General features: G+C 28.2%; 2 protein-coding genes across 4 annotated transcripts; one reads left to right on the forward strand and one right to left on the reverse strand.

Annotated features, from left to right (window-relative positions):
- The first annotated feature begins 12,462 nt into the window (after nucleotides 1–12,462).
- On the forward strand, nucleotides 12,463–37,403 carry LOC135929784 (centromere protein F-like). Of its 3 annotated transcripts, none has more exons than XM_065466500.1 (7): nucleotides 12,463–12,512; nucleotides 34,260–34,440; nucleotides 34,850–34,907; nucleotides 35,714–35,893; nucleotides 36,082–36,222; nucleotides 36,712–36,852; nucleotides 37,179–37,403. In XM_065466500.1, exons 1-7 carry the CDS (start codon nucleotides 12,491–12,493, stop codon nucleotides 37,311–37,313), a joined length of 858 nt encoding a protein of 285 aa, XP_065322572.1. In that variant the 5' UTR covers nucleotides 12,463–12,490; the 3' UTR covers nucleotides 37,314–37,403. The 3 variants fall into 3 exon arrangements, with proteins under 3 accessions (XP_065322572.1, XP_065322570.1, XP_065322571.1); XM_065466498.1 differs by lacking the exon at nucleotides 12,463–12,512 and adding an exon at nucleotides 21,669–22,024; XM_065466499.1 differs by lacking the exon at nucleotides 12,463–12,512 and adding an exon at nucleotides 21,669–21,919.
- A 2,252-nt stretch (nucleotides 37,404–39,655) lies between these two features.
- On the reverse strand, nucleotides 39,656–49,298 carry LOC135929904 (uncharacterized). Its single transcript, XM_065466645.1, has 5 exons — nucleotides 49,137–49,298; nucleotides 41,959–42,036; nucleotides 41,176–41,268; nucleotides 40,057–40,226; nucleotides 39,656–39,915 (listed from the first exon to the last, which is right to left on the reverse strand). Exons 1-5 carry the CDS (start codon nucleotides 49,201–49,203, stop codon nucleotides 39,850–39,852), a joined length of 474 nt encoding a protein of 157 aa, XP_065322717.1. The 5' UTR covers nucleotides 49,204–49,298; the 3' UTR covers nucleotides 39,656–39,849.
- Nucleotides 49,299–64,178: the final 14,880 nt, after the last annotated feature.

Below are 64,178 nucleotides of genomic sequence, written 5' to 3' on the forward strand. Positions count from 1 at the left end.
AGCGAAATAATAACGATTTAATAAATGATTATATTTGTGGTGCTTGGTGTAGTTAAACGGCTCGTTTTGAACCGAATTTCAAAGAAAGACTTACTTAATACTTCATCCAGAAAAATATTATGCAAGCCTGAAGATTTTACTCTTAGTAGGAACTTTAGACATATATTTTTCGAAATCTAGAGGCTAAAGGCAATATTTTTCTGGCTAAAATATATTGAGTTAGCCGTTTTGAAAAATCGGCTCAAAACGAGCCGTTCAATGACACTAGTGGTGCTCGGAATCTATGCAGAGCACCGCGATCTTTACAAAGAGGTAGTGTAAGAATTAGGAAATTACTTTACGTATTGAAAAATTTATCGGGAATTCCAATAAATAATGTAGGTAGTTTTATTTTAGCTCAAACTGGATCTTTTCCTGTCTAGAATTAAAAAATTTTTGCAATGACTTGGAGCTCAATATGTTTTATCCTGAACAAAATACTACGTAAGCCTTGAAGATTTTTCGCGAAGGGCGTTTTTATACATCTATTAGTCCCATCTCGAGGGCTAACGCAATATTATCCTGGCTAAAATATTTGGGTTAGCCGTGTTTAAAAATCGCTTCGAATCGAGGCCGTACACTACCTAGGAGACTTACAGTGGTCTAAACATTAAGCGTGCCCGGATACGAAATATATATTTTCGGGCAACGCCCGAATTATGAGCGGTAAATAAATAATAAACGATTCATAGTGCCTTAACAAATCTTAACCGATCAATTTATATAATTTATAAATAAAAAAAATTGTTTTTATATTATTGACCCTAGGGTCTGGTATGGGTTTTGTTACCCTAAAATATATCTGCCCACTAGTGTTGTTATACGGGGTCCGCTTAAGATTTTAGTTAAAATAGTATTTTCTAAAGTCTCGAGATATTTTCTAAAGAGAGGCCCAAACTTTCCTGCAGTCTATCAGAAAAATCTGCGGAATTACGTAATATTATTTTGTCTAAAATCTTAATCTTGCCGTTTAACAAGACTACTGCCCACTTTGGACTATCGAGTTCCAAAGAAAGAAAGAAAGAAAGAAAGAAAGATTGAGTTAAGGAAAGAAAAGAATTGGACCTTACTAAAATTAGTTACGGGATTTACGAACAGGTATGGATGAAGTTAAATCAACACTCCAGACTTAATGCGGGAAAATGTTGTTCAAATAGCTACATCGACGGAGACGACGGTAATGATGACCCATTACAAAATTATCTGCAGGAAATGAGATTAATAAAAATATCGAAGACGGGTAAGGAAGGAAAGAAGTATGACAATTTATAAGCCAGTATTATCAAAAATTATTCGTTATCCATAGTGCCCAAATTCAAATGCAATTTGTCATAATTGTGGTAATAAAAGGACATTTACACAAAGTATGCGGAAGGAATAGTGGTTGTGAAAGAATATACTCTAAAGATAGATGTCCCGGAAATGGAGCGAGAAAGTTTTCGAGGATTAGGATTCTTCAGAGGAATCGCTGAAAAAAATTTGAGGTGAAGTTATTGATGGATAAAATATATTTATTTTTAAATTGACACAGGATCGGCAGTCTCCATTTTGAATATAGCAAAAGGCTTACCGTTTCAATATACTAGTAACAAGAGCGGATATTATTTTAAAATAATTTTATAATAATCTAATGATCTATATTTGAGGTAAATGTATCCTCATATATCTGAATTTAGAATTCAATGGTATTAATTTGATAAGGGGTAAATTTAATAGACAAATTAAATTTAATAATCATAATATTTCAATGTATTACAATTAATGAGGCTTGGGGGGATAATATTGAACAAAAACTTTCATCATTATTTATTAGAAAATTAGGTTTACTGAAAAGATTTCAAAGCAAGTTTATGGGACAACCCAACCCCAACTTTCAATGTCTTAAAAGCAGACAGATACCATTGGCGTGGAAGACAATGGAATCTATGGGAGCTTTAGAAAAGCTGAAATTCGAATATCGCTTCTCCGATCGTGCCTGCACTGAAAAAAAAGATGGATGCTTACGAATCTGCAGTGACTTCCTACAAACATATAATGCAAATATTTTGTCCTCTACACAGAATTAATGAATTATTAGCCACATTAGGTAATGGATCAAAATATACTGCATTAGATTTATCGGTAGCGTATTTTCAAATAGCACTGAGGAGGTGTTAGTGAACAACACTCCTAGTGGATTGCATCGTTTCACACTTATGTTTGGGCAGCGCTTCAGCGTCAAGATTAATAAATAGTAAAAAAAAAGCTAAGAATTTTTTTCTGATTTCCTCAGAATATTTTTAAAAATCATAGTAGATTTTACAAATTTTTTTTATAAATATTAGGATTATTATTTTATTTAATTTTCCGAGTTATTAAGATATTATAGAGAATTAATCAAAAAATTATGTTATGTATGTACACCTAAATAAAAATAAATAGTAATCATTTCTGAGCAATTATATTATATTGTGAAAATTATTATTACTTAGCAAAATCATACCTTGAGAATACAGTGAAATTTACTTGAAGTAGTTTTAATTTCGGAGTAATTAAGGCAAAATAAATTATATACGCTATAGAACTAAATAATCTATATGTATTGTAACCCTAACCCCAACACTAACCCCAATCATCTTTTGGGAATAAAGTAAAAATTAACTTTAAGTAGTTGTAATTCTGAGTAATTAAGGGCAAAAAAAACAATACATCATGTAGCACTAACCTATATGTATTGTAACCCTTAGCCTAATAAACGATTAATAATATTAATAATTATTTTTTTATTATTGAAATTTTACCTTTGCTAAAATAAAGATACTCTTCTGATATTCTTAATTCCGAGCTAATTCCCTAACGAAAAATATATTGAATGGTTTTTCAATATGTAATATAATTAAATTTGAAAATGAGTAAATATTTATAAGTTAATTTATTTATCTATATTTGCTACCATGCTATACACTAATACTAATAATCCACAAAATTGTCATGAAATGTAAGTAAACTAGCATACACTACTAATCTTATTGTATAAAAGTATTCCCCTACCCTTTTACCCTCACAAATATATATATTCCTGGTTCAAGGCCCATTTTGGGGGAGTGAATTAGTAATATATATATTGAACTTGAAAGACTTTAATATTAATCGAATAATATTTAAATTCTAATAATATAATATTCTAAATTAAATATTCATCAAAACTCAATAATTAACGATTGTATGTAGCAAAAAATATTTATTCCTTAATATTTTAAAATTATTTTTTTCTTTGAATTATCAATTGCAAAATAATGTAAGTTTTAAATTAGATCAAGATAAATTTATAATCTAAGTAAAGGTAATTTTCTGTAAATTATTTGGCAATACCTATAATTTTATCGCCTGAAGAGGAATACATGACTTTTTGTATATACTATAATGCTTGATTTCTAACATACCTGTAAGTAACAAAATAATTTTGTTTATCATAATATTGATAAAAAAAGTAATAATTTATAAAAAAAGGAATATAATTTATGTTAAAGTATAGTTATAAAAAAAATATTAAAATAATGTGTAATCTTGACATTTATTCCTTTAACGTGTATCTCATTTTTGTGAGACACCCCTGCTAGTAAAAAAATATATTTTGTTTCCGAATATATCAAAAATTGATCTTTATATTATTTTCAATGTAATAAAAACACAAAACTTGTTTTGAAAGTCAAATTTTTTGTTGGGTTCATTAAATATTAAGTGTTTATATTTAAAAAAGTGTATTCGGAGGTGTGTCACATTTGTTTGTCGCCAATCTTGTCAAATTATCTTGTTTATTATCAATTTTATCCTAAAATTAAAAAATTTTCATAAGTAGAAACCAAATAATTTTACTATTCATTATAAAAAGATGATATATTTTTTTTTTTGCATAAATTTATGAGATAAAATAAATTGCCTAAACTTTTCATCTATTACCATTCTTCTGTTTTAAAAATATTTAAGTTATGAGTATTTTGGGAAGAATTTGATTTTTGTTATCATATCTCTATTTTTCAGCTTATTTTAAATAAATATTATATTCATAATTTTTAAAATAAATAATCGTAAATGATGGTAATTATACTATAATTTCTAAAAAAAATTTAATAATGTCATCCCTGGGTCTACTACATTCTATAACTAATAGAGATTTTTCCAATTTGTTTTATGTATACAATTAAAATATGATTAAAATTTTCAATCTATATGGATATTTATTTGCTTCTATCATTATGATGAATGTTTTAATTCACGGAGCCAATGGATGTTATGAATGTATACACACATATATATATATAAATTAATTAATCTTGTTTTATATACGAATCATAATTTTATTTTATCTTCAAGATGATTCTCAGAATGATATAATAAAAAGACAGCTAGAATACTTAGGAAAAACTAGTAAATCTATACTTAACTATAAATTAACAATTTCATTAAATAATTTAAGTATATATATAAAAAACAATTGATTAAACAAATTTTGTTTTTTATTTAAAGATTTGGAAAGATTCTGTTCCGATATTTGCATCACAAACGAATATGCCTGTTGCATATGTCCGTAAGTTAAATAATTTTTATGTTTAACGATTCATCTACTTTCCAATATCTTGCACTGTTGAAAATATATCGTAACCAACTCTAAGACATTAAATAAAATATATGATAAATTAACCAAATTCTGAATAAATAAATGTAATCGTATGGCAGGGCATAAGGAAATTCACATGTTCTAATAAATAACATTTTAAGCTATAATCTCCCTCCCAACCCCACACCAAAAAAATATATAGAATATATAATTTATCAAATTAATGACTAAATTTAAACTATTATAGGATAAAAAGTATTTTTATAAAGAAAAAAAATATTTTTAAAAATATATAATATAACCAAGGGTCTACAATCGTAAAGATCTCCAGTATGGAGATAATCAATAATGATAGTGGTTCCTCGTTCCCTCTGCCCCCCCCACACCTCTGGAAAAAATCTTAGAACCTGATGCTCTAAAAATTGAAACCATATTATATTATAACCTATTAAATATATATATATTTACAGACTCATTAATCTCGTCGGATAGACGTCAACGATTGGCAAGTTAATCAACCTCCTTATCTTGTTAATTATCAGCATTCTTCATATTTAATTTTTTTTATTTATTTTAAAATATCTATTGCAAAAATTATAACTTATAGTTCGTGATTTAGTGACAAGATATAGCATCTTTATTATATTCATCTTGTATCATCAAATGTTATTATAATTGAAATATTTTTTATAAAATAAAAATACACATTTATTTTTTATTAAAAAAAAATGGTTCATACTTTCTATAAAGAAGGATGTTGGACTATAAAAGGGTTTAAAAAAAAATAGGCATCATTATGTTTAGAAATAAGAATTTACTCCTTGATTAATCATATGATAATATTAGTGTTGTTAAACGGCTCCAACTCAATATATTAGCCAGAAAAATATTGCCCAAGCCTTGAGATTTCGGATAATATATGTTATAGACCCTTTGTTCCTTCTATAAGCAAAATCTTCAGGCTTGGGTAATATTTTTCCGGATGAAGAATTGAGTTAGCCGTTTTAAAAAATCGGCTCAAAACCGGCCCTTTAACAACAATAGTTAATATATGTCTATGATGTAAAAAAAAACGGATCTTAATTGCGTATACTGTTTAGAGCATATATTCTGGAAAAAAAAATTTACAATGATGGTATGAGTATTACCTATGTTATGTTGCTCTAGACCTAATGAATAATATAAAAAATTGGTTATAATTAAAAGTAGAAAATTGATTTAGTTAAAATTAACACCCATACTTCGGCACGGAGAAATCCGTTCCTTCTTAAGATCTCAAAGATGAACTGTAGAGAATGTAAACATTTATCGTAATCGTTATTTTATTTTTACCACTTTTTCATAAGTCGTGTAAAAAAAAATAACTATTGTAATTCAATTAATATTAAAGCGAAGATGAACCTAATGACAATTATAATAACAATAATCATAATCATTATTTTTAAACCTTTTTTAAACCTTTTTGAAGACTAAAAAATAAATATTGGGTTGTCATATTTTATTATTTGGTAAAATTTTTACAAATTTATTTATGGAAATAATGGTAAAAATATATCATTGTAAACATATTAAATTAACACTTTAGTGAAGAAGATAAAGCATAGAAAATGAAAATTATCATAATTTTGTTTATTAACCTTTACATATTTTTTTGAAGATAATTCGATTTATAAACATGTCAAACTGTACCATAAAAAGCGACAATATTTATATTTTTTTTACATATAAAATAATTATAAAAATATATATATTAAAAAACAAATAAGCATATATTAAAAATAAATTTTAAAATTTTCTTTCTTTCTTTCTTTCTTTCATTTACTTTCTTTCTTTCTTTCTTTCTTTCTTTCTTGCTTTCTTTCTTTCTTTCTTTCTTTCTTTCTTTCTTTCTTTCTTTCTTTCTTTCTTTCTTTCTTTCTTTCTTTCTTTCTTTCTTTCTTTCTTTCTTTCTTTCTTTCTTTCTTTCTTTCTTTCTTTCTTTCTTTCTTTCAACTTCTTTCATTATCAACATTCTTTCTTTCTTTCTTTCTTTTTTTCTTTAGATAAGAGAAGAGAAGAAATGTTGAGAGAAGAGAAGAAATGAGGAGAGAATAAAAAGAAAGAAAGAAAATGTGTATAAAAAAAGAACTGAGAAAAAAATATATATTTTAAAAAAGGGGTACAAATCACCTTAGAGAATAGTGAATGCTTAAAAAATTGGACCTGCATATTTTCAGGGAAATCTGCTGACGAAGGTATAATCCTTCACTGGGGTCCCCTGAGATCTGTCTCATTTTTTTTCCTATGATTTTAATGAAATTGAGGGCATCACTTCTCAAACATGCCTAGGATATTGGTAACGATTGGTATGAACACTGTGTTGGTGAGGCCAGCATTTTGTTTTTTTTTTAGGATTTCAGCCTATTAAAAAATAAAATGTAAAAATAATTAAAATTTCACAAAACGCTTAAAAAGTCGAAATTTAATCTTTTTGTCAGTGAATATTTTTGTCCTGCTTCATTTTTTCTAGGGTACTTTTTCCCGGGTTTTTTAATCAAGGTTATATCTTTCTATGATTCCTATTTTTATTCATTATTTCCAAAAAAAATTAGAAAACTTTTAAAAATAACGATAATAATAAATGTCACATTCTATTGTTAATCTTCATTTTAATTTTAGTTTAAGCTGTTATTTATATTTGACCCATTTGATTCGAAAAATTTTTATAATTTAGAAATAACAATTATGATAATATTTTCTATGGAATATCTTTAATAAAATCTTAATATAACATGTGTAAATTTTAGGGGCTTAAAACACGCTAATTTGATTTTCTATATATTTTTGTTTACCCAGCGAAGCAACCCAGTGGATCTATAGATTGACATATCAGTTCCATTAGGGGGGGGGGCTAATTTCCATGGTTCCATTGATAGAACTTCAGTGCGAAATGACAACTATGTTTATAGATATCTAGGAGAACTATCACCACAATTAGAGTCTTTTCGGACAGCCGTGGCATGTATGTGTAGGCTGATACGGGGCAAATTTCTAAAAGAAACCTATCGTACCCCTCTATATCACTCTCAACTTGTTTAGTCCACATCAGCCTATCAACCCAAACATCTAGATTGAGTATCAGCTCAAGTGCTAGCTTTCACGTCTTAAAATAAATGCGAAGAGGTAATCCAACACCCAATAACACAAATAAAGGTTATTATCAATAGCCTCCTCCTCTTTTTGTTAGTTATATAAATTTCCAAAGGATCTTAATTCCATTGGCAACATTGAATCGACACAAATGGTCAATAAAAACTATGGATTGGTGCTGCACACAAAGATTAAACTTCAACCTTCCTATCAGTTTTAGTGATGAAGGAGACGAGCCTCTAAAAGCTATAATATCTCAAGATTATGACCTAACCACCAACACATAGGCGTAGCCAGGATTTTCCTAAGGGGGATTAAAAATTACTGCAGACCCAATTTTGGGCGGGCCTTGCTAGCAACAACGAAGATAGGGCTAAGATTGATTTCACGTCTGCCTTCTGCTTGGTCACTTTAGCACAAAGTAGACAATGATATTTTGGGTTTGTAATGTGAAATACCAAATATAGGTATAATACACATATGGACACTAATTTTTCGTCATCCAACAAAATATCATTCTTGACTTATGGACCGAAATAAATCGCTCATTATTCTTTTTATTTCGACGTCATTATCATTTTCCATCACAACTTAGATACTGCCCTTTTCCTAAATATTAGACCCATTTATAGCTTATAAAATTAACACTAAGACGCGAAAATTAAACATTAAAATTATTTTATAAATAATCTTATTGATTTATCATTCCAATATTCAATTATTCGATTATTCAATTATTTAATTCAATTCATATTCTAATACATTATTCCGTATTCCAAATCTTTTTCCAAATTCATATATTCAAAACTAATTAATAATAAAAACAACGGAGTAACGACAAGCAAATTAACTAGACGAAATTAACTATCGATGAAAACAATATACGAAAAGGATATCTAGCTATAACGATTTAGAATAAAACAACGTACAAACTAGTGTTGTTAGGCTTGATTTGAGCCGAATTTTCAATGTTTTTATTTGCAGAAAAATATTCCGCTAGCCTGAAGATTTTTCATAGATGGAACAAAGGTTTGGACATCTATTAGGGAAATTTCGAGGCTTAGACAATATTTTTCTGTCTAAAATAATGAGTTAGCCGTTTTTAAACAACACTATTATAAACTCAAAAACAACGATTTGGACAAGTCAACGTATAAAATTATATGCGATATAGAACAGCCAAAAAGATAAACCATTTGGACGACAAGCTCTCGATGATAGCCTACTTTAAATTATGGGAAGGCTTCTTAGAAGAGGGAGAATTAATGATAATTATTCATTATTATTTTATTTGACCTTGTCTTATTTATAACTTTCATGCTTATTTTTGTATAAACTTAATTTGTGGCTATTCAAAATTGAATGGATCTTAATTTTATTTTGAAAAAACGATTTTCATATTTATTATTCTAATTGTAAAAGATTTTTATGCATAAATTACAGCGAATAAAATTTTTTGATATTATAGTTTCTAGTCCAAAATTAGCATTCTTAAACTAAATAAACTTATTTTGGACAATTGAAAATTAAAATTTCCTATTTGGGGCATAAATAATATTTCTGCAGTGTATTGTTTTGTTTTATTGACAACAAGCAATAGATTTATTAAAAGGAATACCCGAGGTAGAGGTATATATGGACGATATAATAATTACTACATGGTAATCAATTGGGATTCATAAAATAAATTTGCTAAATATATTTAAAAAACCTTGAAATAAACGATAATTCTTTTTAAAGAAAATATTGAATTCTTAGGAAGTACCGTATGCCGAGAGGGAATCTCAACCACAAATAAGAATGTGAGTACAATTTTAGACGTACCGTTATCTAAAAACATCAAAGAAGTTTTCCTCTCCGTAAACGCGCCACCGCTCCCAAAATTTTATGCTTGGAGCTAACGAAAAAAAAAATAGTAGGCAGAATTAAGTACTTAGGAGAGTCACTCTGGATAATAAAGTTAGTTGTAAAGATGAAATGAAAATGAGAATACAAAATGCTTTTTATACGTATATGAAATTATGGAAAACAAAGATGTATCTTCAACTCGATAATAATTCCTACATTACTTTACAGAGGCGACATATAAGAAATTAACAAAAATAGAAAATAGATGACTCAAATCCTTTATTAATAATTGTCTCCTTTTCATAAATGGTATCTTCTCTCCAAAAATCATCACATATACCTTTGGAAAAACGGCAAATCATACGCTAATAAACATAATATTAAAAAAAACGCTGAATTCAGTTTCTAGTCCACATAATAAGAAGCTCTGATCACAATCTAGTACACGATGCCATAACATGGCTTTATAAATACAAAATGGAAACAGTACACAAGGTGCAAATCATTATGGTACTATAAAACTATAAAAAGATGTGATGGAATTAAATATCAATATGAAGCAATTTATAAAACAAAATAACTGTAAGAAATCTATCAAAAAACAATTTCGTATAAAAGAGAGATACTTCAAATAAAACCTCACAATTAAAAATCTCACTTAATCAAATAACTACTATTGTCAAATACATCTCTAGATGATTCTACGAACTAAAACAAATCATTATAAATGGAATTCAAATGATGCAATATATTAAATTCTATTTTTTTTAAAATTTTTCATGGTAATCAATAAGTCCTCCTATATAGATAGTATAAAATTGATTTGTAATCAACTAACACTCACACAAATATATCTAAATTAAAAATTATCCACCCCCCCCCCCCCCCCCTCCCCCCCTTTTACTACCCTTAAAGTAATTAAATTATAATATATTTTTTGGGTATAGGTACTTTCATTTTTTTGCCCATCACCTTTTTTTATATTAGACCTATAGACGTATAAGCAACATTTTTTGAAATGTTGCGCTTTCAAATACCCGCGACTTGCCCACAAATGTATTGAGAGCTCTTCATATTTTACTTTTTCGTCCAAATCAAATTAGTTCCAATTAGATGGAAATGAGGAAAACTTAGCATAGCTTTGTTGAACTTTCAACGCCAGAGGGCAAAAGTGCTATATATCACGTATCTCAGTAATATATTATATAATTGGGTAATAAGATTAATTAATGTATTTATATTGATTTGTGAAAGATATAAACTGACGAAATTAATTACAAAGAGTTAATTAAATTATTCATTGTTTTCATGACCATCACAATTGTTTTGTTGATGGTACATATTTTTAATATTGTACCTTCAAGACAATAGATCATGATCATGTGTTCCAACTTATTTTATTTTACTATAAATCAACTTATTTTAAAATTTTTTTGTAGTAGCTGAAATCAAATTGTTAATTTTTTTTATTTTAGTACTTTTATTACAATAAAATGTTACTTTTATCACCGTTCAAAAAATTGATTTAACCATGAATTTTTATTTTTCGAATTTAAATACTAAAACCATTTTTTAATATTCGATTAATTAATCTCAAATATGTTTTTAAAGTGATTTTCTACTTTTATTAAAAAAAAAAATATGTATAAAAGAAGAATTTTTTGATAATGATCTGAACCTAATAAAAATTTATTTATATTTTGATACTTAATAAAAAAATATTTTTTATTCTAATATATAATATTCTGGAATAGAACTATAATTTCAGTTATTAATATCATTTTTTGGTCCTTCTTAGAGCAATTTATTAGAACTATTTTTATAAATAACATTTGAGGCTAATAAAAATTATCACCCTAACCTCCCCCCCCCCCCCCTATTTTCAAACAATGCATATAATATGCTACTATAAATAATAAATAAAAGAAAAAAATTAGCTAATAAGGATATTTTTTTGCAATATTTCACGGAGTTATAAAAAAAAAATTAAGTTTGGACAGTCTCAATAATAAAAATTGAAAAAATAAAATTGTATTTACAAAAAGTTAGCTTAGACAATGCTGCCCTAAATGGGTCTAAAGTTATCTAACTTATTTTTACCAGCTCTTTTAAAAATCTTGATTAAGCCAATGATTGGGTACCTGGCTCCGCCTATCCCTTGATTGTATATCTCAAACACCTGTGGTAAATCAAGTTCACAAAATGGCTAATTCCAGCCAACTTTGTAGAACCTTTGCGCGGGTCGAATGTAAAGTACAAAATTTCTTATATAAATGTTATATAATATGTCAATAATATTTTAATATTAATTTAATACATTATAATACTGAATTATATAACAATATATAAATTATTTCAAATTACAGATTTTATTCCTTTTATAAATAAAAAGGAAGTTAATATAATTTAAATATAAAAAATTATATGTTCAGCCAAAGCTATAACCAGATACATAATATTTAGCAATAAATATTTATCCTAAATTTATAATCATTTAAAAAAATATAATTTTAATATTATATAACAAATATTTAAAAAAATCATACTTTTCTATAAAATAATTCTTTTGAAAATTTTATAAATTAATAAATTACCCTGATAATGATTTCCAAAAGTTATAATGGAGATTTTATTTAATTTTAAAACGAATATTTTAATTTAAGTGGATAATCAGGTGTATTCTTTGTTGCGAAATTTAAAATTTTGAAAATCTTAAACAATAAAGTGTTTTTAATTGAAAAGTTATACTTCAATTAAGCCTAATAAAGATAACCTAAGGTATGATAATTTTTGTTTTCTACTTAACTTCAAATATATATAATAATTTATGTTTATTTATAACTTTAGTTCTTCTATTTTGTAATAACGGTCAAATAAATGATGATTTCAAGTCCATCAAGTAAATTTTCCATTTTTATTATTTCTTTTTATATATTTAGTGATTATATTAAATAGATATCATAAATATCCCTTTATAATAATTTATTCATCATAGTGCATAATAATTGATTAAAAATTATTAACTAAAAAATTTTCAAGACAAATTTGTTAAGTTATACAATTTATCGAAGACATTTTATCACTAGACTTATAAAATAAATTGATAATGCGTAAGTCTTAATCATGATCTTTTTAATATAATATTTTCAAAAAAATTATTCAGTCCATTAGGTTGTGTAATTGAATTTACAGAGTTGAATTTAATCTTTAACAGGGTCTAACTTAAATTGGGCATAATAGTTCTTGGCTAAAATATTGGTCTAACTGTTTTAAAAAGTTTACTATTAAATTAAAAAGTATTCATTCTCCCTAATATAAGATGTATTTGTAAATTATATCTTTCAGTTTCAATGATATAAACATTAATATACTACTTTGTCAAGTATTGTCTTAGTCAACTAAGCAACTCTTAAAATATAGATAAGTGGCTAAAGGTTTCTCTGTATTTACTAATTTATTTAATTACTTTTTCAAATCTGGTATCAATGGTGATAATGTGAATGAATTAAACACAATAAATATTAAATATTGGTGCTAATTTATAAAAAAATTTTTATGTTTGCATCTTATTTAAAACTGGATAATGGCATTAGTTTAAACTAGCAAGTTTATTATAATGTTAAAGCCTAGTAAATATGCAAACAATTTATTCTATCATTGCCAACTACATCAATGTGACTATCCACTTTCCCCCAAATTTTTTTTATAAGCTTAAGACATTTTTGGCCATCACAATCATTCAATAAATTGAATTTTTCATTTGAGAAATTATTAAACAATAAAAGATTAACACTATTCATGAAAAGGATGTAAGGCTGGGTTTATATTAAAATATATATGTTACTGTGTGTGTTTGAATCTGATCTTACAATATAAAGTGTATATTGGACCAAAAATATCAATTAAAGTTAATATTTTTTAATTTATCTTCAATGTTTAATGGCAGTTTTTCAGGGTTAACCAAGGTCATTATCCCCTCTGATCACTCTTAACTCCATTTTTTTGTGGTCCTGCAGCTTGAAAAATGTATTTACTTTTATAAAAATGTAATTTGTTATATGCTCTAAGTTACATTTTAAAAATGTTTGCAGAATTAAATGCGTAAAGCTAGTAAAGCTTAAAAAAAACTACTAATAAACATATATAGCTAAAAAAAATATAATTAACATATGACTTAAGTGTAAATGTAAATAGGTATTTGATAAAACAACTTATTTAATCCAATATACATATCAAGAGAATAATCAGATAAGAAACAAAAAATTGTTCCAATGACCAATTTCTTTAAAAAAGTTTTGGATTTAAACACTGTATGTAAGCTGTTTACGGACTCCACTGCTCCAGAAGAAGGTAGTAATATATTATCAGTTATTTATGTAGCATTTGAATTTTGAATGAGGAATCTTATGGTACTTGGAAATCATTAAAGTTTGTTGCAAGTTTGATTTTGACGATCAATGAAAGTTAAGAAGCCAATCATTATTTTATCTCGGTATCACTTACTGGAAAAGAATATTAAAAATTTTGGATAATTATTGCTAAAAAATGTTGCATTGTCATTTCAAAGTCAAAATTGAACAATTTATTATATCCCTTTTCCCCAGCCCGATTAATGTAGCATTAAGGTAAATAGTATAAACAATACTTTAGTGAGAGCCATTTTACTTTTCACCAGTCTTTAAATATTATTAGAACTATGTCCCCATCACTATCTTTCCTTCTATTGTAAATCTTGAGCGATTTAAGGCCTCATTTATAGTAGCTCGCCATCGCTGGATATTTTTTTCCAAACGCGGACAAATTATAGGTATCGAAAAAATACGCGGTGACGCGTATCCGAACGATACGCGCCTGCTCTAAACGAGACTTTAGGTTGGCTACTGCCCAACGCCGTGTAGTAGTTATTAAAGGGTCGGTCCGAAGTCCCGCGGACTGAGCAAAATGTTTTTCTAACCTGACCGGAACACTTGTGCAAATGCCTTGCCTTAAGTTCGCGAACTTTTTAAAACTCAGAATCGAGAAAATTTACGTCTCTAAAAATATTGCGGAAGAGGGCCGCGAAAACCTGTAACAATATTATTTTAAGGGCCCAAGTTCGGAAAACGCGTTCAAAGATTTCCACGGTTAGTGCTGATACCTCAGGTAATTCTCACTTATTTTGCTTATTTAACTAAAAGATACTTCTAAAAATTGATTTCAGAAAAGATCAATTATTAATAATTCTATCTTCTACTACATAATCATAAAAAAATAAGATGTTTAAAATCTTTTAAATAGCTTAAGGAAGATAAATATTTTGTATCCCCCCCCCCCCATAATCATTATGATTATTTTGCTCCATTCATTCGAAACTAGAAAACCGAAAGATGTAGAAGGAATGCAAAACTTTGATTTTTACCGACTGGCCACTTTTTAAAAAAAAATAAATATTAATTAAATTAATTTAATAAAGATTTTATTAAATGATTAATTAACTTCAGCCGGCATTTATTGGAGAATCATAATAAGATTTGTTTATTTTTTTTTTAAAATTTAAAAACATTTTTTTTAAAAAAATAAATAAATACAATTTTTTTAAGGAATAAAAAGAAAAACGTAATAATTTAAAAAAACATTTGAAAAAATAATAAAAGAAAAATGTAATAATTAAAAACATTTTTAAAAATAAAATAAATAGAATTTTTAAGGAAATAAAAAGAAAGGCGTAATTAACAGAACATGCGGAAGTCGAAATTTCTGACCTGACCCAAATTTTATGAGATTTTTCGGCTCGGGTTAGGGTCTGCTTGTCTATCCGAAAGTCGCTTATCACTGCGTTCGATTAAACGAACTCGGGACCGATTCAAGAAAGGTTTTCCACAGGTAACGATCACCGGAACGGGAATACAACATTTTTGCAATTCCTAAAGTAAAGTAGGAAACCGGAAACACATAAAATATAACGAGTGTCCCCAAACCCAATCCCCTCTATCAAGTTCTATAAAATCATTTTTTTTTTAAAAATTTTGTTCAGAAATGGCGATTCTTAAATATATATATATTTTTATATTAATTATTTGATTTTATAAATAATATTTTAATGTATTAAATCAAAATGCTATATTGCGACAATTTTTTTATTAAATGAGAAAGATATTGAACTAATTTATTTATATACCTTTTAAAATATAATTTTATGTTATACTAAAATGTACTTAAATATAGTTTAAAAAAAAATGAAGATATCATGTGTCATATAGTGATATGATAAGTGATATTATGTATACCAAACCAAGCCATCCTCAATTATCGAAGCGTAAAAAAAATAATTAACGAATATAATTATTTTTAATAAAAAAAATTGATTATTAATTAACAGAATAACTCTCTATGAATAGATGTAATCTAATCTATATAAGATCTATATATATATATATATATATTTGTATGTATTCTATGGGTAAAAGGCTTCTTTATAACCCTCTTTATTTTAGCTATTGCCTTTTTTATTAATTAATTAATGATGATAAATTTTTTTTTTTACAAAAATTTCGGTTAAAAAATATTGTTATAATTGCTTCATATAATAAGAGATGTACGGATTCAATTACGGTATTCGGGTGCGAATTTAAATTTCTCTCCTATCCGGCCGGGTTTATTAACTCGAACTAAAAGGTTTATATATATACATACATACATTGGGTTACTAATTGATTTTTACCATTCTTTAAACGCTTTAGATATATGGGGGAAAAATTAATGTAAAAATCGATTACAGATCAGGTTAAGATTATTTTATTATAAATCCGGCCGGATATCGCTACCGGTTACAATATCCGATACACAACCTTTTTTTTTGAATATATATTAATTTATATTACCTCTTCCTAAATGTTGATTTCCCTCAGTCCAGGTCTGTAACTTCTGAGCCATAGCTGCCCACTTCAAAAAATTGATGATATTTTTCTTTGTTGTGTTATTATCAACTTTAAATATATATGAAAAAAGATAAAAAATAATAAAATGTTGAGAAGGGATTTTTGATCTCATTTTTCCGGCTCCTTAGTGCATCATATTTGCATGAGATTTTTTTTTATGCTCCTTATTATCATTCTTAACGAATAATGATCCGATTTTTAAATCCGCCTAACCGAATATTTTAGCCAGAAAAGTATCGCCCCGAACCTCGAGACTTCGCTAATAGATGTCCTGGCCTTCGTGGCACCTGTCAGCAAAATCTTCAGGCTTGCGTAATATTTTTCTAGACAAAATATCTAGTTTAGCCGTTTAACTACACTACATTCTGATACTTAGGATCCTTCATTTTAAATAAAAATTGAGAAAAAACTAATAGACATTCGTTATAAAGAACCTATTGATTGATATTATTGGCGCGAAAAAAAACCTGCCAATTATTGATTTGAAAAATCAAATCAATAATTAATTTTTATCGCATACGATATTATAAAAATATAGGGGGGGGGCGTGTGAAAAAAAGGTTTCCTTAGCATGATTAATAATTTGTTCAAAAATAAAAGAATAAAAATGGCTTTTAACCGATCAGGGGATAAATGGACCAGGGAAATTTGGGGTTGAATGATTCAGACCGCTTTTTAATTTATTTATTTTTACCTACCGCCATTTTGATTGTATAAGATCCTTCATTTGAAAAAAATGGAGAAAAAATTATTTTCGGACATTCGTTAGATATGACTCATTGAATTAATATTATGGGCGCGAAAAAAATACAAACGCGCAAAACAAAGCGATTTATTGATTTAAAATCAAATCAATATTTCAAAAAAATTATAGATAAGGTACATGAATCAATAATTTTTCCAAAAAAAAAGAAGGTTTAAACCGATCAGGGGATGAATGGACCAGAGAAATTTGGGGTTGAATGATTTAGTCCGCTTTTTATTTTATTTTTTTCTCTCTAATTTTTTATTTTAATATTATCACGTTTTCTGGACAGGGCACGAAACAATATTTTTATTTTATAAAATAAAATGAAAAATAAATAAATAAATCAATAAAAAAAAAATATAAAAATCGTAACGGAACAAATATAATGATAATTAATCATTTTATATTTTTTTAGTTTTTCAGTTCTTCAGTGTGGGACATTTTTTAAAAAATATTTATTTTCCTCGTCCGAGTATGTGGATATTTAATTTACTTTTATTTGTTTTAAATAATAAAAACAAAAGTGAATATTTAATTTGGGGGAAGACCCTTAGAAGTTGAATTTTTTTTTAGATCCGATCCATTTCTTTTCATTTCTTTCTTTCTTACTATCTTTCTTTCTTTCATTTCTTTCTTTTCTACTATCTTTCTTTCTTTCTTTCTTATCGAATTTCATTTGGGATTCTAAGATTTAGTCAAATTAAGGGCTTGCCCGAATATATCGAGAGCCGAAATTGGACAAGTTTTACTGTATATTTAAAAACAAGTTGACTGGTCAATATCCGGTTATTTAAATTAAACGAGTTTTTTTAAAAAGAGACGATCCCGGACCGGTTCCCAATAATGGATTCTTTACATCTCTTATTATATCGCAATCCGACCCTGGTTTTTTTAAAGAAATTTTTTTTGTTTGTAAACAAGTTTCAGAGAAAAATATGAGAAAGGAAATGAATGTCATATGATCCATCACGTGATTATTAAACTGAAGCTAATTGTTATATTTTGATTTTAATTTTACGATCCCAACTTCTTAATTTTTATTGTCGTTATTTTTAAGTCAGGCTCAGATTTGTAATTAGTAAATAAAAAAAAGATAATAATTTAGCGGGTCACCCTATTTTGAACGATTTTTTTTTTAACAAATATTGATATGACCGGACAGGGCTGATAACATCTGCTGCGATGAATCTGATTTTTTTTTTTGCGTAAGCGATAATATATTAAGATATAGGTTCTAGACCAACGTGCTTAGGATAAGATGAGAAAGAGATATAACTATCCAACAAATAGATTAGAACAGCTATATTGTTAAAATCGCTTAAGAAGCTAAAAATTTTGTTCGATAACTTTTCTAAGTTCACTACGTAATCTTAACAAATTCTAATGATTCTAATGCAGAGATATGTCTAGTTGATAATCCTATAATAGTTATAGTGAATTTATCTCCGAGTTAACCCCTTAAATAACAATAAAGTTTAATATCCGTTTTCCGGTCCTTGAAAATTTAAGCCAAATTTTATTTGATACGAATAATTGATATTTCTTTTTCTTTCTTTCTTTCTTTCTTTCTTTCTTTCTTTCTTTCTTTCTTTCTTTCTTTCTTTCTTTCTTTCTTTCTTTCTTTCTTTCTTTCTTTCTTTCTTTCTTTCTTTCTTTCTTTCTTTCTTTCTTTCTTTCTTTCTTTCTTTCTTTCTTTCTTTCTTTCTTTCTTTCTTTCTTTCTTTCTTTCTTTCTTTCTTTCTTTCTTTCTTTCTTTCCTTCCTTCCGTGTAATTATAATTAGTGATAGTGAAGAAGTAGAAATAAAGAATTTTAGAAATCTCTTTAATATTATCATTTATTTAATGGAATATTTAAATATTGATCAAACTCAGATCCTTTTGAGCTAATAAATCAATCATTATTTTTTTCCGATTATATCTCGGGGCATCTTTATTTGTATATTATTATTATATATTTATTATCTATAATATAATGATTTTTCTTTCTCTTTGTCAAATTTGATATGTATTTGTTTGCGACAACATTGTCGTGATAAATAACCACACTGTTTAATGTTAACATTTTTTTGAGAGGATATTTTTTGGTGAACGCTTGATTTATTTATGAGGTGGGGGAATGGGGGAAATCAAATTATTATTTATTTTAAAAAATTTTTTTTTAAACCATTTGATTTGGGATTGGATTTGGACCAATTCCTTAGGGTTTATGTCTTCAAACCCCCCCAGAAAAAACATCTGTTTTAATCAAATAAAAATCGTTTTGAGAGCATATGTTTTTTTTTCTGTTTCCCCTTATTGATCATGTCCAGTAGTGCCACATATTCAAAGATAGGCATCGACATCAATGACATATAATAATATTCTAGACTGACGTTGCATTCATAATAAAGGCATATGAGAGAGTCGTTGGATGCAAATCAGTTGGACCCGCCATTTTGGTAACCCATATAGTAATTATTCTCGTGTTAAAAACTAATATTAAAATTGATAACTTGCTTTCTCGTTATCTCGATGATCAGACAATTCTCTAATAAAGTTTGCATCAGTGATAAAATTTTTTAATAATGGTAATCAAAATGGCGTCCCCAGCTGTTTTTCAGTGAAGTACACTTTTAATGAATGCATTGTCAGTCTAGGTTAATTGTATGTCATTGATTGACATCATCAAAAAGAGTTAGAAATCATCTATAACCCCCACCCATATTTTTCAAAATATTGTAAACATATTTATAAAAAAATGATACCCCTAACTACATCCATCCCCCTTTTTTTACCGAAAAAATTAAATAAAAACAGACATTGTGTATGACAAATCTTGAGATGAATGTCAAAATATTGTGTATTTTTTTTTGGGAATTTTTTTAAAAATATTCCAAGGGAAACTTCTAGAACAGGAAGAAGAAAATTTTTCGAAAGGGGTGAAATGAATCGCTGCTCACATACTTAACTAACATTATCTATCGGATGAACCGCAGAGGTCAAAGCGAAGGCCAGCCCGTAGTTATTACTAACCGGCTCGGTTTTTTAAAAAGAGTGCCAAATATTCTAGCCAAGAAAAGGGTTGGGAGATTTATTAGCAGTAATCTCGCGGTTCTAAGCGATATCATTTTGGCTAAATTGTTAATTTCAAATCCGCTAAAATCGGGCCGTTTAAACGCTTGTAATTTTAACCAATGACGTATATAATACCTAGACTGACGATTCGTTCATTAAAATGCATTTTTTGAGCGTCGATAAAAGCAAAATCAGCTGGATCCGCCATTTTGGTAATACGTATAGTAATTATTCTCATGTTAGAAAACTGCTATTTAAATCGATAACTTGCTTCCTTATTATCTCGATGATAGGGTATTATTTATATAAAGTTTGCATCAGATATGGGAATAAATTAGGCTCTCGTTTAAAATTTTAATAATGATTAATGTAACCAAGATGGCGTCTCCAGCTGATTTGCACCGATGTTCACTTTTAGTGAATGAATCGTCAGTCTAGGTATTATATATGTCATTGATACGAACATACCATTGAAACAAATATGAAATACAATATAAATGTATAAAAATAGGTCTTTCCAGGGGTTCGGTGCAGGTTCGAATTACAGAATTCTTAAAGGTCGAGGTTCGGTTTGAATTCCTTTAACTGAAGGTATAGCATTTTTAAAAAAATATTCTCCGCCCGCCTATTTATTAAACCCCGTTCAATTTTTTTTTGGTTAGTAGGGGCAGTTGGCTAATTTTTCTATATTTTTAGCCGTTTAAGGCCAATTTATAGCCGATTAAAAAAAAATCTCGGTTAAAACAAGTTTTTAGCCACTAAAAATTATCATTTTAAAGCCTCGCGGTTTTTTTCTTCGTTATTAAAATTTTTAAGTCCGACCGGGATTTTTAAAATCGTAATATTTGGCGACTCGGGCCGGGCCGGGTCGGGTTTACGGGTCTCAGCGAATAATTATATAAAATAAATTTTATCATTTAAACTTAAATAATAAAAAAAAAATTTTCTTTTTACGGTTTTTTACCAATTATATTTCAATTAATTAGTTATTTTATTATATTATTTAATAAAAAAAATATAAAAAATTATTGATCGGAGTTCGTCTCCAAATATATCGATTCCCCCCATTCTTCGCCATTAAAAGTATGTGTGATTGGCAAAAATTGAAACAAAATTTTTGTAATTTTCATAAATTTGTCATAATTTTTTCTGTCTAAAAACTTTTAAAAAAATAAATATAATAATAAACAACTGAATTATTATTATTTCTTTTATATAAAATAAAATATTAAATAATAAAAATATAATAATATTATTTTTATTAATCTAAAATTAAAAATCTAAATTTAAAAACTTATATTTTTTTTTATGAAATAATTTTTTACTTAAATCCTCTAAAAAAACATATAAATACTTTTGAGATTAAAAAAAAATGCTGGTAAAATACATTAAACACGCCCTATCAATTCCTTACAAGGCGTGTTGCTTTATCGAAATAACCGATCTTACGCCTAACGAAGTTAAAAACGAAATATTTATAACCCACAATTACGATTCCCCTAATCTAAATGTCGGAAGACAACACAATCCTAAGAATTCTAAGAAACCAACTACGGTTTACATAACTTCATCATCATCTCTCAAAAGTAATAAGAATATTCATATTTGTCATCGTAATCATGTTAATAACGTAAATCCGTTCGATAACGAATCGCTAGAAATGCTACGTTCCTGCGGCATAAAAATGGACGGTGAGTAACAAAATGCATTTTATTTTAAATTCAAATTAATTCACTTATTTTTTTTTAATTTCGAAATTAAAAATATATTAATAAGTTTATAAAGTCAATAATTATGATTTAAAAATTTTTTTTTTAATCATGATTACGGTTTCAGCCATAGAAAATCTGTTAGAGTTTTGTTAATAGAAGATCTGTTAGAGTTCTGTTAATGGAATATCTGTTAGAGTTTTGTTCATAGAAGATCTGTTAGTGTTCATAGAAGATATGTTAGAGTTCTGTTAATAGAAGACCTGTTAGAGTTTTGTTCATAGAGATCTATTAGTTTTTTTTTACTCTGAACTAAGTTGGAATTACGAAAAATTTTTGAAATCCATTATAAGTTACGTTAAGCAAGATAAATATTTAGCCGCAAAAAGGTGGTGGAAGCTTTTACACTCCGCGGTTCTCATTTAAATACAATTTATAATCCCGGCTAATATTATTGCTACCCACAAGTTTCTGTGCTAATAAATGCTTAAAAATGGCACAATGGAAACTTTAATCATCCTTAGAAAAATGGAATCTTCACTAGATAAATTAATTTAAAATCATGAGAAGAGGTTTAGATTTACCGCCTATTATGAAATTTTGCGTTTTCGTGAAACTTTAATATTTATACAATTGATACTATCAATACCCCAAAACGAAATGTATGTCCTGTGATCCGGCAAGATGTGAATGTTTGGAAACGTATCTACCCCACCTCTTCCCCCTCACCCCTTTCTTTCTTTCTTTCTTTCTTTCTTTCTTTCTTTCTTTCTTTCTTTCTTTCTTTCTTTCTTTAAAAATGAACCCAACTTCAAAATGGATACTCAAGTCCTTAGGAAGTTTTTGTTGCTACAGGGAGGCCACATCTCTGCTATCTTATTTCTCGGTACCCCTTATTGCCCTATTTTTAAAAATGGGATTCTGGGGATAAACAGCAAAGAAAATGAATTAGAGTTGTAGTCAAATAAAAAAAATGGCTGAATAATTTGGAATATTAAAAATACAATTTATTTAAACAATACAGTTTGTACCAGAATGTTCCTGAAGGGGAGGGGGGTTGGCATTTCCCACAAATATCTTTAGGTCATGGGAACATATACTTCTCTTATTAATATACCAACTAAAAAAGATATTATTAAAATTAATTTTGTAATTATTAAATATATTATATTTTTTTAACAAAAAAAACATATGTGACACTTATTCTCAGAGTACCCATAAATCAAATTAAAACCTAATAATATAATTTTTGACATTATTTTTAATTATTCTTCTTTCCTACTTTCCCTTTTAAATTTGTTCGACTGAATGGGAGAAACAATGCATATCTTATTTATATTAGAAAATTATTATGAAATCCATTCTCTTCTCTTCTCTTCTCTTCTCTTCTCTTCTCTTCTCTTCTCTTCTCTTCTCTTCTCTTCTCTTCTCTTCTCTTCTCTTCTCTTCTCTTCTCTTCTCTTCTCTTCTCTTCTCTTCTCTTCTCTTCTCTTCTTCTTCTCTTCTTCTTCTCTTCTCTTCTCTTCTCTTCTCCTCTTCTCTTCTCTTCTCTTCTCTTCTTCTTCTCTTCTCTTCTCTTCTTCTTCTCTTCTCTTCTCCTTCTTCTCTTCTCTTCTCTTCTCTTCTCTTCTCTTCTCTTCTCTTCTCTTCTCTTCTCTTCTCCTCTCTTCTCTTCTCTTCTCTTCTCTTCTCTTCTCTTCTCTTCTCTTCTCTTCTTCTTCTCTCCTCTTCTTCTTCTTCTCTTCTCTTCTCTTCTCTTCTCTTCTCTTCTTCTTCTTCTCTTCTCTTCTCTTCTCTTCTCTTCTCTTCTCTTCTCTTCTCTTCTCTTCTCTTCTCTTCTCCTCTTCTCTTCTCTTCTCTTCTCTTCTCTTCTCTTCTCTTCTCTTCTCTTCTCTTCTCTTCTCTTCTCTTCTCTTCTCTTCTCTTCTCTTCTCTTCTCTTCTCTTCTCTTCTCTTCTCTTCTCTTCTCTTCTCTTCTCTTCTCTTCTCTTCTCTTCTCTTCTCTTCTCTTCTCTTCTCTTCTCTTCTCTTCTCTTCTCTTCTCTTCTCTTCTCTTCTCTTCTCTTCTTCACACACGCATACATATATCCATTATTAATGCTAAAAGTTTTGCCTATACAAATTGTACTAACATTTTTTAATGAGAGAGAAACAAAATACATAAAGATGTTTTTGCATTAAATAATTTTTTGTTGTTGCCATTTTCTTTTGATGTTTGAATGTTTGGTTCGGGTCTTATATAATAGAAAAAAAAATATGTAATTTTCTTTCTTTATTTTATCGCGTTTTATTTATAATAATTATTTAAATCCGCCAAAAGAAATCCACCATTTTTAATTTTTCTTGATTACGCGATAATAATATAAATTTTTTGGCCAAGCGTCGTGCGAAAAACTTGTCAGAACCAATCCAAATCGAGTATTACTTCCTTCCTATTTTTTAAAAAAAAAAATGGAGTACGATCTGAAGCCTGACCGAACCCAGAATTTTTTTGCCGGGCTCGCATCGGTCTAGGCAAGGTTCTAAGACGGAGATAAACTGATACCATATTTTTTAGCTCTGTTCTAAGATAAAGATGACCGATAAGGAATGTGCCGGTTTTTTAAACATCGAAATACCTCCATTATTCGCATATTTTCGAATATCGGATAGTTGAATCGGTCAATCCGATATATCAATATGGCTACGTCATTTTGTTTTCCTCCCTAAAAAAACAACATGGTGTTTAATTATTATTTTAAGGCAAAACTCCCCAACATATATATTTTTTAAAAAAATTTTCATTGGCTTATTATCTGCGAATCGGAGCCGCGAAAAATCAGCTGATTATCCAAAAATTTGGATCAGCCTCTAAAAAGCTATTCAGATAACACTTCTATATATGAACAATTATTGCCCGACTTCGCAAGCCCGTAGCTAAGAAACGTCAGTTGAGGGCTAGGGGGAAACTGAAGCTTGATTGAGGAGCTAACAAATTTTGAAGCCAAACATAAGGGTCGCAGTTTTTTAAGGGGGTAAGGGGGCTGGCCTCTGGTGGTTAACCTCCCGTTTATTTGGGGTTTAAAGTGATTCGGGTTGGGAATTTAATTCAAATGAACTGCTAATTTCAATTTTTAAAGTTCAATTTTATTTTATTAAAAATAGAAGACGTAATTCAAACTTCAAAAAAATAAACTCTTAAATTTTTATATTTTTTATTTAGTATTCAATTCGTGATTTTTTTCAACTCGGCTCAAAAATATTAAATTTATTTATTTTTTTTTGTTTTATATTATAAAAAAAAAATAAATTATTAATATCTTTTCAGTTATAAATAAATATAATAATATACAAAAAATATACTATTTTTAGCAGTTAAAAACTTGTTAAAATATGGGCAAATCAATCTTTTTAGGAAGCAAAGATTGATTCTGGGGGTTTTCCATTCCTTTAAATCACATGATTGATTCTTCCCAATCTATATTTTTTTTAAAAACTAAATATTCTCTATTGTCCTTGGGTGTCTCCAAAATGGACATTATAAAATGTTTCTGTTAATTTATAATTTAATATGGATATTCTTACTTCAATATTTTTTTTAAAGAAGTTATTATAACAAATTAGAAAATATAAATTATTCTGACTTGTCTTTAAGTTTTGAATCATAATAATAATAAGTTTATTTTTTTTGTGGATAAATTATTCGTTTTTTTTATAAATAAAATTTATAATTAAATACCATTATAATAAAATAAACTCGAATATTTTTTTGGACAGATTTTTCTATATTCCTAATTCCATAGATACTTTTTTTATCTTTGGTTATTAACTTTTTTTAATTAAGAGAGTTTTCAGGCACGGGAATCTCCAACTTCCGGTAAAAAAAACCGGGAAAAATGACCGGAAATTAGAAAAACCCACGTGACGACAAATTAGAAAGAAAAAAAAGAAGGAAATAAAGTGTTGGAAGGCAAAAATTATTCCAAAAAAAAAACTTTAAAATATTTTAAAATTGATTTTTTTGGCGCGTTTTTTTTGAAATTTGAATTTTTGATTTTTACCGGAAATGTACCTCCATCTTATGAATTGTAGATAATTTTTACCTCTATAACCTTTGAGTCATTTTATATTAAATTTTTTTAAAAATCGCTCAAAAAAAAGAGATTTAAAAGTTGGATGTCAACATAATATAAATTTTGTTTAAAAAAACGGTTTTTTTGGAAATTTAATTATAAAATCAATAAAAAATTATTTTAAAAGGTAATTAAATAATTTAAAATATGATTTTAAAATAAAGGTACAATTGGACTGTCATTATTTTCAGAGTTGTTAAAGGATCTAGATACCTAGATATAAAAATGTGGTATCTGTATCTAGAAAGATTTTTGATTAAAATATCTGTATCTTGATATTATTTTAGACGATGTATTTGTATCAAGATCCATTTTAAAAGTATCTTTTAACAACTCTGATTATTTTATATAAATATTTTTATTCCATATTTAAAAGTTCTTCCAGATTTTTGTCATTAATCCAATGACATTAATATACCAACTTAGACACGATTGGTTCATTTGGATGGCCATTGAAGAAGTGCGCGTATGCTAACAGCGAAAATCGCCATTGAAAGGCTGAGAGGCGTTAAAACGAAATGACATTAACCTTCAAATGGCCACTTATTTACAGCTAAGATTACAGCTGACTTCAAAGTCATTTAATTAGTTAATCTGGAATTTTCGGAACATAGCGTCAAAATCTAAAAAAAAAATCTGGAAATCTAAATTTTTTTAAGAATAAAATTCTAGGAACCAACCAGAACGGATTTTTGAATAATATGATCATGAACCCATTTTAATCCAGATGTTTTTTTAAACTCTTCGATAACAGTAGCACCGCTAGCTTTTATCTGGCGCTACAAAATATACTCATTCGACAGCTAACACTCGAGGCGCTAACTGATTTCCCAGATTGATCACTTGGTTTTCTAATGTTCTGGTAAAAAGCAAACTCGACAAAACCGTTTTTGAAGTCATTTACTGACACTAGTAAAAATCTAAATATTTTCGGTAGATTCACTTTGAGTCTAGCGTTTCGCGTATTTTAGATTACATTCATAATATCTTCCCCCCCCCCCCTCCCATGCCTTCCACCACCAGGAACCAGATCCCTCAAAATTTTAGGGGTCGCAACTAGGAGCAACTATACTTTGTCAGTTCATTATATTTTAGCCATCGATCGTCTTTAGTTGAGAAAGGGGGGGTGGGTATGCCAGGTGATCAACAAATTAATTTTTTTCTTTCTTTCTCATGGAATAAAATGGTTTAATTACGGGAGACCACTTAAAAAAGCAATCACCAATATAAAAAGCATATTATTTTTTTTAAAAAAAAGTATATTTTGGCTATACTTAACACTCCTATTATTATCTATATATATTTTTTTTTTCAAAAATTTTGGAAAAAACAGATAAGGCTTTGTACCGATCGATACAGATTTTTTTTGACAGATACAAACTGGGTATAAATTGTATCGAAATCAAAAAAAAAATGAGGTAATTATTAGTATTAAGAACTATTAATATTATTATTAATTTTGTGATCATGTTGAAACGAAGTTAGGAATATAAACCTATAGACATATGGATTAGGGTTGTTCAAAATGTCCGATTCGAGATTTTGCTCACAGATGGCAGAAAGGGTTGGGCGCGCCCTTTCTTTGTCAAATCTCGAGAACTACACAATTTTTTCGCTAAAATCTTTATTTTGGGCTTTGGACCCTAGATACGGGGCAGTGTTAATTCCAATATTAAAAAAATGACGATTCGATCAGCTGTTTACTCTTATCCGATGATAGTTATATTTCCGTAACCCGCTTCCAAAGTGGTTCGGACCGGTATTGTTAAGCGGCTCGATTTTTTTAAAAAAACGGTAAAATATTGTGCAAGTCTTTGGAGATTTTAACTCTCATAGATGGCAGAGAGGTTTGGAATCTACAATTCTAGAGACTTTCGGGAATATTATTTTGGCTAAGATCTTAAATCTTTCGGTGCACAGATGAAAATACGCCAATTTAGATAAACACTATATCTTAAAAATCGAATTAATTTGTAGTCTTACATATTTTAACCTTTTCATTGAATAAACTATCTTAATTATTTTTTAATGGTTTAATCTTATTTTATTTGTCATTTTAATGACAGCTCGTGTCAGGGGAGTTAAAATAAAAGTGACAAAATATTTTTAAAATGTCACAATTTGATATAAATAAAAATAGATGAATCTATAGGGTTCGAATATTAATATAATTGATAAAAATGGATGTATATAAAAGAAGGCTTAATAAACAGATGGGGAAAAAAATGTTACTCGTATGACCAGATGTGGTCTGTACAGATCCCCAAACTCCAGGAAGAAACCTTAGAACTCGTGACAGTTACTGAACAAAATTCAAAAAATAAATTTTTGCTCACATATACTTTTACAAAAAAGTGTTTAGCTGCTTAAAAGATTCTGACAAATGTATCGAAATAACTTGAAAGTAACGTTTTTTTTATATAAAATGATTAGGGTTTGCATAGTGCCACCTCTGCAATGCAGAAACAACGCTACGTTTTCTAAAAATATATTGGATATCAAATCGTATTTCATCCAAAATTTAATATTTTTTTCGTGATATCCGAAGAAATTAATAAACTTATTCTTCGTGATTGAACCCTGACCTGAACCCTTATTTAAAACATATGATATTTTTTTTTTTTAGCTCCACAAGAAAAAAAAAATTACAAAAATTTAAATGACATTTTTTTATTTTTTACATTTTATTTTTTTTTAGTATATTTTATTTTAATTTAATTTTTTTTTCTTCTTCTTCAACGATCAGTCTGATTGGAAATTTTTTTTATAAAATCAATTTTGTGTCCAAAAATTTCTATTTTATATTATATTATAATAAAAATAGCAATTGTAAAAATATAATAATTCTTCCCATCAAATTTCATTATATAATTTTTTTTCTTCCAATAATAATCCCTTTTAAAAAATCAATTTTTTTAAATATATATATATAATATAAAATAAAAACTTAAAAAAATTCTTATCAATCTTGTTGGCTAAAATATTATTATACAACACTCTATATTTATAAGACGAAATTGGACAGTTTATTAATAACGTTTAATTTTGAAAGATGGAAATTTTTTTTTTGCTTCATTATATCTGACTAGGAACGTAGGATTAAGAATAACATCATCCCATCCATATAAATTTTTTTTAAAATTACATTATTTTTTTTTTAGTATATAAACCTTAGTAAAAGAATGAATGAAAGTCTCCCTAAATTCCCGAAGATTGATAGCCCTCTAAAAAAAACCCGATGGTTACCCTATATATAGGTTTTAACCGTGAATTCGATCTTACTCTTCTAAGCGGTAGTTTAAACGGCCTCGATATTTTTAAAAAAAAACAGGCTAACCATATGTTTTAGCCAGAGCCGGAAAAATATTACGCCAGCACCAAGTTTCCGCTCTTATATGGCAGAAGGGCTCAGACACGAAGAAATCTTGAGGAATTGCTTCATATCATTTTCAATTACATAATAATAATAATGCCTAGACTGACGACGCGTTCGTAATGATGCGTTTGAATAGGGGCGTCGTCGGATGCGGATCAGCTGGACTCTCCATTTTGGGAACCCGTATAGTGATTATTTGCTTCCTTATTGTCTCGATGATTCGGGCGAATTCTTTTAATAAAATAGGCGGCGACAGACATAGGAATTTTTTTAATAATGATACGGGTAATCAAAATGGCGTCCTCAGCTGTTTTTTCACCGAATGTACACCTTGGCTCGAATCTTGAAATTTAAAATAAGACGCAACCGAACCGTTTAACAACACGCCTACTAAAAACCAATTTTAATTTTTACATAATGATATAAGTTTTGAAGAAAAAAAATATCTAAACGGCTAACTCAATATTTTTAGCCAGAAAAATAGTGCCAAAGTCTTAGGGATTTATATGATATATGTTCTAGACCTCTGTTTCTTTCTACAAACAAAATCTTCAGGTTTTGAGTAATATTTTTTTTCTGGATGAAATATAGAAGTTAACTCGTTTTTAAAAATCGGCTCAAAACTAGCCGTTTAAAAGAACACTACATATAGATGTAATAAATTAATATAATTCATACGCGTAATAATAATATTTTTGGTGGTTATTATTGGCTTGTCTTTTAAGAAATTTATCTTTTTATAACTTAAAAAGATGGAAAAAAACTACAAATCTCCATAAATTTATATATTAAAATCAATATAAATATTTAATTTAAAAAATGTTTTATATATATATAATATATTTTTAAAAAATATTTATTAATTAAAACAGGGAATTTTTTTTTAGTTTTTTTTATAATTGCTGCTTTGTTCTCATTCTGAACCAAAACGTATTTACTATGTGTTCCTATAAGAATAAAATCTGTTTAATATCACTTTTTTTTAAAGGTTTTTAAAGAATTATTATTTTTTTTTTAAAAAAAAATGAAATAAAAAGTGGAACAGGGTAGGATCATGTTCATCATTTTTTCTCCCAATCTTTCAAAACATTTTTGTTGACTCAGGAATACCTGCGAATCCTCAACCTTTTTAGAATTTTGTCACTTTAAAGATATTCTGAGTGAGTTCGAGTTCAGAAATTATTTACGATTGACAATCAGTTTTAAGTTTTTCTTTTCTTTTCTTTTCTTTTCTTTTCTTTTTCTTTTCTTTTCTTTTTCTTTTCTTTTCTTTTCTTTTCTTTTCTTTTCTTTTCTTTTCTTTTCTTTTTCTTTTCTTTTCTTTTCTTTTCTTTTCTTTTCTTTTCTTTTCTTTTCTTTTCTTTTCTTTTCTTTTCTTTTCTTTTCTTTTCTTTTCTTTTCTTTTCTTTTCTTTTCTTTTCTTTTCTATCTTTCATATCATCACATAAGATTTAACTTATAGAAAAGATTTTAAATTTTGGTGCGTAATATTTGATTTAAAAATCCTAGCATTTTTTTTTAAAATAGCTTCAGTGATGGGAAAAATCTTTGAAGATTGAGCAGTTTATCGAACCACCCTGAATTGAAAACGCTATTTTTTGATTGGTTAAAATAATGGGTACACGAAATCTGAACATATATCAATCGAATTTTTATCACTAGGTTGGGTATCGAGTTAAATTGGAAATTAATTAATCTAAACAAACTGACCGAACCTCTTAAAAGAATCAGTTTCGGGCTGGGGTTTTACAGAGATCGTGAATTGTGGTAGAATTTGGAACACTAAAAAAGGTGACCCATCAAGAAGCTGATTTGATATTAGCGGTAGCGGAAGCGGATATGAAGATTAAGGGTTATAACTTAGTTTAATTAGCGCATATATATAATCTTCCATTTTACTTAGTCAGAAATCTTGAATTCTATTTTTTTAGGTTCGACACGACATAATGAGGTATAACATATTTTATTGTTCTTTAAGAAAAAATAGGTACACTTAATAGTGCGTTAGCTCAAACTCAACGCGTTTCAAAACGCGAATAATACATTTTTAAATGCGTCCGTTTAAACGGCCCAATTCTGAAGATAGCCGCGTTTGCGATTTTTTTAAATATTTGCGTTCTTGAAAACGCTGCGTTTAAACGTTCAATTTGTGCGCACTATTAAACTCTCTTCCTGTGGTTATTCGCTTCGCGTCTCAAAATTTGTAATATTACTTTGTGACAAATCAAAAAAAATTTTTTCATTAAACGTTACTTCCGTATGTTTTTTTTTGAATTAATATATCAAAAAAATGTTCCTTTTTGTAATATACATACATTAATACATTATATACCTTAATCCAAATTTTATTTTTTGTAAAATTCCTTGCATAAAAAAATATTTTTTTAGAGAAATTATATTAATTATTATGCAATTTTCATGTATCGGGATAAGAACACGGTCTAATTTTGTGGTAGTTTATTTATTATTAGCAATTATCGGTCATTTATAAATTAATATATTATGCATATATTAATGTGTATTTTTTGTATTAAAAAAATCATAGATTTTAAGAAATCAATTTATATATTTTTTTCGCGACGAAATTTACATTTTAATTTTGTCAAATTTCTTTTATATTTTAAATGGAGGGATAGAAAGGGGGTTTTTGCCAATATATATTTTTTTTATTATCCTCTCGGGATAATAATTATATCGTATTGAGCAGGGATGCGAACCCCGGACCCTGGTTTCGATAATTTTGAATTCTATTTAGCGCAAATTTTGATGACTGGAACGAACTTAATCGAAACCGGTCTTCCATGAGAGGGGTCAGAACCCGCCCCGAGTCCATATTACCCCGGGGTTCGGTGAATTTCTTCATTAATCGGCCTCTGTTTGGTCTGTGGTCTCAAAAATGTCCAACCAAACAATTTTTTTTAATTTCTGAACCTAGGTTAGGGTTCGCATCATTGGTTATTATTGATCCCCTTCCCCCAATCCTACTTTTCATGGTGGCGGGAGAGTGGCAAAGTCTTTTGGCGGCTAATGGAGAGCTAAAAGGTTCCCCGTGGTCTGGGTCTGGAATAGGATTACCGTCTCCTCTATGGGCGTAACCTAAAGGGGTTGATTCCAGAAAGGGCATCCGAATGTGAAAACCTCGCTACAAAATTTCCTAACGATTAAATCAGAGGGAAAACTGGTCAACCTGTGTGAACCTGAAAATCGCCATTAAACGGAAAATAATAAGAAGGCGCACCCTGTCTAATTTTTTCAAGGCTTGATTCTGCCCTATCTTACATTTTAAAAAGGCAATTTATCCCTCCCTGGCCCGATCTCGAAAGGAATTTTCTTTTTTATTTGTCCCGAAAAAAAAGAAAATCATCTGTTCCTTCCGGTCAAAACTAAGTTACGCGGTTCTTGATCATTCCACAAAACAAGTATAGAATATTTGGCGCCTTATTTTTCCTTGCAAAAAAAAGTTGTAAAAAATATATTCCATTTTTTTTTCTTCGAAATATCCTAAGCCCGACTCAGCTCGGACCGTTTATTTTTGTTTTAAAGGAAGGTGGCTGAATCCGTTTAGACCGAGTCACGGCCCTGTCTTAAACTACATTGAATTTTGTGCAATTTTGGACTCAAGTTGTAGTGTCGTTAAAAAGTCCCGATTTGGGTCGAATTTCTCAAAACCCTGATCAAGATTATAGCTAAGATAACTAGATATAGCAGATAGATGTTCAAGCATTTTATGCCAGCTACTAGCAAAATCTTTTAGGCTTACAAAATGGTGGTTTTGGTTTTTTTAATCTTAATCCGGCCATTTTTTTTTAAAATAGACCCGACTGGGGCTTTTTAACAACTACTCACGTGATTATTCAGCGCGGACTGGAATACATTTCTGGTCAATTTTTTTTTTTGAAAAGAAGCTAACTAAATGATAATATTATGTGGGATTTCGAATCTCCAAGGATTCAATATCCCAATACGAGATATTGATTATTAAGTTGTAAATTAACCAGATTTCTTATTTTTATATACGTATTTTTTGTATTTTATTAAATATTTTTTAGCCATTTTTTTTTGCCTTTTTAATTTCTTCTTTCTGGCAATAAATAATACAAAATTATAAATAATTTATATTTTTTAATTTATTTTGATCAATATTCAAGAAAAAAAAACAATTACTTTTTTTGAACTTATTCCATTTCCTATCGCCATTTTTTTTTATCGCGTGCATATCGAATCTTATAAAAGAGCCTTTAATTCAAAAGATGTAACCCAATCTTATATCAGTATTTTTATAAAATGATCCCTAGTGGGATCAAAAAGTATCAACTATTCAAAATTTTTACAAAAAAAAACACATTCTAATCAATGACATATAACATACCTAGACTGACGCATTAGAAAGCGTCGTCGAATGCAAATCAGCTGGACCCGCCATTTTGGTAACCCATATAGTAATTATTCTCACTTTAGAAACTACTATTAAATTTATAAACTTGCTTCCTTATTATCTCGTTGATCAGGCAATTCTTATAATAAAGTTTGCCTCGGATATAAGGAATTAATTGGCCCTCTCGTTTAAAATTTTTTTTAAAATAATGATACGGGTAATCAAAATGGCGTCCACAGCTGTTTTTCATTGATTGTACACTTTTAAATGAATGCATCGTCGTCAGTCTAGGTATTATTAATATCATTTGGCTTAGGGGCATGACAATTATATTTTAATTTTTTTTTTAATTAGAATTCAAATCCTCTTCCAAGGGAAACAGTTTAGCTTTCGATCTGATCCTCGCTCCCCCCTGTTCCCCGAAAAGTTTGGTCAGGCGCGGAAACGGTAACCTCAGCTACCAAAATAGTAATGACAGCTACGGTATCCTGGTATCCGAGGAGGAAATGCACCTAAGCGTCACCAACTCGCCCAAGTTTTTCGCTGCACAAAATTTGTTTGTTTGGGGGGTTATAGCGACTATGTAGGGGAAATATGGCTACCCTTTCAAACGCTAACGAATTCAGTCCACGCCGAAATCGTTACGCGCAATGCGCAATTATTTCTGCTTTCGTCCACTAGAAACCGATTTTTTTTAAAAAAAACGGCTAACTCGATATGTTAGCCAGAAAAATATTGTTCTAAGCCTCGAGATTTCGTTAATGGATGGCCAAACCTTTGGGCCGCCTATGAGTAAAATCTTCAGGCTCCTGTAATATTTTTCTGGATGAAGTATTCACTTCCGTTTACTATAGGCAGACATTTTATATATAAGCTGTTTTGTTTTTATTGCCTTTTTTTATAAACTTATCAAATTTATGTAAATTGTTATATCATCGTAAAAGGTGCAAAACCAGGGACGATATCGAAAATAAACTTAGACTCGCCGAGGAAAAGAGAAAAGTGAACACGTGTTTTTCTTTGTTATTCTTTCTTTTTTTTAAAGAATTTATTAGTCTTTGATGACAAAAGTTATCTGCCACTTATTAAGGCGCCAAAAAAAATGTTCTTGCTTTGATAAAATTATAAGGTTATAATAAGGTGGTATCGGATCGAATATTACCGATGTAATAACCGGTTTTAAAAAAGTGTTGTTTGTGAATAAATTGGCGGATATAGTTATCATCCGAATCAAGTTGGCAGGGAAATCCATTTAAGCGGTCAGCGAAGAACTAAAACGAATTTTTATAGAATAGAAAACTCTATTGATTTTTATCCTCCCTAGTTCCAACACTAACTCATTTTTTTTTAAAAATGTAAAGTGGTAATCTTCATTTAGGGTTACAAAAGGAAAATATTATTGTTTTTTTTAAAAAAAACTGTTTTAAATGTAAAAAAAACTGTTTTTTAAAATCTTTAATTTTCATACTGTTTGGTAGAGCATTGTTTATTGGCCGGGTCAAGTTAAACAATCCGAATGTGGCTTGAGCTGGCTAAATTAGTGTAGTAAATCACTGAACCCGTTCAATCCGAGCCGATTTTGCGAATAAAATAACTAGATTCTATTTGGTTTTCCAAACTCGACACCAATTCAGCTGACTACTATCATTCTCGAAATGCTCTTCGTTGTCACGGAGCGATCTGAACCGATCCTGATTGGCGCTCACTCTAGCGAATCAAACATCAATTACAGATAATATATAATAATGCTCTATTTTTTTTATTAAAAAATAATTTTAAAATAATTACCCGCGAATTTTACTACCAAGTCGATTGAGCATCAGCTGAAGGAGCAATGGAAAGAAAAGGAGACGCGTATAAAAGAAATGGCCGCTCAAAGTAAGGAGGCCACTTTGCTGGCCAAGGTCAAGATAGACGATAAGATGAAACACACCGAGGAAAAAAGGAGTTCCCAAATTAGGGCTATTCAGGATAAACTTAAGCTGCACGTAATACAATTTTTTTAAACAAACTGTTATTTTTACGAATTTTTATTTGTCACTCAAAAAGGGGGATTTATTAGAGTTTTGCCAGTGTCTAGAATAAATTGATAAGGGCTCAGGAAGAGAGATGCCAATAATGACTGATTTTATAAAAGAAATTTTTACCTAACGATCGAAAATAAAAACTAAACAAGGAACAACACGTGATGGACGTGTGTCAAGCCAGCGAAAATTTTGGTAAGGTCGTCAAAGAAAAATTGGACAAGAGGATTCAGAGCGCTCAAAACAACAGAACTTCCGTTATACAGAGCTTGATCGAAAGATTGAAAGAACACGTTAGCATTATTTATAAAAAATATAAAGAGAAAATAATTATTCTTGCTTCCATAGAAAGAAAGAAAGGAGAAAATTAATTATGATTTGTACATTTTTTTTCGATACAATAATTTGTTTATCCGAATAAATAGTATCGCCTAATTTATTTAAGATATTCGATACAGGTTAAAGTTCTAACCTTTTCACGTTTTAAGGTAGATTTTTGATTATAGATTAACCCTTAATTTAAGGCCCTCTAACACAAAATGACACGTTTTTTTTATTATTGTTATATTCAACCTATATTTTAACCTACAGGCCAAGATATCCCTTAAGACTTATTTGGATTTCCTGGCTTGGCACTGATAATTTCTTTACTTGACCTCCATTTGTATAAAAATTTCGGTTAGGCCAACAACCTTTAAAGATATTTTATACGCCTGTCTCTAATAAACAATTTCTATTTACCTCTTATTTTTCATTTATCCAAAAAAAATAAATAAAAATAGGAACAAAAGGTAGAAGAGGTCAAACGACAGAACGATGAAATGAGACAGGAAATGGATCATAAAATGAAACTTAAAATGGCGAGCGCCATCACGAATAGGGAGGAACAATTATCTAATATCCGGCTGAGAATCAAGGAACACGTAAAAATGATCAAATTTCGAATTCTTTGTTATTTATTTATTTATTCTAAGTTAAGACGCTTTCTTCGTAAAGTATAATTTCGATTTTGAGAATGCATAATCCTAATATAAAATTTTTTTTAAATAGGTATTCTAACTATGCTTATATTTTTCACTAGAGCATATGTTATTGGTTCCATTAGGAATATAAATCGAATTTCTCCTATCTTAAATTTTAATTAACAAGTTTTTATTTTCAGCCTATTTTTAGTATTTGTACAAAATACTTTGCCCTATTCAAAAAATCTTAGTGAATCTATAAAAAAAAATGACGATTATTATTTAAGGTTGATCACGTCGAAGAAGTTAGAAGCAAAAATAGCAAAAGCATGGAACTACAATCTTCTTTCCACGAGGACACTAACGGCCAGCTCGAAAATCACCATTCTTCTCATCTTGATCAAAATGGTTACCATCATTAAAAATTTTTTTACAAAACCAAGCCAATTTCACATTTAAGCTTTTTCTCATAATATTTTTCTAATCTTAAAAGCCAAAAAAAAACATGAAATTTTAATTACTATACATATTTGATAATTTTTTTATAAACATTTATATATATATATATATAATTAATAATATAATTTATATATTTACATAATTTTTTTGAAAAATATTTATATAGTTATTATGTATTGATTTTGATTCAAAAAATTAAAGTTATAAATTTTAATAACCCATTTTATTTTTTGCATGTATTTCCTTATTAGATTTAAGATTCAAATATTTTCTAATACTCACTAAATAAATTGCTTTTATAAAATTTAATCTAAGGCTTCTCCTTCATATTATTTTTATTTTTTGGTATTAATAAACTTCTTTTCAGTATTAAATAAAAATCGAATTTTTTTTTAAAAACTTATTATTATTTATAAATTGATAACCCTAATTTTTGTAGTTCGTATCAATGTAATCGCGTTAAAAGAAATTATTTTGTATTTTTTTATTTTATACTCATTTATATTAATATATCTAAATTATTTTTGAACGATGGTATTTGAATAAAGCATCAATTTTTATTAAGGATAGTTAATGCCACTTCCGGCATAAATTAGTTTTTAAATTTATAAATTGTAAGAATTTTATTTTTTGCCAATCATATTTTACTAAATCGAATATAATAATCATAATGGTAAATTTTGGAAGAAAAAGATAACTAGCTGACTTATTGAAAAAAAATTAACAAGATTTATTACATTTTACTTAAATTGTGAGGAATGAAAAGTGGGATTATCCTAGATAACAAAGGCAATAATTCATTAGAATGTACTGAGCGATTGATCTTTCTCTCAAGACAGTGCTGGAGAAGAGAAATAGAGATCTGACGGAAGTAGATGGTGTGCAGTTTGGAATTCTATTGGAAATTGTATTAAAAAGATACAGAGAAAGGGAGTCGTAGGTTTGGTTTATCTTATCTGTTTTTCCTCAAAATAATAATTTGTTTGCTTTCAAAATCGAAAACGTCTATATAGATTAAACTGTAATGCTCTGAATATTTTAGTGATTTTAATAAATTCCCTTAGTATTTAAGTAGAAAATTTAGTAACTTTAAGTGGTTGCCAAATAATTTTATGAGAAGGGAGTTAATAATAGTTATATAATTTCTATACCCCCTTCTAGCTCAGCTCTGAATTTAGAAATGAATGATATCAAATATGCCTTCCCAAAGATTTGCTTAAATAACATTTAATACACAAATTCGGCCAAAAATTTTATACTTGATCTGAGTGAGCTAGATTTATTAGTAAGATTGTTAGAATATTTATCGTTGTAGTTGTCATTTCATATCCTATTATTTTGGAAATTTAAATATTTTCCGTAAAGATCTAAAAACAATTTTTTTTCTTCTTCAAATTTGTAAATAATAAGAAATTTTAGTACATTTATCCTTTATAAATAACTAATTATTGATTTGTTATCTATCATAAACGAAACTCAATGAACCTAATCGATTCGTTTGAATTTTTTTAGATCTATAATTATTTGACATATAAAACAAATTGCGAAAATAAAAAAAAAATAAGAACAGCACGTAACGATAACACATGAAGGGAGAGGGGCTAGGATTTAGATAGAATATTTATATATTTTTCTTATCACAATCACTTAGTATATGAAAATCGCAAAATTTGCTATATTTCTTTGAGAAGAGGTTAGTATAGCAGCAAATTATTTTTTTAAGGGTGGAGTACAGCTTGGAAATGTATTCCATCCTTTCCATAGATACCACCCTGCTAAACCTAACTAATAAAATAATTTGATTAATTTGGGCCGTATGATGATAGAATCGCAACTGCATGGTTATCCAAGAATTCAATTTGGAAAAGCTTATATTGCACAGTGTATAGAATGTCTATAACAATATCGAATTCTTTTCAACATAAATTATTTTATTTTTTTTGATCAGATTTTGCCAATCCCACCACTTTACTGATCTCATCAAAAAAAAACCCCTATCAAATTAGTTACGCTTGTTTAACCATATCTTTTTAAAGAGCCTATGATTGGTCAGACTATTTTAACGCGCGTATAATATATTTCGAATTTTGACCTTTAATCCTAATAAAACAGGTTTATTAGGTAGATTAATCATGTACCTCATTGATTTTTATTTAACCACAAGACTACTTGCAAAGCGTATATATTCTTCGTAATCAACAAGCTATTAGATACAGATGTTCAATCGCATCCATCTTCATACATTATTGCTTACGTAAAGTATATTAGTTTTGGAATAAAAAGGAATATAGTGTACCGAATAATATTATTTTATTTTTTTATCCTTATTCACAAACCCTGATTACCAACATATATAGTTTATATAAAAAATAAATATCTACTATACTACCAATTTAAAATGAAAAATATGAATTTTATAAAAATTAAATTTACGTTAAAAAAAATAAATTGTATTTTTGAAGCCAAAGTTTGATCCAAATAAATGATATTTTTTTTTTCTTAAGCAAAAGATACATATTCGTCACACCAAAATAGGGTAATAACCTTTTTATCGTTTCCTCTGCGCTAAATTATTGATTAATAAATCATGATAAGTTGTAAAGATGGCAAAAATATATAATTCAATATTTAAAATTGTCAGTTTTTAATTTTTAAGTTGCCCTTTAATACAATGTAAATCGTAAAAAAATATTTTTTTACTTATACCTTCCCCTTTATAATATAGTTAGCACCATTGTTGTTAAAATTATATAGTTCGTATGTAATATTTCCATTCCTTTTAGTAAATGATGGAGAGATCAAAAGTGGATCGTTTACCGATTTTTCAGCCGATGACAGAATGACGGGCGCAATTATTTTTTCCTCTTTAATAAATTCTTTTACATAATATAATTTTCTTTAAAGGTTGTTTTATAATAAATATATATATAAATAGTTTTCATTTTCGCCTTTGAATAATTAATTCATAAGTCGGCTTTTAATTAGGATTTGTATTGTTAAAACTGCTCTATTTTTTCAAAAAAAATATCTAACTCTTATATTGTAGCCAAAAAATAATTACGCGGGAGATTTTGCTCATAGGATGGCTATATGGTTTTGGAAAACAATCCTATTTTGACTAAAATCTTAATTTAGAATATGGGTAGATTTGAGAATATTTCGCGACAACTAATTTGATTATTCCGCATTTGCCGAAAGAATGTCTAGTATCATACAATTTTGATAACGAACTTTTGAGACATTTTTTTAAAAAATTTATATGCTGGCAAACAGTCAGAAAATACGCGTGTTATCCTATTTACGTAAGTTGTTGGCGGGTAACGTGCATTATATACGGATAGTTAAATAAATTTGCTTAACTGTCACTCTTTTGCGTCTAATAAAATGAAAACAAAAAGAGGAACTCTTATAGAATATTCAAAAACTTTCCAAAATAGGCCCAAAAATTTGTTTCAACTGGATCCTTGCATGCCACTGGAGCATAAGTCAATTAAAAATTATAAGAAGTGTTGTTTAAACGGCTCGTTTTTAAGCCTATTTTATAAGAAGGGCTAACTCAACACTGCACTCCGAAAAATTATTACGCATGTCTGAAGATTTTCTTCTTAGAAGCAACAAATGTCAAGACGTATATTATCGAAATCTTAAGGCTTAGGCAATATTTTGGATAAAATATGGAGTTTTTCTGTCTTCTACTGATTATGCAATGCCATTTTCTTAAATGGCCGACTAATCCTCCCTGATTAATTCTTTGGTTCCTTCCTTAACCAAAATATTATTTTGAGGTATATTATTATTATAAAAATTTTTTTTTTTTTTTTTTACCAAATCCGTCATAGAATTGAGAGTAAAGATGTAGATTTCCGTGGCAATCTTCGAAAGTGATGTAATCTTTATTCCTAGTTCCGGCTTTGTGTTCTTCGCGCCACCACGTGGTTTATTCATATTATTAATTAAAAAAATTATAACTTGAACCGGAAACGAGGGAATTAATGCGTTCAGTTCCGGTCAGGAAAATCTATTTTCCGTATCTACCCTCCCCCCCCCTCTTCATTTTGATTTTGAAGACGAAAAAAATAAATCTAATTCAAGTTTCTATTTGAACAATTTTATTAATATTAATATTAAATTTATTTTTAAAGAGTTATATGCTAAAATTTTGAAAGTGATTGATGTGGAGTGATTATTAAAACTTGCTTTAAAATTGAACGGATATCCAAAAATTGTATTCGATTTAATCATTAAAAAAAAAATAAAAATGATAGTTCTCAGAATAATAATTTAGCCATAAGGAGCGCGAAGTTCCCTACCCAATCCAGAGCTCCTTCTATGATAAGATACGATGAAAATAATATATTTTCTTTTTTTTTATTGGACAGGAAATTGTTATCACGGAATGTTACGTTTACCTTTCCTATTCCTTACTCATTCTTCGACAAATTAACCGAGCCTTCCTTTTCCACAACCCTTGTGAAATAAATGTTAGCGAAGTTATTTATTTAAAAACCCGTACTCAGCTTTTTGGGACATTTATAACCCTTGTATCCTTAAAAAATTTATAAGATTTTTTTAAAATATGAATATAAGAAAAAATATAATAATTATTACCATAATCGAATATTAAGATATTGTCCTCCAAAGGCCTTTCCTCAGGTTTATCACTGTAATTGGTTCTGATTTTGCAACCTTTAAAAATGAAAGAAAGAAAGAAATAACCACTAATAATTTTAGAGAGTATTTTACTAATTATGGCCCACTATCCCACTGAGACGTCTCTTTTCAAAAACCTTACCACTCACCCTCTTCATTCTTTACCAAGTTTAAATGCACCGGTTATCGACAAATCTTTGACTGATCCTAATCCCGTGTTCAATTCACGTGTTGATATAAGTTTATAAACAAATCACAATTGTTACTCATAACAGATTTACTCTGACTAGGCCACATTTGCGGAAAGAAATTTCAAGAGACAGTCACCATCAATCATTCTCGCATACTCCTAAAGGATCACGTGTTCTAGCATCGAAACGTATATGGAAACTTATCTCTAAACATCTCTCTGGGAAGAACTCAAATAGACAATCTTTTCATTCCACCAAGATCCATGGTTTTGAAGGTATCAATATTTTGCACGATTTAATTGTTCCATGTATTAATGGCCGAACACATTTGCTTGCATTCCCCGCTTTTACTTATGCAACGAAATTACATCTGGTCTCCGATACTATTTGGAGCTGAATTAATTTCCCTTATTAGAACCCACTAAAAGCATAGGGACCAATCACCTTGGAAACTTTTTCGAAGACTCACCATCAAAATCATCTCTACTCGGCTTTCAGGTGTTGCTTCTATCCTTAGTGAACCCACATACCTAGGTGCTGTTATATATAGTGATAGCGATACAACGGTTCCTGCTTGTATCTAACTCCAAATAATCCCTCAAGTGCAGATATAATAAAAATATACTTTTGAATGCCTACGCATATTCCATAGAAAACATTTCCACTGAACTCGTTAAAAAAAACTTTCGAACTATGCAAATTACATAATCAGTTGCTATCAAAATCCTTCCCTTCTATGATTTGGGGACCAAACTATCTCATCTGCTGAAGGCATTCAACAATGGGGTACTATAGGCTTTTTTTCATGTTTTACATTTCATGACTGAATTACTAGTAGATCATAAGAAGAATTAGCAAAATATGTTGCATGATAAAAAAAAATAAAGAGGCCTCAAATGGTCTAAGTTTAAGCACAAACAAAACCCCATTCTGTCCCTTAACAATGGCCGTAAAAATAATTATAGTTTTTGTTATATCTGTTGCTATGTAATTGATAGATATATAAGTTTTTCAATTGATTTCGAATAAGAGATAGATAACATTTTGTACACTTTGTTTTAGATCACGTGTTATTATTAGAACGAAATAAAAGTGTTATTATTCTTTGTGAACTTATTTTTTAGAATATATATTTTCATTATATTGATTATTTAATGTTTCAATTATACAGATTTACAATAGTTTTAAGAGTAAAATAAAAGATAGCTCTCACGCCGGATCTTCTATCGTGATGGTGGAGGTTCCTGTTAAGCAATTTTTTTAAAGAAAACCTTTTCTAGCCTCAAATATTTCTGAGGAACTCTAATATTACCTCCTCAAACATATTTCGTAACAAAAAAACTTTTTCACCATCCTCAAAAATTTTCTATGCCTTAAAATCCACTGACTTTCGTTAGAGACTGGCAATCTTGATCTTAAAATCCAATGTTTTATTTATCTTGTTAACTTTATTTCATTTTCTAGCCTCCCCTTCTTCTACAGATATTATCACAATTTTACATCTTCTCTAGCATTTTACAGTGGTGTTAAGGAGTCAAGTTCTTCGACCACGATTAATAGTAATGCCAGATCAAAAATTGGAGCAACCAAATACGCCTATAAGTGTGACCAACAAAATATTATTAATTTTTGGATAGAATATTTTATTTAACAATAAAAAAAAATATTAAATTACATTTATCACTTATTTGTAGGAAACAAAACCCCATTTATTAATTATGTTATATTATATTAAGGGGTCCACTAAATTAGTCTACAAATGGACTAAAGTAGCATGAAGTCAAATATTTTTACATATATAACTACATATAAATCTAACTGGCTCTCAATTTCGTAATCCCGATATAACCTATGAAATTATTTTTCGTTTTTATTTGAAATTTTTCTATTAGGCTGTGTCCTATATATCAAAAATATAATTAGTAAATTTTTGAAACCTTAACGAAAATAACTGGGAAATAAGCTGTTTCTAATAAAAAAAAATAAAAACATGTCCTAAACATAATTCCAGAAAATCTTAAAATTTTAACATACGATTTGGTTAAAATTTAAAAATTTCTGTAAGTTTTCAACATTTTTACGAATTTTTAAAGCAGATTTAGGACATAGCAATTATTATTAAAGTGTTTATATTTTTATGGGCCTATGTCCTAAATATTAAAAAAAAATATGATTCGTAAATATTTAACCAAAAAGGAGTATTCGAATTTTACGAAAAGTTTATTAATTTTTTAAAGTTCGAGAAATTATAAAAATTTTATAAATTTTTAGCCCTAAAGTTTATAAAGTCGTTTAAATTTTTAAGAAAAAAAAAATTAATAAAGTAATAATAAATTTATATTTAATTTTGTTACATATAATGAAGATGGGAAATATAAAAATTAAATAGGAAAAGATCTATTAAAAATTTAACGCATGATTTTGGACATGTTTTATAATTTCGTAGAGTTACGAAAGTTACGAAAGTTCAGAAATTTTGAGATCTTTTCTATAGGACATTTCAGTCTTTGATACACTATTAAAATCTTGAGAGATGAGAAAGTTAAAAAAAATAAAAGATTTAAAATTGAAAAAATAAAAATGAAATTTATATTTTTTTAAAAAAATATATAGTGTCGGATTTTTAATATTAAAACGTTGATCACGTGGCTCAAAAAATCGAAACACCTAAAATGGCGAAAAGTTTAAAATCCCTAAAATAAAACTCAGATGAGTTTCTCTTGATCTCAAAAATTAGGATCGCAATTCTAATTATATATTTATATCATTTATTCGGTGACATATATGCATTTGAAAGCGTCGTTGAATGCAAATCAGCTGGACCAGCCATTTTGGTAACCCTTAGAAACAATACTATTATATTGTTAACTTTGCTTTCTTAGTATCTCGATGATCAATCAGGCAATTCTTTTTAATAAGTTCGCGTTAGACATAGGAATACATTGGCCCTCTCGTTCATTGGTAATCAAAATGGCGTCCCCAGCTGTTTTCACTGAATGTACACTTTTAATGAATGCGTTTCCAGTCTAGGTATTATTTTTTATATGTTATTACGTTTATTTAAATAATTAAATCAATAACCTGAAAAAAAAAACAATATTTTATTTTTTTTGACCCCTTTTGAAAACCCACGAAATTATTGAGATAGTGTGAGGTAGGTTCAAAGGTTAAACAAATATTTTATTGTAAATTTTTTTCTAAAAGACGTAAAAATTAAATACAATGACCTTTTAATTATATAACGAACCCAAAACTAACAATTACAATCAAAGCATTAAAAAAAATGAATGAGAATAAATCGAAATGATGAAGATAAAAAATGTAATGAAAGCTAGTGATCTGGATCGGTCCTAATTTTTCAAGCTCGGCCCGACCTGGCCCGAATTTATTTAAATATGGAAATTAATTTTTTTATAATTACTCAAAATAAACGATGTATGTTAATATGGCCAAAAATTATAAAGGCCTTGGCAACAAACTTTTCTAAACTCCTGATTGGTTTCTAAGATAAAAAAAAAGAAGCTTATATGAACCCCGGGCTGTTAGTATTGTTAAACTGCTGGAATGAGCCAATTTTTAAATTTCAGATTTTAACTCCAACAAATGTTATGCAAGTCTAGTGGAATAGTTCGTTAATAACCCCTCCCTTATGCAATATATGAGTAAAATCTATTGGCTTGCATTATTTTTTGGCTAAAATGTTTGGTGTTCTTTTTTTAAAAAAATGAGTCTTTAAGCAACATCTACTGACTGGCCTTAAAATGTGACCTCTGCAAGTTCTCTGATAGATAGTGTCTAGTAAATGTTGTAAACTTAGGAATATTTTTTACCACTTACGAAAATTCTTCCTGAATATTTAAAAAAAGTTTAAAAATTGAGCAGTTTGGCAACACTACTGAATGGCCCTAAAATTTGACCTCTGCAAGTTCTCTGATAGATAGAGTTTAGTAAGCAATGTAAACTTAGGAATATTTTTTACCACTTACGAAAATACTTCCTGAATATTTAAAAAAAGTTTAAAAATTGAGCAGTTTGGCAACACTACTGACTGGCCTTAAAATATGACCTCTGCAAGTTCTCTGATAGATTTTGTCTAGTAAATAATGTAAACTTAGGAATATTTTTTACCACTTATACTAAAATTCTTCCTGAATATTTAAAAAAAGTTTAAAAATTGAGCAGTTTGGCAACACTACTGACTGGCCCTAAAATTTGACCTCTGCAAGTTCTCTGATAGATATTGTCTAGTAAATAATGTAAACTTGAGAATATTTTTTACCACTTACAAAAATTCCTCCTGAATATTTAAAAAAAGTTTAAAAATTGAGCAGTTTGGCAACACTACTGAATGGCCCTAAAATTTGACCTCTGCAAGTTCTCTGATAGATAGTGTCTAGTAAATAATGTAAACTTTGGAATATTTTATACCACTTTTGAAAATTCTTCCTGAATATATAAAAAAAGTTTGAAAATTGAGCCTTTAAGCAAAATCCACTGTCTGGCCCTAAAATTTTACCTCTGCAAGTTCTCTGATAGATAGTGTCTAGTAAATGATGTAAACTTAGGAATATTTTTTACCACTTATACTAAAATTCTTCCCGAATATTTAAAAAAAGTTTAAAAATTGAGCAGTTTGGCAACACTACTGACTGGCCATAAAATGTGACCATCTTGCAGGTTCTCTGATAGATAGTGTTTAGTGAGCAATGTAAACTTATGATTTATTTTTTACCCTATTTGAAAATTCTTCATGTCTAAAAGTACTTTTAGAATTTTTAAAATTTTTTTAAAAATTTAGCCGTTTAGCAACACTCTGGAATGATCTTATTGTCCTCTGCGGAATCTCTTATAAAGAGTGTTAGTAAGTACGTAAACTTGGGATTTATTTTTTTTTACCTTTCGAAGATTCTTCCTGTCTAAAAAAATCCTCCTTAGAATATTTAAAAATAATTTTTTTTTTTTTTAAAACATAATCTTTTTAAATTTTAAGTTTTGAAAGTATAAAAAATTTGACTTTTTTATTTTTGTTCTTCTAAAAAAATTAGTAATAATTTTAAAATTTCAACCTTTTCCGAGTAGATACAGTGAGCTAGGGGGTGTAGAGTGGTAAAATTTTTACTAGCTTAAAATGATATTTACTTTTAGATTTTATGAGAGAAGAAATCCCCTTCTTTTCCCTGCCCTAGATGACTCCGACCCAAGTGGCATATTCATAGGTGAGGGATTGTGTTGTTAAGAGGTTCAATTCGATTCGATTTTTTTAAAAAAAGGGGCCAACTCTATAATTATCCAGAAAAGTTTATAAGGCAAGCCTGAAGATTTAGCTCAAAGATGGCACAACGATTTGGTTCCTAGAAATCTTCTGAAATTCGAGCCATTTATCAACACTTGTATTGTGATGAAAGTTTATAAAAAAAAAATAGTATGGAAATGTTTAGTGAGATTTTGAGGTTTATCCTTATTCATTTTAATTCTCCCCACAACACCTAAAACATCTGTTATTTCTATTTCCTTTGGTGTATATATATAAATATATACAAAGTAAACGTTCCGCTTAACATTTTCTTGCCAAGCCCCTTTTAAGCATATCTGTTTATCTTATTGAATTGGAATCTATTATTTAATAACTACTACTATCATATAATAACTTTAAGACTAAATTATAGTGTAGGGTGCAACAAAACCCATAGCGACAATTATTTAGTCAAAGGTATTGTGGACCCGTATCGCGAGGGAGATCTAGGGAAAAGACCAATCCTATGGTTGGCGGCGCGTCTTAAATCCTATGGCTAATTACGAATAATCCGAACATTTAACAATTAATAACAAAATAATTCGCAAGAAATAGAAAATGCTAATAATTTTAAAATTCGGCAATTTCTAGAAACATTTTGGTGGATATTTTGCAAATTTTGAAACAAAATAACTAATAATTTTAATACACCCAGGCCTCTTACATATTTTACGCTTAAAATCAATTTATTCTAAGTTTATAAGCAATCTATATTCTACGAAAACGGTGCTATTCACTAAATTATTTAAGAAATGGCTTAGAAACATTAATTTGTCATCAAAATTAAATAAAATCTCCGTTTTTGTTTCCTTCTACAATAAAATAATTTTTCAATAAATCTAAAATATCTGATTTTGCCGAATTCCATGGAGTAGAACCCTATCCTAAATAAAACCTGATTGTTTGATGAACTAATTTTTAATATATATATATGTTGGCTTCATTGCTCATTTTTCTTCTTAGCAATGTGTTATTTTTTCAACTTTCAATCATTTTTTGACCACGTTTTTTTTCTAAATTTAAAAAAATCGAATTTTACCCAAAATGGATGCTGTTATGTTTGGAGTACCTACCTTATAAATTTTAGACAATTTTTACATGAACTTTTAAACTTAATATTAGTATTGTTAAATGACCCATTTTGAGCCAATTTTTTTACAACGGCTAACTCAATATATTAGCCAGAAAAATATTGACTAAATCTCTAGATTACGATAATATATATGTTCCTTCTACGAGTAAAATCTTCAGACTCGCAATATATATGTTCCTTCTACGAGTAAAATCTTCAGAGTCGCGTAACAATTTTTTCTGGATAAAATATTGAGTCAACCGTTTGTAAAAAATTGGCACAAAACGAGCCGTTTAACTACACTACTTAAATATAATCTATATTTCAATTTTCCGTATATATATATATATAAATTACAAATGACTTCTAAAAGGTTTACGTTTAAAAGTGTCCGCGATTCATAAGGTAGGGTATTCCAAACGTGGATAGAATGTATTTCAGGGAAAAATGCATTCTGGAAAATGATTTTAAAGTTGTTAAAAATAATTGCAAATTACTTTGAGAAAAAAAAACACGCACTGACCGTAACATGCATGTATATTGACTACCGATCCGCTAATTAATTCATAATTTATTTTACCTTCGACGATGATGGGGAGTACGCTCGATAATACCATGATCAATCCCAATGCTAGATTAAATTTCATAACTTGTTCTTTTTTTGAGCCAATTGTATTTTCCTCTCAATTTTACGTTTGAATTTTTTTTTTTTTTGAATTTTATGATTATTTTATGCCAAATTAAATAGATTCGTAATTTTTTTTAGATTAAACTTGTTTTGATAACCTTGATTTTTTTTTTGATTATGATTATGAATTATAAATTAATATAATATCTCTTTTCTTTTTTTTTTGGCCAAAATAATTAGATTTGTTTGTTTTTTTGGACTACTATACTAAAGGTGCGATGACCCAAGACATTTAAGATATAAAATAAAAAGAAATATTTAAACACATTTATTAAGTCAATATTATTGTTATCGAAATAATTATAACCTTTATATCTCTAAAAATGATGGGTCAAATCAAATAAGATAAATAAAAAAATTTTTGTTGTTACGAAAGAAACACTCCCCCTCCCATATCTATATATCAAAGAAATGAATGAATAATATAAAATTTAAACACACCCCCCATATCTATATATCAAAGAAATGAATAATAATATAAAATTTAAATAATTTTGGGCTTTCTAAGGTCGCATTTACGTTGGAATAAGGAAAAGGCATTGTAATGCGTTGCGGGGAAAAAAAAACAAAATACAATATTTCAAATAAAAGTATTCATATTATTACCCGGCTTACATCGGCGCGATGAATTAGCCGTCGCTTAATAAATTGGTAGCAGTCGGTGGCTTTATACATAATTGAAAAAATAATTGATTTAATTTATAATTAATTTACAGTTTGGGCACCTCTTAGCTTCAAGATTGTTAATATAGTTTAACTCCTTAAATCATTTACTGTCCTACCTCCTTAATAAATTATTTATCATCTCATTTTCAGGAATAGGCTAAAGGAATTGTGATTTTTTTTTACTAATGTCAGAGTTACGCATTACATCAGTCATAGAAATAGAAATAAATTATTAATAAAATTTAGTAAAATTTTGTCTTGATTGGTGTGGCATAGAAGAGGTTCTTTTAATATTGAGTATCAATCCAGCGAAGGAAATGATAATTTCGCTAGGTGTGTATACTGGTTGCAGGTATACAAAGTAGGGGAAACTGGGGCTAGTTGAACCGATTTTTGCGAAGTCGGTTATAACTCCTGTGTTCTATTTTTGATATTATAAAGAACAATATATGAATAGATAGCTAAAACTATACTCTATATAAAGGTACCTTATAAAAATATAATCATATTTTTAATCTTGTTCAACAAACACCAATAACGGGGTTAGGTAAACCACTGCAAGAGGTTTCCTAAATTTAGTTTTTTTTAGGCTATAATGAATTGAAAATAATTTATTTTTTATTAATTGTTGGTACGTAGTATTGTATCTGTTGACATATAATTGACATATATAGACATTTTTAAATTGATTTAGCATATAAGATAAATAACAATTATAATTCTTTGTATTGATCATATGATTTTTTTATAATGATTTTGGAAATAAAGGAATTTAGGAAATTATCATTATATTTAGAAAAGTAATAGCAATATAGATTCATATATTTGTTTTTACGTTTATGATGCTTATTTAATTTAATGTTGAGATTATACATATATATAATAATTTTATTGTTTAAAATATCTTAATATTTGTAAATTGAAGCGATTATAAAAGAAAGAAAGAAAGAAAGAAAGAAAGAAAGAAAGAAATAAATAAATAAAGAAAGAAAGAAAAACTTTGGTTAATTTAATAAACATTTTGGGCATAAAAAATAAGGATCTTGAGGAGAGATTAAGATTTCTTAGCACAAATCCAAAATACCAATCATCATGTCCTTCCAAGATTTTGAAATTTTTCATTATTAACTGCCATAATTGACATGTATGGTTTAGTAAGCCCCCGCTAGCTCTAAATCATGATTGAAATAATATCCATCCAGACAAAATAAATATTCATATTCATAAATTATAAAAGAGAATTAAAACTTTTCTATAAAATTTAATTTACATGAAAAATCTTTAATTATTTTAAAAGATTTTTGCTTATAGATGTTTACTAAAAAAAAGCTATAAGGATAAAATTAACCATCTAGTCTATTTTAATTTTAAAATGAGATAAGTGGTTTGCCAAGCTCCCAGTTTTATCTAACTCGAGACACTTTCCTAGCTAAATTAGCAAGTCTAGAAAGTTACAGTTGCTTTTATCCCCAAATTTTTAGTGCATCCAAATGTGGCATTCTTGTTTCAATTTCTGGTATTATTATAATAATTGCGTAATTTTTTGCTATTTTAACTAAATACGAATTGGATGTTTACCAATTATCTTTATCTTGAATCTCGTTCTCTATATTTTTATGATGTTCTTTGAGTTTTAAATGCTTAATTAGAAAAAATCGCAATGATGTCTTTAGAATTCGATTATAAATATTCTGGAACAGTATCTTGAATAAACTACTAAGCAGTTCTGTATTTGGAAACTCTTGGTAAAGTGTTTTATTTTGCTTTTCTTTTAGGCAAATGATATCTGAGCTAACAGATTTTGTGGTATGTATATTTGTTTCCATTTCGCTATAAAATACATAAATTAATTGTTGACCCCTTAGGAATCACCGGAGTGGCCTAGTGGGTTTATGATATATGCTTGGAAACAGAAGGTCCCAGGTTCAATTTTGTATGGAACGTAAATATTTTCAGGTTTTTCTTTGATGACTGATGTGTAAGGACATATGCTAGAGTAAATTTCTGAGCTGAGAAATGCCACCCCGGTCATCGACAGGCTTAGACAGCCGGGTACTTACTTGTCCAATAAACCTAAATGAAAGATGACCAGCTAACCTCGTTCGTCAGCCATTTAAGGATGATGACAGATGGAATCGATAAGAATACTCTTGTGGGATATCGGTCAATAAAATACTCCGGTGGGATATCTTTCGATATTGATACTTCGGTGTGAGATCAAGATACAAGGGTCTCGATAGCGATACGCCGGTGGAATATCCAAACGGAATAGATAAAGAAACTCCAGTGGGGGATATCAGAGATAAAAGGAGATGGATAGATAGCATGAATAATAAAGTGGAGAGAGAGAGAGAGAGAGAGAGCCTACCACCAGAAAATGGTGAAAGCTTAAGAGAATACAAAAATTGTTGCCCCCTTAGGATAGAAACTACGCAGACTCTCTGAATGTATTATTTAGTAAATAGCGATTAGTTCTTCAAAATCAGATACCATTCTTTTTCAAAAAAAGATAAAATTATAAATTGTATTGATATATATATATATATATGAAAATAGAATATACGTCGATTCTTTATTTGATACTACTTAAGATTTTTTTTTCGGGTTTCAAAAGAATCCGTTCCCCGCATGATGAGATTCACCTTTTCTCTACCCCCCCCCCCCCTTTTTGACACTACCTTATATTCACTTTTCTATCCCCTATTCTCGCTAAATCTTTTTATAAAATATAAATCTAAATCTAAATCGAAACGACATACTCCCTTCAGCCCTAAATAATATTCTCCTTTTCCAATCAGAGCTCTTTCAAGATACTTTTCTTGTTTTTGTGTACTTTCCTATTTAACATATCAATTAAATGGAATGGCGTCATTGTCAATAGGTATTAAAGGAAATGTGGACTCTAAATAGCTGCAAGTCGATAAATCAGTTACAATATTAATTCCTCAAGATGATATACACATAATTGTACAAACACCGAGTTTTATTGTTTAAAATATTATTTGTCGAACATCGAAAGGGTGTTTTAACCATGCAAAAATCTGAAAGATATATTTAAATCAGGCAAATCTTCGCATACAAAAAGCATAAAAAACTACGTAAAAGGCATTGAAAAATGATGTAACAATCGAAGTAGGCTTATAAATTTAAAAAAAAAATAAGCATCATTATTTAATTTTGTTTAAAGATTTTTTTAAAAATTTTTTAATACTAATAATGAATCATTTTAAGCAATTTATTCAAGTTTAAAACAGGCATTCACAGAGGTACATCCGTACAAGGATAATGATAATTGTGGTAATGATTAATCATATTAATTAAATTCAAGTAATTTACTCAAGATTTTATATTTCTGATATCCCACTGGAGTATCGCTATGGAGGACATTGTATTTTGATCTCATATTGATACTTCGGTGTGAGATCAAGATACAATGAACTTGACAGTGATACTCCGGTGGAATATCCAAATGGAATCGATAAGAATACTCCGATGGGATATCAGAAATATAAATTAGATAAAAAAGAGATAAAGATAGTATGAGTAATAAAATGGAGAATGATACTGAAGGAACTTACCACCAGAAAAAGGTTGAAGCTAAAAAGAAAAAAACTTAAGATATTAGTGAGGAGTAGTTAATTATCTTCTTAACATTGTAGATTAAAGTGACAAATAAAAATTCGCATTTAATATTAGTTTAAAATCATTTATTAAGTAAAAAAAATATGTCAATATACTGGAATAAAAAGGTATAAATTCCTCATTCCATGGTTAAAGGAACGAAAAAAAATACGAGATAATATTTTTAAAGTCCCTTAAATGGAGGAGGTAAGCTTAGGGACTTATTAAAAAGACATATATCTGTATATATATATATAAATATAGTAATATTTTATACTAATTTTTATGTAATAAATTCTAAAAAACCATACATTAAATAAAAATCTATACAATATTAAAAACCCTTACATAAAATATTAAAAACAATACAATAAATATAAAAACCATACATATTTAAAAAAAACTATACATTATACATTCATATATTCTTAAAACATTTGATGATTTAATGGTAAAAATCAAATTGAATGTTCTGGAAGATGTATGGCCTGGAGAATACTCCTAGGTAGGATGATGATGTATATATTAGAAATATCGTTGAGGAAAAAACCCTTTAAATTTCTTCATCGTGTCGAATAAAGGAGTTAGCTAAGAAAATTGATATGATGTTTAATTTTGCAGGCCATCTCAGCCTTCTCCAGATTTGCGGACATCAAGGGGATTAGTATTGAGCACAATAAATATTTAAGGGAATTGTTGGAAAGCTTGTGAGAAGTCATTAATTACTCTGTGCTTTGGGGAAGATGTGTATCCAAGCAGGTTTTAACTAGCTGGGCTTGTTCGATGACGTTGGCTTGTAACAGTTGCGACTGGCAAATTTGTTGGCCAAGTCTTCTGTTGACTGCCTGTACATGAAACGGTCCTTGTATACCTGTCTTGGAGAGATTCTTTTTTTTTAGTTCGGTGGCTCCTATACTTAGTGAAGGGATCATCCATGTGACATAAAAAATCAATGTCGTCTCTATTTGAACTTGGAGGCAAAGCCCTATCAGATACACCATTAATTAGTCATGTTTCAAGTTATACTTCAAACGTGGGCAGTTAAAGGTAATAAATATATATTTATTTTAAACAATATATTTTAAATATAGAAAATAGTATACCTTAGGATTTGAAAAAAACTCTTATCCTATCTTGGAGTATCCTTCACTACACATCCTCCAGAACATTTAATTTACTTTTACCATTAAATTATCAAATGTTTTTTAAGAATATATGAATGTATAATGTGTTTTTTAAGATTTAATGTATGGTTTTTGTATTTAATATATTTTTCTAATATTTAATGTATATTCTATTATTTAACTTGATTTTTAATATTTAATGTATGATTTTCAATATTTAATGTGCATATTATGGATTGAACCCAAATTATAAAATTTAAATACTAAATAAGAGATAATATAATATAGTTAAAATATATATACTACTGGTATGTAAATCGGGATTAAATTAAGGATATGATAATTTTAGTTGATCGAAATAATATTTTATAAATAAAATAAATTCCTTTGTGATTGGAATAATTATTTGATGATTTATTCAGCATTGCTAATTAAATTTAGATGTAAACTAACTAGACATACTTAAATTATTTTCTGACGTCACTTACTTCTGAGATAGGAGTTTTATTCTCGGTAAGGAAGAGAAGATACTCTCATGCGCTAACTAATTGAATGTTGCCAAAATACACAGTAATTCTAATATATTTGGAAAAGACTGAAATTATTATAGAGTACCCAATGCCCTAATTGCAATTTCTAATGGATATTTATAATTAATCTTTCATACTAAGATTTTAAATTCTTGTCTTCGAATAACATTTTTATCCTCCTCATTAATAAGAGTCTACAGTTTTTTTTTTGAAATCAGGATTTAATATATTCACAATGGGATTTCCAGAAAATGATTATAATGTAAACGAAATAAAGTCTTTTGAAAAATCATTAAATAATTCATTTTATTTGAGTCAAAAAAATATATCCAAAAAATGACCAAAAATCTGTTATTTTAGCATTCCTCGATTAAGTTCACGTTAATAGTAGCTGAAGGATTTGTCTGTCTAGGATGAAAGAGCTTAAAAAATTTCGATCACAAACAAATCAAATTATACAAATCCTTGTGTAAAAATTTATTTGGCCGATATTGTCTTTTATATTTTCTAAGTTATAATATTATAATAATATTGGCGATTCTCGTAACCTTAATTTCATATTGCATGTCCATTTAAATGTTTAATTTTTTGACTGTAAGATGTATACAAAATTGATAAAATGAATTTTAAAGAAAACATAAAAGATTAAATTAGTATATATATATATATATATTATTTTTCAAATAATATCGACTTAAACCCCAAACATTAGCGCAGTTCTGATTCGTAAATATTATCAAAATATTATCTACTCAAACCCCAACTTTAATGCATGTTTCTCCACTTTGAAACAAAATGGTAAAAATTCTCATATTTTCCTCGTTATCAATTCTTAAACAATGTTCTCTTTCACACTTTATTTGCCTTAAAATAATGAGGTTTAATTTTAAATATTTACATCTCGAATCATCATTAAAATTTTTCATTAAAACTGTCTTATAATTAAATCGAGTGCAGCACATAAAACATGAAGGTTGTAAAAAAGCTAAAATAAAAATTTTTACATTATTTTAACAATGAAAGTATCATCATATCTAGGATTGTGATGTTCGAAGCCCAGAGAACTCTCAAAATTAGATAAGTTGATTTCTCCCCTTCCCTAAAATACCTTTGCCAAAAACATACAATCAAGTGTCATTATAGGAGAGGATCTAAAAAAAATGACACAAAATGATTAAAATGTTACATCGAATCTACTGCAGCTAACCTTTTTGGGCAGTTTGGTTATATCTAATCGATAGCCCTATTAATCTCAGCATAAGTGAAAGGATCGATATGAGTAACAGGCTTTGATTATGAAGCCCTAAAACACAGTTTTAGATTCTTTATACTAATTAGTCATCAGATTATAATGTTAATCATTGTTTAATATATATATTATGTCTCAATCGATAATTAACCAGTTGCTACAAAAACGTATTATAATCAATAAGTGTCTTAAAGATACAGTACTCAAAACATGTCAGAGTGATATGTTGACAAATCCCTAATCCAGAATAACCATTCGGTTCCTATTAACTAATAATTTGTTTGTATTTTAAGATATTTATTTTATAATATATATTTGTAGAAACTGGCTAATTATCAAATAAGCTATTACTGTAAATTTATTTACTTTATAATTTGAGACAAATTTAAAAGAATTCTAAAAGATCCTATCATTTTCGTTATGAAAATATCATTCATAACAAGCTTGACTTGTACCAAATTAACAGGGTTTTCGATTAATAAAATTTATTTGCCCAAAAGGGTTTCCTGATTAATTTGAGAAATATTGCCCATAGTATTATTTTTATTATCAAGCCCAATCGTATTTACCAGTACAATGTATAAGTCAAAGAAATAATAATAAGAAGAAAAAAAAATCAGTTAACTACTCGTTATATCCTAAATATTTATATAAAATACAAGTTATGTTAAGTTAATGGATATACATTGTAATGATAAAAAGAAAGAAAGAAAGAAAGAAAGAAAGAAAGAAAGATAATAAAATAAATGAATAATCATTTTTAAATTCATAATATTTTTGTTTTTGGGGTCATTTAAATTTGTGTTTTATTTTTTATATAGCATCATTTAAATAAAATATATAATACATATTAAAACTTATAATAATTTTTTAAATATATATGTGGTAGGCTCTAACCTAAATATATTTTTTAGAAACTGAATTTATTAAAGTTTTGTAAATTTTGAAATTTCATAATTTCCTTACCAATTTATTTTTTATAAAACTTCCCAATTTTTATTATAACTTAGCATTTCTCATTATAAATTTTGTAAAATTTTTACAACTTTATAAAATTTTATTAATTTTTAAAATTTAAAAAAAAAAAATTTTTAATCAATTTTTGTAAAATTCTGAATTTAGACCCCACTAATTTTTTTTTTAATTATTAAAGATAGCTTATTTCTCTCTTTCTTTAAAGTTAATAAAGTTAATAAATTTAATAAAATTATATTTTTAATATTTTAGGTCATAGCCTATAAAAATATTGTTTAAAATTTTCTAAATATATAGATAATAACGTAAAACTAATTTTAAAAAGAGAACATAGCCATATCACGCCGAAAAGAGAATTCTTAGTAAATTAGATACTGAGATTTTGAGGAGGGAAAATCTGGTGGCGGATGTAGAATCCCTGGTTGAGGTTACCATGATGATTCCTTTTTATAAAAATTCTAGTTATGCATGATTCATACCATTTATTTAAATGGAGCATGAGCAAAGTTCTGATACTGGAATTAAAAATGATATTGATGTAGACGTTTATGGAATGATTGCTGTACTTCAAAAGATACACGATAGCTTGAACTTTGGTTATCGTGCTAGAAGCTCCTTCTGCCCAGGAATGATTTATCACAAAGACGAAAATCACGTATGGTAAATTTAGTAACAAAAATTCTATGCCGACAGCTAGAGTTAGAATGTATTTGTCCAGATAAAATTTCGACGATTTTGTGGTCCCATTATTTTGGGCATTTTTTGATAAATGCGATCCTATGGGAGTAGTAGTTTGGGTTGGAGAAGCAAATATTTTTGAGTTTATACTGTTATTAAAATTTTTAGCCATTTGACCTTTAAGACTCACTTGGCTGGGTCTATCATTTTGATTGGGAATCGTTAAATTACTTTCAATATTGGTGGAAATAATTGATTCAACGTGCGGCGGTTGAATATTGATGGTTCTTTTGAGTTTTTTCAATTTTGCGAAAACGGAAATTTGGGAGAAAAGGATTAGTAAGGATGGCACCAAGTACACAAGGATGCTAAAAAATTTGTCGTAGTGAGTAGAGAAAGAATAGAAAAATTTACTCATCACATAATAGTAAGAAAATTTTATAGGATTTTTCGAGAGTTTAGAATCGCACGAAACCTCCCGATATAATACTACCACTGTCTTATTTTGTCCAGAATTTATGTCCCTAACACCCTCCTTTAAATCCACGTAAAATATGTAAGGCGTCGAGAGAAATACGGAAAAGAGGCAAATCAAAGTCATCAACAGTATACCACTTTTTCTTGTCTTCTTTAGCGTAAATAGGTGACCAAATAATTTACGCGCGTAATTTAAATAAGAATTGCCTTTCGCGCCATTACGATTTGTCAGGTTAGCGAATTGGTAAGGGAAATATATGGCCACGAATCTGTTCATGCACAGAATCGCGGTATTCCAATTGAGATTGGTAGCGCATACTCCTTCCACAAAATATGTGCCATAAGTTATTAAAGTCATGAATTTTTTGTTCGAGATCCCGTATGCGCTACTCGAATAATATAGGAAAGGGAAAAAAATGAAATTTATACACGCCATAACATCCCACATCAGAATCGTGTTAATTATAACGTAAAAATGAGCCGTCGAATCGTTCATAATTTTATTAGATGGTCTGGGGGTGGCATTTTTAGTGGTTTGAATCTTGTTAGAATTTTTGGACACGTATATCATTTCCGCCTAACCGATCGGCATTCCTATTGACGGGAAGGCTCCTCCCATCTTTGTTGTCTCGCAAAGTATTCTTACCGTATTTCATTTTGAGGGAGATGATGAAATAGAATATATTACCTAAGATACCCAAGACGAGAAAGGGGCCCAGGATGTACACGTACATTAGTCTTTCGAACCATATGATATTCTTCTCCGCAAATTTATTTAAAGTAATATTAGCGAAGCATATCGAAGAAAGATTGCTGCTAACGTTCATATTATCCATATTTCATTTCACGTTCCTAGTTTAATCAAAATATTAGAATTAAGAAATATTACCGATAATATTGTATTTTTATATATTTATTTTAAATGATTCTCTTTTTTTTCACATTGGTAATATTTTTAAAAAAAAATCAAAATTAAATATATTATTTGAATTTAAAATAAAAAAACAGATAAAAATCAATAACACTCTTCAACGCTCTTCTTACATCGTTATCCAGAAATGTATAAATATTTTCACTTAGCTCCTGGCTAATAAGAGAATCCTTGCGAAAATTTTTTTGGCCATCACATTATTTAATGTCTTTTTTTATAATTCATTTTTGTTTTCCTGTGTCAATCTAGACTCTTATATTTCTTATCTTTACTCTATGACAATCTATTTCTATTACATCTGTTTTAGAAATCAATTGTGTTTTGATATATATATATATATATATATTGTACTTTAGTTATTCCATATTAAAAAAAACTAGAGTGACGTATTTTAGAGTAGTTATAAAGATTTCTCAAAGTGCAATGTTTTTATAAATATTGTGTCCTATGATTGTCCAATCCTGTTAACTTCGTCATCCACGGATAAAAGACTAGGAAAAAGACAGAGCATATGCTCAATCTCCGATTCTGGAATTAATCTTGGCTACTTAAGTAGTTAAAATATAGAATTCCAAAAAAAAAACGCCCTGACGGCAAAACTATAGTCCCATTTGTATCTGGCAAACCCTCTATTCTGTGATTTTACGTGGAGTTGCCCCTTCTAATATTGTGCATGACCCTCTTCTAGTAACTGAGTCATTAAAAATATGTCAAAAATATTCCTAACCGATCACGTGATAACCACTTTGAAACCCCATCATAGCTACATTATCCTGCTCATTTGGGCAAACCGCTTTCGATCTTTTCAAGAGCGGTTTTTCAAAATCCGTAAGGGAAAAAAATGGATATCACTCCCCGCAAAACATTTGCTTATCACAATAATTCGCTCTTCCTATTATTTAACGTTCGAAAATTCTTCAGCAATTCCCACACAAACTCTGACTTTATAAATTTAAATTTTTTAATTTCATATATAACTCAGGAATCCTGCTTAAACACTTAGTAGACAACCATCTGTTAGACTCTGATAACTACGTGGTTATCTCTTACAGGTTTCTAACAAGTATAAGGATAATCTTGTCTAGAGATGTAATTCACTCCTATTTCTAAATTTTTTTTGTTGGATTATAATATCCTTTTAAACATCTGTATTGTCAGTTTAGGCTCTATAAAAATTTTAATCGTGCTAGATAGAGGTTTCATTGAGTTTATATGCAAAACTCTCATCTAACAAGATTTAAAATTTTTTTTACAAAATAATATAGTTTAAAAAATATGTGACAAAGAAAAATTTTATATTATGAAATGAAGCTTAAAAAATAGTTTTGATTAAAATTATGTTTAGTTCAGAATGTATTATTTTGAATATAAATATTTTACCAAAATGATTAATGAATTTTTTGATTCTACCCTTACGGAAATTTAAGAGAAATACCTTACATCCTTAATCGGAAAAAGGAGGCAAATCTCTCATTCACCTCTCATCAAATCAAATGAAAATTTCTGTCGTTTATCTTTAAAGATCCAAACATTCTCGAACCTACTGATCTATTATCAGAGAATAGCCAGAGGTCAGGTAGGTTGTCTACAATTCCTTGGAGGCAAATCTTTAATTTAGGACTTCACTTGTGTCTCCTTATTTCTATCAGACAAAAATTTGAATCTTTTTTTTACTAACAACTAAAACAAGTGAAAAAATATCTTTTAAAATTATCTATCTACGTGTTTTCTCCAATTGTAATATTGCAAATTAATCAAAACTTTTGTGGCTCAAAAATCAACACATTTTAGTAATGAACCAAATGACTTTCTCTTTCTACCGCAAATTTTACGTATTTTCGGGAACCGAACTAAAAAATAAATAATTGGTCCCGTAATTTTAATCGTAAATGGAGATATATATATATTTATTATATGTTTCATTTTTTTTGTATTCTTTTAAAAAGTATATAGATAGTAATAATTTATATATATATATAATTGTATAATGTTTTTGTTAACAACGATATTTTTAATTAATTAAATCAAAAATACTTTTATGGAAATTACTTGGCAAATAATGGTATAAGAAAAAAATGAGTTACAAAAAAAATGTAACTTACTTATTATAAATATTATAGCATTTCATTAAAGTAAAAAAAAATTTTTTTTTAGATAAATGTTATTAAATATATTTATTATATTAAATAATAGGTTTTGTGATAAAATATATGATTACTTTTAAATAAATTTAATTAAGGAGAGTAATTTTAATATTTTTAAAATTAAAAGAGACGATAATGATAAAATTGTCTTTCAATAGAGAGCTTCTTTGTGTTCATAAAAAAACAGACTCTTATTTTAAAAATAATTTTTCGTCAATTTCTATTGTGTAATACAAAATTCCTAGTTATATTAATGATGATAAAGGAAAAAAAATAGTCTTAGATTGTTCCACAATTGAATGAAATTAATATAACTTGTTTTATTCATTTTAATCCAAAAAGTTTATAAAGCATTCATATCTAAAGTTATCAAATATAAGGATAATATAAAATAATTATTAATTTTATGCTTATAAATCCCTTTTCTTTTTGTGTATCTGTATGAGCAGATTAATTACCCGTAAAGGATGATGGTCAATCAAACATTTTCTTCTTCACTCGAAAACGGGTGAATTGGATTTTACTCCCGACTCAGTTCGTGGGGCAGGTTTGGGCCATGATAATATTATGAATAGATAAAAAAAACGTATAAAACTTAAATATGAATAAGTAGAAATGAACCATGAAAGACCTGCATCCGGCTATTTAAAAAGAGAAATTTTTATTTTCACAGGCCCGGGAATTTCAATTTTAAATCCAAAAAAAAAAAATTTGAACATTTTATGAACAGCGTAAATTTTTAAAATTTTGGCATTTTTGTGTTAGAGCCTTTCGTTCTTTCTTTCTTTTCAGATCAACTTTTAAACTTGAGCGGATTTGATTTTCAAGTTGGTGGCTGATCATTTTTTCCCCAAAATTTGTTATTTTTTTACCCTGGAATTAAATTTTTCCATATTTAAGCTTCTTTGAAGATTTTTTTCGAAACTGGTATATTATATATATATTTTTTTAAAGATTAATTTAAAAAAGGAAATTTCAAATTTTTTTTTGTATACATTATTTACTAAAACAAAATAGTGTTGTTTGAATTGGATCGATTTTGAGGCTATTTTCAAAATTGGCTAAGTCAATATTTTATCCCTGGAAAAATATTACGACTCCCTGAACATTCTTCTTCTTAATAGATGGCACAAAGAGATTTGGATCATCTATCATCCGAATCTTGAGGCTTAAGACAAATTTATTTCAAAATGGGCTAAGTCAAGATTTTATCCCTGGAAAAATATTACTAACCCCTGATCAGTCTTCTTCTCAATAGAAGACTGCAACAAAGAGATTTGGATCATCTATCATCCCAATCTCGAGGCTTGAGACAAATATTTTTTTTAGCTAAAATGTTGAATTAATCCCTTTTTTTGTAAATATAATCGCCTCAAATAGAGTGAGTTCAAAGGACACAATTAATAAATAGTATCTTTATGTGAGGTAGATGTAATTCATCGCATATTATATAGGATCAAGATCAAGATAGAGACTTTTCGTTCAGAAGATAGAGTATCTCAATAAATTTTCCCGAACTCTGACGACAGGTGAATAAAGAAATTTGCCTTTTCTCTTCTTGATAATGGGGGGGGGGGAGGGGTTTCGGTGAAATATTTGAATAAATTAAGATAAAACTTACATACAACAGGTACACAAATAACCTTGGAACATAAACCCATTTTTTTTAAGGTAAATCAAAAATATCACAAATATCTTTAAAATGAATCAGCTGCTGTAACGGCATTTGCTTTTATTATTTGGGGCCGTAAACCTTCATTCCACCTATTGCACAAATTATTTGGTAGATATTTGTATATATCATTTTTAAGATATCGGTTTCATAACATAATTTATTTTATTCCAAATGGAGTTCCGGGGTTATGTTGTCCATAAAATTTTTTTAAGAGTTACAAAAAATATTAGATGAAGTAAATTTTCTTAAATGTTCAGAACGTAGTTTGATTCTATACAAATATCTCTGCGGATGAAGAGATTCATGTAAATGGTGCAGGTAAATAAAAAATATATTTTATTAACTTTATTATATATATCTATATTTTTCATTTCACACTTCGTTTATATACATTTTTTATAAGTCCAAATTAGAATACAAACGAAATACAAAAAAAAAGTAAAATAATATAAAAAAAAAGTAAGGTTACGCCGTTTATAAAATAAAATTAGATTATAACAAATACTAAAAAATTAGATTATAAAAAATTCAAAAACATACAAAAACAAAAAGTATTTAACGCAACATTCTCCCTCTTCTGATAATTTCATCGGAGAAGTCACAGAGAGTTTGTTGTCCAAGTGGTTTATCGTTTTAGTAATCAAGTTGTATCACAAATCATCATAACGTTGGCTTGTCCAATCGTTGGTTTGTTTAAATCGCAAGCTTGATATCCATATCGTAAGTTGTCTCCATTAATCATAGCTTGTTTAATAGTGCTCAATTGTTATTATCATTTTTCCGAAATTGTTATTATCATAAATAAGTTGCGAATAAGAAATAATAGTTCATCATAAGAATAAATGAAGAATGATAAATCAATAA

Source organism: Gordionus sp. m RMFG-2023, chromosome 5, assembly GCF_954871325.1.
Source record: "Gordionus sp. m RMFG-2023 chromosome 5, tfGorSpeb1-WG-v2, whole genome shotgun sequence".
Lineage (NCBI taxonomy): Eukaryota > Metazoa > Nematomorpha > Gordioida > Chordodea > Parachordodidae > Gordionus > Gordionus sp. m RMFG-2023.

Coding starts and splice junctions, on each gene's coding strand:
- LOC135929904 (XM_065466645.1), bottom strand. CDS start 49,203: ATGAAATTTAATCTAGCATTGGGATTGATCATGGTATTATCGAGCGTA. Junction 41,269..41,958: donor TATCTTAATATTCGATTATG/GTAATAATTATT, acceptor GGTGGCGCGAAG/AACACAAAGCCGGAACTAGG. Junction 40,227..41,175: donor TCAATTCTATGACGGATTTG/GTAAAAAAAAAA, acceptor ATTATGTAAAAG/AATTTATTAAAGAGGAAAAA.
- LOC135929784 (XM_065466498.1), top strand. CDS start 21,706: ATGCTGGTAAAATACATTAAACACGCCCTATCAATTCCTTACAAGGCG. Junction 34,908..35,713: donor TCGCCGAGGAAAAGAGAAAA/GTGAACACGTGT, acceptor TTTACTACCAAG/TCGATTGAGCATCAGCTGAA. Junction 36,853..37,178: donor GGCTGAGAATCAAGGAACAC/GTAAAAATGATC, acceptor TTATTATTTAAG/GTTGATCACGTCGAAGAAGT.